The following is a 53,975-nucleotide window of genomic DNA, read 5'->3' as shown; positions in this document are numbered from 1 at the left end:
CAAAATGGGAGATAAGAATTGAAACAAAAATGAAATTCTAATTTAATTTGCATAAACGGTAAAATTGAAATTAATTAATTGAAATGAAAGTATTTTAGGTATAAAATATTATTAAAGTTTCAGTCTCCATCTCTAAAAATTTCAGTCCCCTATGTCCCTACTTTTTGGAGGTACTGAAATACTGAAATTTTAGAGACAGAGACAGAAATTTTAGTACCTGAACTAACAAACACGATACTAAGTCTCAGTCTCTCAGTCTCTGTCTCAGTACCTCAAAACAAACGCTACCTTAGGTCCTTTGTTTCATAAACTTTAACAAGGACAAAATAATTTCTAACAACTCTAATAGAAGACAAAATAGTCCCTGACCTCCTCTGTTCAGAAACGTCACTGTTCTTTCCCAATTTTCATTATATCTCACATAACACTAACAGTATAACATTGTAACTTCAAGCTACACAATGCACACTATGTAACTTCAATGTTCATAACAAGAAAAATTCTCAACCTATTCACAACCAATTCATACTCAGTAAACTAATGACTATATCTCTCAAGTACTTGTTGTCTTCAACAGATTTTATGAATCTAGACAGCAAGTCTGAAGGTGAAAAATGAGAGTATAAATGTTAGGATTATGTTGGATATAATGAAAATTAGAGAAGAACAGTGTTTTTTTTCGAACAAATAAGTCAGAGATTATTTTGTCCCCTATTAGAGTTGTAAGGGATTATTTTGTCTCCTATTAAAGTTATCAGGGACCATTTTGTCTTCAGTTAGAATTGATGAATCCAAGAACTTAAGTGACTGACGGAATTAATTGTTAAAAATCAATTAAATAATTAATTTTAGTTGGAGACTAAAATGTCTGATCCGAAATTTTTTAAGAACCAAAATGAATAAATACTCTTTAATTAGTATATGTTTAAACATAATTTTAATTTTTTTTTTCCAAAATTAGGAGTAAAATTTAAATCCAAAATTTATAGATGAATATAAAAATATTATACCATTTGAACTATAATCCATTCACTACACATCATTTTAGTTGATGTCATTAGAATAATTTTTCTTCTAAATTAATAAAAAATATCAATATGCAAAGAGGCATTGGATCATTGCCTCATCTATGACATTATGACAACACAATATTCTATTCGGGCCAAAGTTTGGACGTTTATATTAAGGCTACTTTTCCTTTTCGGTGACTTTATATTAAGGCTACTAATGTAAGAGGGCCGAATTTTGAATATTTTATATTAATTGTAACTCTAGTCACAATGTATTGATAATTATAAAATATAAAAAGAATTCAAATGTGAGAAATAACGTATATATTATTAATAAAAAATATTCTTTACAGTCAGTATGCTAAAATATTACTTTAAACGATATAAATTATAATAGTCGAACAAACATTTATTTATATCATTATACCAAATATTAATAAAAAAATACAAAATAAAAAATACTTAACATTGCACCTTGTGAATTCCCAAGATTGACTATAAATGAGAAAAATAATATAAATGCTAACCACTTTGGCCCCTTTTTTTATGTGGTCCTTATATAAGTAACCACAATTATAACCTTATCTTCTTTAACATGATAAAACAATAAAATAATAATAATAATAATATAAGTTTTAAATTAACAAAAATTATCTATAATTTTTTAACTAAAAAAATTAAAATTTAGATTATATAATTGTGTAATAATAAATATTCTTAAAATTTATAGTATATTAAATTATATACTCTAATAGATATAAAATAAAATCAACTTTTATACTTAGACTTTAAATTCAGGATTCTAGATAATAAATTCTAAAATCTAAACACAAATCCACAAATATTAAATCATAAATTCTAAAATCCTAAACAATAAATTCTAAATCATAAATCTTATTTATAAAACTTTAAATCCTAAACTCAAAATCGTAAATTCTAAATTTTATTATTTTAAATATTGCATTAAATCAATAATTTCTAAGTCGTAAACCAAAAATCATAAACACTAAATCCTAAATTCTAAATTCTAATATAAAAATCTTAAATCGTGAATTCTAAATCATAAATTATCAAAATTAACTTTTAAATTCTAGACGTTAAGACAACACATCACTAAATCATAAATTCTAAATATCAAAAACTAAATCTAAATCTTAACTCCAAAATTTTAAATTCTAAGTCCAAAATCGTGAACCTTAAATTTTAAATTCTAAACTCTAAACTCAAATATAAAATATAAACAAACTAAAGTAATTGATTTGTGTATTAATTTAGTAATTTTAAGGGCAAAAAACCATATTAAGCCACATGCAGAAAAGTTTAACCAAAATACGCCAAACAGAAATTTGTTTCAGCAATAAGCCAAGAGGCATTTTTATATAAATCGAACCACCATGGTTCGAACTGTATTGACTAGTAATTCGAACCAACTTGGTTCGAACTACTACTGGAAAAGTTTGAATAATTCGAACCAGATTGGTTCGAACCAAGAAAGCATGTAATTCGAACCTGGTTGGTTCGAATTATGGGGAGAGAGCTTGGTTGTAGTAATTGGTTCGAATTACATGCTTTCTTGGTTCGAACCAGGTTGGTTCGAACCAAAGAGAGGTTGATTGTAGTAATTCGAACCGGCTTGGTTCGAATTACATGTATGATGGTTCGAACCAGGTTAGTTCGAATCAGTAGGAATCAGAGCTCTATATAAACGCTGTAAACGTGAATTGCTCTCATTAGAGGACGTAAGATGGCTAGTGAGGAGGAGAGTTTTGCTGTTTTGGTACACCACAAAGGATCCATCAAGAGGAAAACTCGGTCCGGAGTGAAGTTCACAGGTAAGAATCCTCTCTATATTGTGGTGAATCGAACGACAAGCTATGATGACCTGGTTAGAGCTGTGCTGATGAAACTTGGCCTGGAAGGTGCGAAGCGGATTAAGAAGTTTTTCTATCGCATTCCAGTCACGATCCTGCACGATACGGTGAAGTATGATTGTCTGACGATTGGTAGTGATGAGGACCTCCAAGTCATGTTTCTTTGTCGGAGGCAGTTTCCGGAGGTCCGCACACCAGAGTTGCTGGCAAAGCTGGTTGATGTGGTATCCAGCTCAGGGGGTTCAAACCGGAATACCGCCAATGTAGCCACGGCAGCTGGCTCCAGTTCGATGGCTGCTGTGGCCTCTTCCTCCGTACCAGTTTACGAGCCAGCGGCCCAACTTGTCGCCTCTCCGTCATTTGCTGTTGATTTGAATGACGGCGTCCGCGACGAGGTAGGATCCTTTGATGTTCTGGCAAACGCTTTACAGGGCGTTCCACCGGTTGGCGTCGGAGACGGAGAATTGGGTGATCCTGATGAGGACGATGTTGAGCCCGAAACGATTGAGGATGATAGCGGGGACGAGGTTCAAGCGGCTGCGCCTGCATTGGCTGGCGGTGGTTCTAGCTCTGGCACACAGCAGTATCCACCATATTTTTCTTCTCTGGACCTGGACGCCATGACGCATGAGGGTGCGCTAGGTCACCCTGTTGGATTCGGAGCTAGAGATGCGGAAGGAAATGCTGGTCTCACAGAGTTCCAGGTTGGTCAGCAATTCCAGGATAAAGATGAGGCCCTGTTAAGTGTGAAGACTTACAGCATCCGGCGAGGGGTACAGTACAAGGTGGTGGAGTCCGATCACCGCCGGTATGTGGGCAAGTGTTCGGAGTTCGGGAATGGGTGCACATGGTTGATTCGGCTCAGTCTCCGGAAGCGCAAGGGCATTTGGGAGGTCAAACGGTACAATGGCCCTCACACTTGCCTGGCCACATCCATATCAAGTGATCACAGAAGTTTGGATCATTCTGTGATTTCGGCGTTCATTATGCCAATGGTTAGGGCTGACGCATCGGTTAGCATAAAGGTGCTCCTGAACGCCACGGCAGCGCATTTTGGTTTTAGGCCGACTTACAGGAGGGTTTGGATGGCGAAGCAGAAGGCCGTTGGCCTCATCTACGGTGACTGGGATGAGTCATACAGCGAGATACCTAGGTGGGTGTTGGGTGTCCAGCTGACGATGCCTGGTTCTGTTGCGGTCCTCAGAACGAGCCCGGTTCTAGTTGGAGGACAGGTGGACGAGTCTCAAGCTTATTTCCACAGACTTTTCTGGACTTTCCCTCCATGCATCGAGGCATTCCGGCATTGCAAGCCGCTAGTCAGCATTGACGGCACACATCTATATGGTAAGTATGGGGGAACGTTGCTAATTGCGATTGCACAGGACGGGAACTCCAACATTCTACCTGTCGCATTCGCACTAGTAGAGGGTGAGAATGCGGAGTCGTGGACATTCTTTCTCTCGCACCTTCGGCAGCACGTGACCCCGCTTCCCGGTCTGCTGGTTATATCGGATAGGCACAACGGCATCAAGTCTGCGCTTGAGGCCCCGGACGGAGGTTGGTTACCACCTTCTGCGTACCGTGCATTCTGCATACGACACGTAGCGGCCAATTTCGCCCTTACCTTCAAGGGCAAAGACGCTAGGAGGCTTCTCGTGAATGCAGCGTACGCGAAGACTAAGGTTGAGTTTGATTACTGGTTTGATATACTGAGGTCTGAAGACCCGGCGATGTGTGAGTGGGCGAACCGTATTGATTACTCCTTGTGGACGCAGCATCGCGATGAGGGGAGGAGATTCGGTCACATGACGACGAATATCTCCGAGTGTGTAAACTCAATCCTCAAGGGTGTAAGAAATCTTCCTGTAGCATCCCTGGTGAAGGCAACATATGGTAGGCTGGCCGAACTCTTTGTTCGCAAGGGGCGAGAGGCTGAGGCCCAGATGGGCACCGGACAGCAGTTCAGTCAGCATTTGGTGAAGTGTATTGAGGCCAACTTGAAGACGGCCAGGTGCTTCACGGTGACGTTGTATGACCGTGATAACTCCGAGTTCACCGTAGCGGAGACCACTCCGACTGGTACTTTCTCATTGGGTACTTACCGAGTATCGCTTGCCTCCCGGACATGTGACTGCGGGTACTTTCAGGCTCTTCATTTCCCGTGTCAGCACGCACTTGCATGCTGTGCCTACGCACGTGTGAGCTGGAGCTCCTATGTTCATAGCGTCTATCAGATTAGCTCGGTGTTCAATGTCTATCGGATGGGATTCACACCTCCAATCCTGGAGGGCTTCTGGCCACCCTACGATGGGCCCACGGTGATTCCGGACCCAAACAGAAGGCGTGCGAGAGAGGGGAGGCCTAGATCCACAAGAATACGGACGAATATGGATGAGGCAGATCCAAACAGGCCAAAACGGTGTGGCCTTTGTCGCCAACCCGGTCACACTAGGCGTAGATGCCCACAGGTAGTAGGATCGTCTCAGACAGGGCGAAATTAGTTTCCATGATGTTATTGTTAGTGTTATTTACATTTAAGTTGTCTTGTTATATGCATTGCTTGAGCACGAATGTAACTTGTTGAGATTAATTCTTTGAACTTTGGTATTTGTGAGTAGTAATGAATATGTTGTCTTTCATTTGAAGTTATGCTACAGGACTCGTTGATTCTCATTTTAATAACTAAAGGAAATCGTTATACCTTATCATGTTTCATTTAATACAAATAGTCAACGTCCCCGAACACAAGTTACGAACAACATACATAAACACAGCACTACATAACAAGAAAACTACACCTAATTATCATACATGACTGAAATACAGGAAACAAAACACATGAAATGTGACTCATCTAAACAGATGCGAACCAGTACCACAGCGACGTGCTACCCGTGCCCTCTGACCACGACGGACATGCGGCTCCTCATCCTCTATCTCATCCTCCTCCTCCTGCGGAGCAGGCTGTACTGGTGGCGCAACACGCAACGGTGCTGCAGAGGATCCTGCGATAGACTCAGATGCAGCGGTGAAGGCGGATGTAGGGGTACCTCCAAGACGAAACTGCTGACCAGCGGATGAGGATGGAGGCTCGTTCAGATCAACATCTAAGGGGGCCTGGATCCCTGAGGTCTGGCCAGCTCTGCGGGGGGTCACCTCACCCTGCATGATGGCGGTGATCTCATCTAGGAAGCGTGGACTCCCGAAGTCCCCAACAAACGAGTCTGACCCAACAAAGTCTGCCCACTGTGATCCTGATATGCGCCAAGGTGTACCACCCTGCTCAGCCTGATCATCCGCTGGCACACCAACGAAGTAATCTCCAAGCGGGCCCGGTCCAGGTCCAGCGTCACCAGTATCAGCCCCGTCACCGAGCCCTGTGCCATACCACTCACCTCCATGACCGCCATCGTGTGTACTAGTACCTCCATCGTGTGTGCCTCCTCCAACGTGGCCCGGCTGGTCGTCATCGTCGTCCCCAAGGTCAGTACCACTCCTCGCCGTATGATCCGGCCACCTGAACTGACGCTGGCTCCTCCGTGTCCCTACACCCATCCTCCTCTCAACCCTGCGCCTGTCAGGCACGTCATCCGGAGCATCCATGTCAGGCACTCGCCCCGGACCCCGCTGTGAGGCCTCAACTGGTATAGGAACTGATCTCGGATCCCCCAGGTCAATGTCCGGGGCCAAGAACCTCTTCCCATACTGACTCCACCACTGAAGGAACTGATGAGACGGTCCAGGGTCGGCAACAACGTCGAACCTCAACACACTGTCATGACGAGCCTCCCAGTATGCATGCCACTTCGGCATGGAAGAGGGGAACCATCGATCGCCGCCTCTCCCGTCCTTGGACATCAGAAAGTCGATGTTCAAGGCGGGCCGCGGAGGGGCCTGTACCCCTCCAAACTGAGGAAGAACACGATCTATCTGATGCCACTCTATGACAGCAAAGTAGATCAGCGCGGTCACACTGCGCCACACCGCCATGTGCCGAGGCTCCAAAACCTCCGGGTGCAACACCTGAAGTACGTCGGGGCTACTGTACGGCATCCATATAAACTGCAGAACAAACCGACCCTTATCAGGGCAACTGTACGACCCAAGTGTAAAATATTTAACTAAAATGCATCAGTTATTAATTAGCAGACTAACCTCCCTGGACTGTAACCGGTCTATCCTAAGCCTCCACGACCGCACTCTCGGACCCTTCTCGCTACCGGAAGGGTTGTAACCTGCCCATCTGCACCATACACATGAGTTACATATACTAATATCTGTGTTTACATTATGCAATAGAGTATTAACATACACGCAATTCTCTAAGTCATATTGAAAAAGAATAGGCCCAGTATAGTACCTCGACGCCAACGGCCAGCTGAACGTCTCATATCCTGCAGGCCTAAACTGAGGAAACCGCCAAAAGATCCAAGACTGCAGTAGCTGGAGCGGGCCCGCTAACTTCACAACATGTCTGTTTGCCACTCTGCACATGCATCGGTACAACCAGGCCAGTGCTGCCGAACCCCAGCTGTACGTACCCAGCTCCTCCAGCCTCGCTACATATGGAAGCCATCTAATATGAATCCGGTTGCCAGACTTGTCCGCAAACAACTGCGTGCCTAGCAACATCATGATGTACGCACGGACATATCGGCGAACAGTGTCATCATCTGCATCCTCAGGGCACTCACCAAAGGTCTCCTGAAACCAGCTGCAGTTCACTGCGTACTTCTGAACCTGACTGGGAGGAGGTATAACTCCTAGCAACTCCTGGAACCAGACCCAGGGTGGACGGCCTCCATCGATGTATATATGGAACTCTGACAGGCACCCGCTCACGTAACGGCCATCGACTGGCAAACCCAGCTGGTATGCCACGTCCTGGAGTGTGATCGTGCACTCTCCGAACGACATATGAAAAGTGTGCGTCTCGGGACGCCATCTCTCAACGAATGCACTGACGAGCGCCTCGTCTAGCCGGAACCACCGGTCGTTCAGCCGTGCAAGATGGTATAGCCCTGCCATCTGCAAGTATGGAACGTATCTGTCATCAAGACGCATGCCCTGCTGCCGCCTCATGCTCCTAATGCATCGCTCGGGCTGCGCATGAAAAGAACCCCATACTGAGATATATAACTACACAGGTTTTACAGTAAACCGGTTCACAGTAAACCGGTCTACGTAAACGGGTTTACATAAAACGGTTTCCATAAACAGGTTTACATTAACCATTTTTCTAAATTAAACAGCATAACATTACATGAAAGATAACTAACTGGAAAACAAACCCTAAACCACACAACTAAACCGCTAGCATATACCACAATTAACGAGACCCATTAACAAGAAACAAATTCAATAAACCGGCTTACTTAAACCACCTAGCATTAAACAACTACCATAAACCACATAAAAAAACCGCTTGCGAAAACCGCTAACAAAAACCGCTAACATAAACCACCAACATAAACCACTACCAAAAACCACTGACTTAAACCACTAACAAAAACCACTACCCTAAACCACCACCCTAAACCACTTACATAAACCACTAACTTATACCGCTAGCTTAAACCACTATCATAAACCACCTACATAATCCCCTCACCTAAACCACCTACATAAACCACTAACATAAATTACCGTCTAACCAAGATACAAAACCACTAAGGCACAACTAACGCTTGAATCAAAAAAAATTTCCGTACTAACCTCGTCGTTGATGACCCCGGCTATATGAGCGACTCCGTCCAACCGATATAACCGTGCCGGATCGTCCCCCATCAGCAGAGTAGTCCGTTCAGGTCTTTCTCGGAGAGAATCTGGGTCGTTTTCTCTGAGATTTTGTGGGGTAGGGGGGAGGGATAATGGTTCGAATGAGGGTGATTCGAACTCCTTATATAGTCGAATCACACATAATTCGAACCAGCCTGGTTCGAATTATGAAGGAGTGCATTAGGAGTAATTCGAACCGACCTGGTTCGAATTACATGGACTCGAATACAAAGCATAATTCGAACCACCCTGGTTCGAATTATGCATGAGAGAAGTTCGAACCTTATTGGTTCGAATTATGTGTGGGAGAAGTTCGAACCATCTTGGTTCGAATTATTCAAAAACGTGGAACACTAAATCGAACCATCTTGGTTCGAATTATGAAGGAGTGCAATTCGAACCAGCTTGGTTCGAATTGTATTAAAATACACTTTGGCTCATTGCTGAAACGAAATTGGATTTGGCGCATTTTGGTTACAAGTTTCTTGCTCTGGCTCAATATGGTTTTTTGCCCTAATTTTAATGGTTACCTTTTATTTTTTAAATATGAATGATAAAAAAATTTATTTATCTTTGTAATTTAGTATAAATCTTTTATCTTAATTGATAAACCATAAAATTTATATGATTAAGATAAACATCGTAAATATTAACTTTAGCACAAGTCTTTTATTTGTTTATTCACGATTTATTACTTACATTTCATATACACTATATATAAAAATTAAAAAACTCAAAATATTTACATAAACACTAAATCCTAAATCTTAAAATTTTAAACCCAAAATTTAAATCCTAAACCTTATTATAAAATCCTAAATCTATATCGTTATTACCAATTTTATAATTTTGTTGTTTCTTAGCTTATAATAGTTATAGTTGTTGGTTATGTTTTAAGATATATAATAATATTCATAACTAAAATTTTATAAAATAATTAAATATTATGAATTTAATTTTATTATAATATCAATATAAAATCTTTATAAAAAATTAATTATGTGTTATTACATTAGTAACCATATTTTGACATTTATACGGTCTCAAATATGCCTTCCATAGTACATACTTTACGTAAATAAATACCAATATAAATGTGGGTGGAACTTAGTTAAGACAATGGGGTTATGATTCAAAAAATTTTTATAAAAAAATTAGTAATATTTTTTTAGAAAATAAAAAATAATTCAATTGGCTCACATATTTTACTAAAATCAAATCAAATAAAAAAATTTATTTAACAAAAAAATAAAAATAAAAAAATTATCTAACAAAATAAAAGATAAAAATCATCATTATAAAAATATTGCTAGCAGCTTCTCTATTTGTATTTTGCAGCTCTCTATTCAACAAGCAACACTCCTTCTACCTTTGAGTTCCAATATAAAAAATTAGGTATGTTTTATTTATTTAATTTAATATTATTTAATATTTTATTGTTTATTTAATTTAATTTTTTATATGATAAAAAATATAAAATATTCAATAAGTATTGATATTATTGTATTTATATAAATTGATAAAAAAATTCAATAAATATTATAAATTGCTGAAAAGTTTAGTTCTTATTTAATTATTGAAGATTTCAAGTCACTAAAGACTCCAAGAGTATCATTATAAACTATTTTATATTTTTTATCTGTAGAATTATTTATTTATTATCTTACTGGTAACAAACTTAAAGAATAATTATATTTATAAATTTTATTTTAATATAAATATTATTATTAAATTTTTATGTTAAATTTTTCCTCCTCCAAAATTTTGTTTTAAGTTCCGTCACTAAATCTCTACGACACATATATTATTAAGAAGTTCCATTTTAAACAACTATTTATTTTTAAGAAACATTAGTAATTTCTGCCCTCCCAAGTCAAGTCAACTGTGCCAATGGAATAGTCAACTTCACACTTGGGAAATAAATTGTTTTTAATAAAAATAATGGTTATGTTAGGTAATCATTGACTTTTTTGAACAATATGAACAATTATTAATCAAATAAAAATACATTATACCTCCAAATTATCCACATAAATCTTAATATTAGTATAACCATTCGCACACTTAGTGAAATGAACATTCGATATATCCATTGTTCACATTATTTAGTATTTTCATTGTTTACCTATACTTTTCCTAAAAATAAATAGAACTATAGAAGATAAGTGACCAAGGTTGAAGGTTCTAAAAATCAGTTTGAACCAAAAATCGATAACAACGGCAACTCAATTAACAAAAAAAATTATCGTCTTCCAAAGCTGCCTCAAAATCATTAAGTCAGTCGAAAATTGGCCAGTCAAACTGAACTGAAATCCAGGCAATTTTTAAAAAAATACTTCATATGATGCCATTTTGCCAATTAGAACAAAAAACGTTCTAATTTCTTGCAGCTCTTTAGCCTCTCTCTTTCGACTCTAAAAGATCAGAAACATTTCAAATATAGCACAGAAGAACTTGCAATTTCCATTTTGTTGCCGTTCTCCATTATGTTCAACCACCGCGCTATCACGTCTGTGCTGCTGCCATTCGAACTGCTCCAGCATCGTAACAATACCTCTGTTCCATTGTTGTTTTGCATTGCCTTTTGGTCCATTCACATTGCCCTCTGTTTCATTGTGTTTCCGCCACCATTTCATCATGTTTCTGCCACTAATTAGCTTCTATTCTACTATGCTCTAGCCCTCATCTTCCAGCTTCTGTTCAGCCATCGTTTTGTCATTATTCAACCATTTCCATCAAATTTTAAAGTTACAGTGTAGCACCTAGTAATAGAATAATTATACATTTTTTTCAAATAGTATTAAACTACTAAAAAAATCAACAACAAAAGTAAATAAATCCAAATAATACTCACAAGAAAAGAAATAGGTATAGCCAAAAAGTTTATAACAAAATAGAAAGAAAAAAATAGATAAGAAGCAAAAGTACCATAGACTTTCAAACCACACCCGAAATTAGCAAAGAATTTGATGTTATTACTAGAAAGGGGGAAGAAGCATTCCAATATTAGAAATTAAGAGTGATAAGTTATAGTATCAATATGTGTTATTTTTTGTCTTATAACTTTCAATCACATAATTCCTCAATTGAGAATTGGTCTTTTTTTCGTGTATAGTCATTTTCACTTTTTATATTTTCATTACTTTTTGCCACACAATCTAAAAATTTCAACTCATTATTCTTTTCCTTCATCTATATTCATGTGTGAAATGACTCAAATAGCCCTTAATATCATAATATTTAGTTGTCTCTCCATCCTCTGTTGATTTTAAAAAAGGCCTAACGTGATTTTTTTTTTCTTTCCTTTTTCTTTTGTTGTTGTTACAGTTCTTGGTTTGATATTGTTTTAATTTATATTTGTTATTTTTTATGGTAATTTGTTTTCTCCTTCTTCTGCTATTGTATTAACTTGTTTTTATTATGTTCTTAATCTTATTAACTTATTAATTTGATAAATTGGTATTGTGGTGTTGTACTTGTTCCTGTGACTGTTAGGCGGTTGCGTTATTTTTGACATTTTGATAACTTATTAATTTAATAAATTGTTGTTGTAATTTGTTATTCTTGATCTTGATTTTATCATTGTTTTTATCTTAGTTAATTATTTTTTTGTTATTTGACTTTTGAGTTTGTATTTAAATGAGATTATAACATTATAGTTGATGCAATATTATTAGTTTAGATAATATTTTAAAATTTTATTAGACTATAATTATATTTTAATGTGTTTATTTGTTATTTTTTTATTAAACAGTTATTTCAATTGAACAATAATTAAATTAGTTAAAGCAATGGTTTGATAATCTGTTCCATTTTTGAAAAAAATTCAATTCTATTATTCTCTCTCAAAATCAATTCTAACCTAAGTCTAATTTAAAATTTTATTCCATTGGGATTTTTCTTAAAACTTAAAATATATATAATGTGTTTATAATTTAATTACTTCTTCTTAATTTTTTTCACGCATTTTTTCTCGATGGCTCTGATACCATGATAAAATTGTGAAAGAACAAGAAAAGAAGAAAGGAAGAATATTATACTTTGTATTTTTTGATTGATTGAATTATCGATTGTAAACTATGAAGGTAAAACTAAGTATATATAGAGTATTGGCTTATGAAAGATAAAAGCAAATAAAGATAAGATAAGATAAAAATAAGATAAAGATAAGATAAGATAAAGACTAAAATTGTAACTGAATTTATGTATTCTATTAGGCTGAATTTATGGACCACAAGACTTCTTTATTATTGTTATGGGCTAAGGTGGAAGAGTAGTTTAATAATTTCCTTCTTTTTTTTTTTCTTCAACTCACTTATATATACCTTTTTTTAAAAGACCTGCTATATAAATCTAAAAAAATATCCACACATATAAATTTTATATATTGAATTCAGATTAATGACACCAAACATTTGCCAATACATTTGAACATTTTAACTGAAGTTGTATCAATCATGACACTAGCAAAAAGTGACATAATTTTATTCTATTTTATTAACATAAATTAGTTATTATAATTTACCGTTAATAACTAACTTTTTTTTTACTTGCTATGTCATTAGAACATTCAATAAATTCATTCTTAATAGTTTATATTTATTTTTTTATTGTTAAAATCAACCTTAAAAAATTATTTTTTTAATTATTAATAATGTTTAAATTTTAATATTTTTAAATTAATATAATTTATTTTAAAAAAAGTGAACAAATGTTACTTAAAAAATTAGTTAAAAATATATTTTTTAATTATTTCATATAATTTAATAAATAAATATATTTAATATTTAAATATAATATTATATTAATAAAAAATAAATTTATCTATTATAAAATTTTAATTCATTTAATAAATATTTAAAGTTTTAAATACTCAAATTCGATTCAATCGTTTTACTAATTCATTAACACTTAAATTTAATTCAACCACGGCGATCTAAACACCTAAATTTAATTCAACTACGGCGAAAGGGTTTTAGGAGGTTTTGGGCAGAGCATTCAAAACGCACCCACCAATCTCTGCCCACCCACAATGTCAGCCGCCGCCAAGCAAATCCTAGCCGACCACCCTGAACCCAAATCTGAGCAGCTCCTCCCTCCGGATCTGCCAGCTCCGGAGACTCTCCCGTTGGATCAGCCTCACTTGGACCCTTCCAAACCCGAAGCAAAGCAAAATCTCGATCACCATGAAGAAAAGGAAGGGAAAGTAGAAGAAGCGGAAGAAGAAGGAGAGTGCGGATTCTGCTTGTTCATGAAAAGTGGCGGTTGCAGGGAATCGTTCATCGAGTGGGAGAAGTGCACTGAGGAAGCGGAGAAGAACAAAGAGGACATCGTTGAGAAGTGCCTCAATATCACTGCGGCGCTGAAGCAGTGTATGGAGGCTCATTTCGATTACTACGAACCCATCCTCCGCGCCGAGAAAGCCGCCGAGCAGCAAGCCATCGCGGAATTGAAGAAAGAAGCCATGGAGAAAGAGTCCAAGGAGCAAGATAGGGCTTCTTCTGATTCTGATCAAAAGTGAGATCTTGCTAATTCGAGATTTTTTTTTACTTTTACTTCAGCAATTGTTTTGCTTGTATTTTAGTGTGGAAAGAAGGAATTGATTACAGTTTAGTGGCTTAAGTTATTGGAGATGGAGAGTATAGCTGACCACAGAAAGAGGCATTTTTGAATTCACAATAAATTAGAATTTTCATGAATATGTTCTTACTCGGATTCACAGGTCTATGATATGATATTGATCGGTGATCTATCTCTGTTCAATAATTCAATTTGTATTAGAAGTAACAGTATGATGAACTGATTACAATTTTTGAACAAGTTATACATGATTCATGTCATGTTTTGCTCTAGTGGTTCCTCCTTATGTAGGTGGTAGTTGAATGTGAAGAATCTCTATATGTAAAGTGAAGATGTGGATCATCATCTTCTGACTCTGTTTAGTACAATTGAATTCAGGTGTATGACCGTATGAAATTTTTTGATGATCCATGTGTTTGCCTAAAGTTTATATAACCAAGTGTACTTGTCTTCATTCCACTCTTTTTGTTATCCTCATGAAGGAGCTTTCTAAATCTATATCTACTTTGCGTAGTTTATTGTGCCCTAGGATAGAAAATATTCTGTTTCTCAAATGGTTGTGGTGGAGAAGATTTGTTTCTTGATGATTCTGTTGTAGTGGGGTTTTGATGACTATAAGCGCTTGATTTAGTAGGGAGGAAGAAAACTGGAGGACAGGACCATTTTCCTTGTATGCAATGACCAACCATGCAAAAGATTCCAAAATTACATGCTATTTGTTTGAAAGTAATAAATCATGTTGAGATAATTTATAATTTAGTAGCTTTGTTCACCTGTGCTTTGAGTTTCATTTCATGTGCTCCCAATATCAACTGGAACTGATTTATTTTTGAGCTCCACGCTATTGCTATTTTCTTCTCCGTTTAGTTGAGATATCTTCTTTTTTGAAACCAAGGCTCGAGATGCCTTAGGCTCCGAATACATTTCCATCAAATCAGTGAATTGAGCAAACTAAAATGATTGTTTGATTTTTCTTTCCCACTGTAATCACTTGCATGTTACTTACGTTTCAAGTAAGTTAATGCTAAGACAAATCCAGAATAAAAAACTACTGCATTTATCTGAGTACTATTTATTACATTACTCAAAGCATTACAAATGCCAAGCAAGGATAAATCAATATAAGTTTCTTCTCCAAAGCTGCAAACATGTCCAGGCATCCATTAGAATTAGGGATGTTATTCTTGCTCATGGCTACTTCTCACTCCCTCAATTGTTGTTGGTATATTTTCCATTGAGGAGGTTGAACAGAATTAAAGTTTAGATGTAAATTTTCAACCAAATTATAACCAAGCACACACATCACACCTATCATGTGCCCAGGAAAAAACAGATAATCATGAACAAACAAAATGTAAATTACACATCACCACCAAATTTTAAGCCAATTAATTTGAAATTAAATCCACAATCTTTCAAATAAACAGGAACACTTCAAAATTGGCAATATTACATCATGCAGCCATATCTCAAGGCCAGTTATAAAAATGCCGAACTTAGAAATACTTGACTGGATGCAAAGACAGACCCACACTTCAAAACCCAAAAAGTATGCAGGAATATAGATCAATGACATAGTTATTCACCACCATAAATGCATTACATGCATTGACTAAGTAATGGCTCACTATACAATTGCATTATTAACCTCTCTTCCCCTTTCCTTCCCTTCCCCCACTCTTGTTTTATATTAACTCACAAAAGCATTTAATTTTTACAATACCTGAAAATGCCGTATCAAAACCATTGCTCTTTTCAGCCTTTTCTGCTGCCAATATTCATAAATGGTTTTGGATATAGGCATCGTTGCAACATCAGCCATCAGTTCTTTTTTTTTCCTGAAACATGGCAACCCATTTAGCAGCTGGATAATGCTTTTCCAACGGCACTCAATTTTATAAAAAAAAAAAAAATTAATACTGGCAATAATAGTATTTTTGTGAGATTTAAAAAAAATGTGAATGTTGCTTTTGATAGTAATTGGGCTAACACATACGTACGTGCATATTTGTTTAGGTGAGCCAGGCCACCTTAAACTCATGCAGTCAACATGTGAAATGAAAGAAATATATAATTTACATAGAGCAACACAGATAAATGGAATTTTTTAAATAAATTAATTAAATTTTATATTTACAACTATTTATTATTTTAAAATTATTTATATTTTTATATTTTATTACATATCTTATTTATACTGTTAGCCACTTAAATAAAAAAAATATTTATAATATAATTTAAATTAATTAAAAAGGTAAAATAGATATATTTTTTTTATAATTCTTTTATATCAATTTGATTTTATTTTTGAATCTAATTTAATTTGATTCAAACAATTATAATTTGTATTATATCGATTTAATTTTTGATACGTCACCACATACCTCGGCCGCCCAAAAAGCTCGGAACGTAAACAAATAAAACCGGACCCACTTATTTGAAAATAAAGAAACGTGCTCAACAAATCTGATCACCAAAACAGAATACGATAACCATCCTACAAACTCGGACTTATCCACAACAAACGGGTAAAACAACGTCTATAAAGCCGAATTAGTATCCTCGGCTAAAGATCATGTTCTATTCTCATCTTCATATTTACTTGATACACTCACTAGAGATTATTATTGACTTAAGCGTCGAAGTATCTTTTGCAGGTATTCCCACCGCGGTGTTCAGTCCTGGCCGACGTATAGCTCTTCCTTCCCGCCAGCAATCTGCTCGGAATCGCTAAAGCTCGGCCACCCCAGTACTCGGAGGAATCAATTTTTAAATTTAGTTCACTTCAAAATATTATAATTGGATTTAATTGGTTTGTTATATATGTAAATATTCGCTTGGTGAGATGGGATAAATAACTTTAGAGTAAATGTCCAAAATAGTCCCTGAATTTTAAATCGCTATTTAATTTAGTCCTCGACTTTTTAAAATGACCAATTAAATCCCTGAAATTCGAAAAAGTGCATCTCCGTTAGTCCCTTGTAGAAGTGCCGTCTAAACGTTGATGATGTGGCATTCCAATTGCATGCTGATGTGTACCAAACTTGAATTTGATTCAAATTGGTACCTGAAATTTCTTAATAATATCCAAATTAATCCATTTTCAATTATAAAACCCTAATCCCCAAATTATTGTTTTCTCTTCTTCGATCTCTCTCCTGTCTTTTTCTCTTCTTCGTCATCTCCGCTATCTTCCAGTTCATATTTATCCTGAACTACAATATCAGTACACTTACCTAAAAACTATTTTAATTACAAGTTAATGTGGTTGGATTAATTTTAAGTTCGATACAGATTTAAATTATATGTATCCTTGCAGGTTCGTCCATTAAACTAAAATATATTTTCCACTTTTAAGAAAGTAACCATTGTCATCATCTTCAAGGTCTTAACATCACTTTCTAAGTTTGTCATTTTTCAATTGAACTCATGCAAACTGTTTTGTGAAATGGGTGTTGCACAAACTGGTTATTCACCTCCATCAACCCAACAGAAAAAAATTACAATTGATTCTATACTGCAAAGTAAAAAACGCAAGTGAATCCAAACTCAAAGTGAAACTATCTTAACATTTTATTTAAAGCCATAACCTTACCTCATAGTTTGGACAACCATAAAATAGTCTATCAGGATTCTCTGTTGTCGTTGAGTACTTCATCACCATCCGAAGTCTGCAATTACAGAAAACAGCGTTCTTACCTCCCTTGTTGCACATTCTTTTGCTGGCATAATAAGGTCTCCCTACAGAGTTTGTTGTTCCTACTTGAACTACTTTGACTTCTCTCCCACCACCCATCATCACTCATGCAGACGAGAAAACAAGATGAACTGGAAGATAGTGGAGAGGTCGATAGTGGAGAGGTCGAAGAAGAGAAGAAGACAGCAGATAGATCGAAGAAGAGAAGACAATAATTTGGGGATTAGGGTTTTATAATTGAAAATGGACAAATTTTAATATTATTAAGCAATTTCATGTACTAATTTGAATCAAAGTCAAATTTGGTACACATAAGCATACAGTTGAAATGCCACATCATCAATGTTTAGACGGCACTTCTGCAAGAGACTAATGGAGATGCATTTTTTTAAATTTTTAATTGGTCATTTTAAAAAATCGAGAACTAAATTGAATAGCGATTTGAAATTGATGGACTATTTTGAGCATTTACTCAATAACTTTATATGAATTAGATCAATTTGTTATCACTGTACACAAGATAGATAATAAAAACAAAAATAATTTGAAAATTTTATATAGCTGTAAATATAAAAATTTAAATAATTTATTTAAAAAAATCCCAGATAAATAGATATTCATTGGTGAAAAACAGAAAGGATAAAGTAATTTCTTTTCTAAAGAAAATATCAGATCGGAATCCTAAGTGTCACATAATGATTGGGCAAAAGCAGATAAGAAATATGTGTTCGCAAATCCACAGAAGGGTCACTTATAACTTCCAATTTCCAAAGCCACTCCAATCTTATCCCCTTCAGATTCATCATCATCATAAAATCACCGAACACAAACAGAACTTGAACATCAAACGAGAAGAAAACAAACTCGAAGAAGAGAAAGATAGCAATAGCATGGCAACAATTTCAGGTCTTATTAGCCGTTCAACGCCCAGGGTTGTAGCTTTCAACGCATCGTCGTCCGAGTCGCCGCGAAACTGCCACGTCGTGAAGTTCCCCGCGGGAATGACCGGATCTGGTCGCTTGGCGAGTGTTCGGCCAGTGAGGACGGCGCCGGAGAAGATATCGGAGAAAGTGGCGGAGAGCATAAAGAACGCGCAGGAGACGTGCTCGGAGGATCCGGCGAGCGGAGAGTGCGTGGCGGCGTGGGATGAGGTAGAGGAACTGAGCGCCGCCGCCAGCCACGCCAGGGACAGGCTGAAGGACTCAGATCCGCTTGAGGACTTCTGTAAGGACAACCCGGAGACCATCGAGTGCAAGACTCATGATAACTGAATATTAGGGTTTGATGGTTATTCTTCATGGATCTATGAAAGTAGACTATCAATGTGTTCAACTGTTGCATCTTTCATGAAGCATGATACAATAATGATGTGCCAACAAATATATGTACTTGGTTAAGTTTTCTTATATGTATGTAAAACTTAATTTGTAACATTATCGTCTGAAGAAGTCAACGTTTCGTCACGATAGATTTATCGAAAAATTGGTGTATGTTGTGATCAAATTGACGAAACGGATATACTTATTATATCAGAAATTTTTGGTTGCTCTGCAAACATAATATTTTGTGGGTTCACTATTTTTTTTTTTTAACTTAAACCACATAAGAAATTCTAGTATATATCCCATATAATTGCTTCACATAAGATAAAAATAAATTAAATGAATAGTATGTAGTATGAATAATTTATATAGATTCGTTTTAATATTTATGTCGAAAATAGTAAGAAAAATTCAAAAATAGTGTTAGTCTTCCGCTATTTGTATGTAAATAATTCAACTTATCAGTCTATAGTTCATATGAAAGATTAACTTGTTTAATTACAATATAGTGTTAGATAGGATTTTTATCATTAACGAAACGCTAGTTGTAAAATGAATAATCGAACACAGATAGAAATGATATCATGCGGTTTTCGGGTTCGATTTGAGTATATCGTCCAAGATATGATTGATGTCATTTATTAAAAAAAAAAACACACGAACTGTAAGAAAATCAAAATATGACAAGCAAATATTGAAGAGCCTGTCATTAAAGTTGAAAAGTAAGACATCCAATCCATGCTTTATTTTGAAATGGCATCACATACATGCATTTAGATATGGTATATGGTTGGTTTATGATTCTATATTTCTCCCAGGAAAAAAAAAGCGTACACTTGATTGGTGATATGCATTGCAGTTGATGCTGACATGCTCATTCATCTAATCCATTGCTAGACTAGAAAACTCTTTAGTTTTATATTTGCATATTTCCAATTAAAGTATTTTATATTATGGAAAAGTATATGAACCAAAATGTGACAAGCCAAAAAGTAAACAAAACCGTTTAATTAAAATCACTTTTTGAATAATATGTTCGAAAACCGCTCCTGAAATCACGGAGCACAAACACATTTTGGCTGATTTTTGGCTGATATGCTTTTAGTTCCCTAGCTGTTCTCTTATATTATTAATTAATCAAATTTTAATATTTAATTAAAATTGATTATTATCTAATAAACTTCAAATATTTTAGTTAATTTGACTATTCAAGCACTCTCTTCGCACAATATATAGCTGTTTTGACTTTTTTTAATATAAAAATTAAGAATATATACTGTTTTAATCTTTAAGATTATTAGAGTCAAAATTAAAATTATTTTTAGTCTTTTTTTGTTTAAAATAATTCTCAAACATTACATTTAGTATTAAAGTAATCTTTTTGATAAATTTATGGCTAATTTTTTTTTATATTGGGTTATTATTGGTGTTTTTCGTTAATATTATGATGTTTTGGTGTAATGCAGTGATATGGGATAAAAAGAAATCGTGAATAACGATTTCAAATAAGACAAAAAAATAAAAAAAGTTAACAGAAATCGTGAGTTACGATTTCAAATAAAACAAAAAAAGAAAGGAAATCGTGAGTTACGATTTCAATTTTTTAATTTAAAAAAAGTGTAATTTATGAAATCGTGAATAACGATTTCTTTTGTTTTGCAAATCGTAAGTAACGATTTGTATTATGCATCACATTTGTGAAATACACCCATTTTAACTCATACCAACGTAATACACAATTTCATCCATCATATAAAAAATAATTAACTCTAAATTTATCCTTTATAAAGTTTAATAATTAAAATAAAAAACGCTCTCTTTTTTACTCTTCTTTTTTTCTTTTTTTTGTCATCCTTCTTTCTACCTTCTCCCATTTTCATCTTTTTTAAAGTCACCATCTTCTATGGTCAAAACTATCCCACTGTAGTTTTTTCTCTCTCTCTCTCTCTTCAATTAGCTCCCTTCACGCAGTTTGTCTCTCCGTCTTTTCTTTTGTCACACCACAAACAACACAATTTGGCTATTCGTCTTCTTTCCTGTCATACCATCGGTGACTCTCCTCGTGTTTCTAACATCACTGCCGCCACTACAAAAAAAAACATTGAATACCATTAGAATTACTATCGGATTTAGCGTCGATCAGTACCGGCGAATTTATCATTGGATTTTTCAACGGAAAGAAGGAATTCGTTGCCATAAAAAATTACCGTCGGGAGAGATTTTTCGTCGCTAAAGCCGATGGTAATTATTAGCGCGAAAATATAACTCACTGGCGCCAACGTTACCGTCGGATTTCCATCGCTATATTCTGTCGATATCACGGTTTAATGAAACATGTCGTTTTGGTGATTTATCGTCAGAAGAAAATTGGGTAGGTTATTTCAAGAGGCAAATCCTGATACCCAATTGAACAATTTTCCACATTAGTTCAAAAAATACGTAAGCGTGCATATAATTTACACAACAGATTCAGAACTAGTTCTATTGAGTTGGGGCTAATAAATAAGGATATTAGCTACCCAATATCAACGTTAATAGATACCGGTTTCATTCTTTACAGTGGTTGATTGGAAAGAAAACAGATAATACTGAAGTTTGCATTGGATTCATGAAAATTCAGGCGGTGGTCATTCTGATTGGCTTGGTGTGTTGCACAACATACTTCAATTAGAGTATTTCTGTCGCACTATGTACAAGGTGTGCGTGTTTAAATTTGAATGGTACTATCCAAGTTCACGACAAGGAACACAAAAGCACAAGGACTACGATATCACTGAAGTTAATGTAACAAGGAAACATAGGCACTACACTCCTTTTATTTTACCTCAAAATGCACTGCATGTATACTATTTGTATTATTCAGTTTTATGCAAGTCTAGTTGGGTGATTGTGGTTAAGACTAATCAAGAGGCCGCATTGAGTCTAATGATAGGACAGAAGGTCAGGAACCTTACCAGATTGATGATTCAACTCCTTCGAAAATGGTGGTTAATACCGGCGAGCCGATCATCCTTAAGTCGACTGTTATAGATGATGACATTATTAATCTTGGAATAGATGACGACGCACTGCCACTGGAAGACAACGATCTTCAAGAAGAGGATGGGGTCGATAGCGACGAAAAAGAGGAAGACGAATTCAATGATCAAGAAACTATCTCGGAAGAGGAGGATGGTGAACCAGAGAAAGAAGATTATCTGAATAGGGTTAATGTAAATATAGTTCTATTATATGTATTTTTTTTTTACCAAACTTTGAGAACAATGTAATATAATAATATTGTTTCAGATATTTCAATTACCATAATTCTGTATTTTTAATTTGTATGTTTGATATTTCACATTAAATTTAAAACATTGTTTTAATTATTAATTACCAGTGTACATTATAGATGGACGGAAAAAGATTATTAAAAAATAAAAAAGACTACTCTCGGAATTACCGTCGGAATATACCAATGATAACAGCCCAGTCAATTTTAAAAAAAAAATTAAAAAATATTTTTGTCGAATTACTGTCGGATTAATCTGCTAGTGAGATGGCACGGATACGTATGCTATGACGCTAATGTTACCGTCGAAAAATATCCGACGGTGACGTTCAATAGATTCCATTTTCTTAGTAACCATATTCGGCCGTTAAATCCGACAGAAATTATTGTTGGACGCAAAAATTGAACCGTAATATGTTAACGGTGAGGTTTATTCCGTTGGATAAATACCGACGCAAAATCCGACAGTAACCATTGTACCATCGAATTTTATTTGTTTTTCTAACAACACTCATTGTTTTTCTCATAGTGCACGCATCCCCTGCCTGCCTACGTCTATGTTGTCCCCTGCCGCCACCTCTGTGACACCCTACTACCACAACTTTTCTGTGCAGTGCCACCACCATCCACATTTACTGCCAGTACCATCGTCTACATTCACTACCACCACCACCATGCAGCTTCATTGTTGCTGTCATTACAAACAAGTTAAAATTTATATTCCCAATTTTTTAAAGTTAGGGTTCAAATATTTTAAATTAGGATCTTCAATGATTTTTGAAGTTAGACTCTCTCTGAAATTAAAATTATTGTGTTAAAAATGATGATTTTAATACTAAATGTATCGTTTGATACCATTTTAAAACAAAAAATAAAATGTTAAAGAAGATTTTGATTTTGATACCAAATTTTAAAGACCAAAATAATACTTATTCCTAAAATTATAAACCAATAAATATAATAATATATTATTAATAATATAAAATAGTTTTATACTAATAGTATATTTAAGTTATGTTCCAAAACATAATTAAATATATTATCTAAGCTTCATTTCAATATTAATTGTATAAAAATTTTAGTTGAGTTCTATTTGTAACGTCTAATTCTATGCTTTTTAATTAGAAGAGATCTAAAGTAAAATATAAAAAGCTACCCACAAGAAAATATTTTTACATAAAAATATGAAAACATATTATATTAAATAAAGATAATGTTAAGTTTGGTCTCTAAATTTATAAACGAGCTTTAATTTAATTTTTAAAATTTTAATTGTCTCTACTTAGTCTTTAAATTTTATGAACACGACTCATGTTAGTCTCTGAGATAATTTTCAACTCATAAACATTAACGGAATGCTGATGTGCACATTCGAATACTATGTTGGACTCTGTAAAATGACGTCGTTTTATTTTGGCACTCAAGTAGCCTTGATCCGACCGTTACAAATCCAACATCATAACTCGGCATAATCAATCATAACTCCGCAAGTTACGTTATTACTCGGCAAATCACGTTATAGCTTGGTATCAAAACGTCCAATATAACATTATCACCCATCAAAACCTAATCATTCCTCTTCAATTCAGGAGACCAATAGAAATGTAACCGACCTATCTTACTTCAACTATAAAGGTATGATATTTTATCTTAAAGGGACGGATTGAATTCTGAATACTAACTTAAACTTCGGAGTGCTTTTGCAGGTACACTCCCCCCTTGTTTCTTGTTCACACTCTGCACGATTGGACATTCCCCCAAGCGTAAAGCTCATACTTTCTCAAGGCTCAAAGATCGGCACCGAAGATAACAACTCGACGCCGACTCCCAGAAGCCGAGCTCCCCTCCAGGTATCCACACAGGAACAATTGGCGCCAACCGTGGGGTTGAGAATATAATTCTTTCTTTATATCACCGGCCTCGACGTTCTCGCCTGGAGCCATGGTTGAGCAGCTTCCACCTACGCCATCTGAACTTCTTCAAATGGTGACCGAGTTACGGCAAGCCAACCAGGGCATGGCCGAAGAGAACCAAAGAATGGTAAATCAGATTACTAATCTGAATAATACCCGGATCGAAAATAACAATGATCGACAAGAACGAACGGAAGAAGCCGAGCATCAGTCAGGCCCGACGCATGTCTCCGAAACTACTCGGCACGAAGAAGAGCAACCTGAGCACAATGAAGAAGCTCGGCCAGAAGACGAGGATGACAACCTAGAAAACTCTCCTGGGCCATTCACGGCCGAGGTGATGAACTTCGTGTTGCCCAGGAGGTTCACTTTGCCAACCACCCTAATCCCCTATGATGGGCTAGGTGACCCGAAGAAATACATCAAAAAGTTCACCTCCATAATGATAATAAACGGTGCATCTGATAATGTTTTATGTCGTTGTTTTCCATCTTACTTAGACGGTCCTATACTTGATTGGTTTTGTTCTTTGCCTGCAGATTCTGTTTCTCGTTTTCGAGACCTATCAAAGCCCTTCGAGGAGTATTTTGCTGGATCAGCCATTTATCTACGTCACTCCGATTACTTGAACACAATCAAACAAGGCCATCATGAAAGCCTCAGAGACTACATGACGCGCTTCACAAAGATAGCCATGAGTATACCCGATCTCCACCCCGAGGTGGAACTGCATGCAATAAAAAGTGAACTCCGAACAGGAAAATTCCAGGAGACCATTGCCGTGGCCAAACCTAAAACTATGGCCGAGTTCCATGAAAAGGCGAAAAGTCAGATTGACATCGAAGAACTCCGACAGGCTCGAAAAACAGAGAAACCACAATACAGAGACGACGACAAAGCACGAGATAGGAAGAAAAACTTCAAACCAACTCCCCAATATAAATCTTATACTCAGTTCAACACCAAGCATGACGACATCATCAAGAAAATCTTGAATTCAAAGTTGATCAAGCCACCAAGAAAAGCCGGCAGCTATCCAAATTTAAAAGGAGCAGACATATCAAAATACTGCTCTTTTCATCAAAAGCATGGACACACTACTGACGAGTGTGTCATCACCAAAGACCTTCTGGAGCGGTTAGCTCGGCAAGGTCATCTCGACAAGTACATCGGTGGCCACAAACAACGATGCGCACCTCTCCCTGGTGACCAAAGCTCGGCAACACAGCATGGCCGAAATAAAGATCGACCGAACACCAATCCTACCGACCAACCAAGACGTATTATTAACTATATTTCTGGAGGTTTTGCAGGTGGAGAGGCCACAAGCTCGGTAAGAAAGCGGTCTTACCGAGCTATGCTTTCCATTGAAGCCGATCAACATCAACAGCAGACACCTCCACATTTTCCTCATATAACATTCCAGACATCCGAACTTAACAGCAATGTAACAAATCTAGACGACCCAGTCGTGATTTCCCTAGAGCTTGAAGATCTCCTAGTCAAAAAGGTTTTACTGGACCCAGGGAGCAGTGCCGATGTTCTCTTTTACTCCACATTTCAGAAGATGAAATTGAGCAACAACATCCTCCAACCTTCCACTGGAGACATGGTCGGTTTCTCAGGAGAGAGGGTCCCGGTTATGGGCTCTGTGTGGTTTCAAACCACACTTGGTGAGGTTTCCTTATCAAAAACTTCAGATATTCAATACTTTGTCGTTGACTGTTTTAGTCCTTACAATTTGATACTTGGCCGACCTTTTTTAAATAGGTTCGGCGCTATTGTTTCTACAATTCATCTCTGTGTTAAGTTCCCTTTACAGGATAATACAATTGCAACCATTCACAGCGATGCCTGAGAGGCCAGAGAATGCTACAACAACAGTTTCAAAAAACCAAATCAAAGTACGCAAGCCCGCGTGAATAGTATCAGCAACCAAGCCGAGCTACCAGTCCTGGCCGACCTTGATCCCAGGGCAAGAAGCCTAGAACGACTAACCCCGACCGAAGACCTGCATAAAATCTATTTCACAGATAGCTCGAAAAAATTCACTTATGTTGGATCCACACTAAGCTCAGAAGAGAAGGTCATATACCGAACATTCCTACAATAAAATGCCGACTTGTTTGTTTGGACCCCAGCTGATATGCCAGGAATTGACCCATCTATCATATCCCACAAACTGGCATTAGATCCTTCTATCCGACCTATAGCACAGAAAAAGCGAAACCTCTGCCATGACTGCAAACAAGCCTCTCTGGAAGAAACCAAGAAGCTCATCAATGTCGGCTTCATTCAGGAAATCAGATTCACAACATGGCTGGCAAATGTCGTCATGGTGAAAAAACATAACAGTAAATGGCGCATGTGTGTTGATTTCATCGATCTCAACAAAGTATGCCCAAAAGACTCATATCCCTTACCATCTATTGACTGTTTAGTTGATAATGCATCTGGTTATGAAAAACTTAGCTTCATGGATGCATACTCTGGCTATAACTAGATTCAAATGCATCAATTCGATCAAAGTAAGACAGCCTTTATTACTGAATATGGAAACTACTGTTATAAACTCATGCCATTTGGCCTTAAGAATACAGGTGCAACATATCAACGCCTAATGGACAAAGTATTCGCCCGACAGATTGGCAGGAATATTGAGGTCTATGTTGACAATATGGTCGCCAAAACGAAGCTCGGCAACAACCATCTTGATGACCTGGCAGAAATCTTCGGTCAAATACGAAAATACAACATGCGGCTAAACCTCGAGAACTGCGCCTTTGGCGTACAAAGTGGCCAATTCCTCAGCTTCATGCTCACTAGTCGAGGTATCGAAGTGAATCCAGAAAAATGCCGAGCTGTTTTGGACATGACAAGCCCACAAACTATCAAAGAAGTCTAACGGTTGACAGGGAGACTTGCTACACTTTCTAGATGCTTACCTCGCCTAGCTTCTAAGTCTTTATGTTTCTTTCAAACTTTAAGAAAGAAAAAGGCTTTCCAATGGACCGATGAATGTGAACAAACATTCACAACCATCAAAGATACACTTTCAAAACCATCAATTTTACAAACCCTTCAAGGGGAACCATTATTTTTATATTTATCTGTGACTAACTGGGCTGTAAGCTCCGCTCTTATTGCAGAAAGGCAAAAACAGCAATTGCTGATCTATTTCACCAGCAAAACACTACAGAATGCTGAACTTCGCTATCCGAGCATTGAGAAGCTGGTCTTAGCTCTTGTCTTATCGGCAAGAAGACTACGGCCATACTTCCAGAGTCATGTCATCCATGTTTGGATAGATCAACCTCTGTGACAAATCCTTCAGAAACCAGAGCTTGCTGGCCGACTAGTAAAATGGTCGGTCGAACTTTCTGAGTTCGACATCAGATACCAAGGACGATCATCTATCAAATCTCAATTCTTGGCTGATTTCATTGCCAAATTTATAGTCCCAAACATCGCTGAAAGTTCACCAGACTGGTCTTTGTATGTAGACGGCTCCTCTAACCTACACGAGTGTGGCGCCGGGATCATACTCGATGATGGAAATGGTAATGTTATTGAGAAATCGCTACACTTTTCCTTCAAGGTGAGCAACAATCAGAGTGAGTATGAAGCTCTTATTGCCAGCCTCAGACTAGCATCCGATCTCAACATAGCTGAGCTTAAGGTATACTGTGATTCTCTGCTCATTGTACAGCAGGTAAACAAGTTGTACCAGGTAAAAGACCCTCTATTATCCAAATACCTTGCAATTGTTCAAACTTTACTTTCAAAATTTCATAAATGTGACATCGAACATATACCTCGAGAGAACAATAGTCGAGCTGACATCCTCTCTAAACTCGCAAGCACACTAACAAATAATTCCTCCCTTCACCGATCAACCCTAATTAAACCCAGTATAGAATTAACAGAAGTTCTAAGTGTAACACAGGATGCAGATTGGAGAACACTATACGTAAACTATCTTCGGACAGGGATCTTGCCAGGCGAAGTCGAAAACCTTCGGCACTTTCGCCAACAAGCCTCATTCTTTACGATTTATAACAATTGCCTATATAAACGAGGATTCTCTCGTCCTTTACCAAAATGTCTTTGGAGAGGAGAAGCCGATCTTGCGCTTGCTGAGGTACATGAAGGAATCTGTGGTACACACCTCGGAGCCCGAAGCCTATCTACAAAGATCCTCAAAGTTGGTTTCTATTAGCCGACGCTGCAACAAGATTGTAAAACAAAAGTCAAAAGTTGTGACAACTGCCAAAAACACAGTCCGATCACACACCTGCCCGCCAAACTCCTACACTGTTCTGAGGTAAGTTGGCCGTTCAACCAATGGGGGCTCGACATCCTCGGTCCTTTCCCCTTAGCGACCGGCCAGGTAAAATTTCTAATAGTCGCAATTGATTACTTCTCAAAATGGATAGAAGCACAACCCTTAGCAAAGATCACCTCACAACAAATGATTTCCTTTGTATGGAAGCATATTATCTGTAGATTCGGCATTTCTCGGCACATTATCACCGATAATGGCCGCCAGTTTGTTGATCAAAAGTTCATCTCCTTTTTGCAGAATTTAAAGGTCAAACATCATTTCTCATAAGTAGAGCACCCACAAACAAATGGGCTAGCAGAGGCTGCGAATAAGGTCATCCTCCATGCTTTAAGGAAGAAACTAGACAATGCCAAAGGGCTTTGGGCCGAACTCATCTCAGAGATCATATGGGGATATAACACCACCATCCACTCAACCACACAGGAAACACCTTTCCGATTAGTATACAACTCTGACACAATGATACCTGTGGAGATCTCTCAAGCCTCACTACACGCTCAAGTGGCCGACCATACTACAAAAGACGAAGCTAGGCAATCCGAACTCGACCTCCTTGAAGAAGTTTGATCTTCAACAGCAATCAAACACCGAGCTATGCAACAGCACATAGCTCGGCGATGCAATCAAAGAATTCACCCAAGGTCTTTCCAAGTAAATGACCTTGTGCTTAGAAGAACCGAACAGGCTAGAAAACCATCAAGCCATGGCAAATTAGCAGCTAACTGGGAGGGACCTTACCGAATCATAGAAGTCATCGGCAACGGAGCCTACCATCTACAAACCCTAGGTGGTAATACTATGCCTAACACTTGGAATGTATCATCTTTAAAGTTATACTACAGTTAAAAGTCAGGGACAGGCGAGTACTCTTTCTCCTATTGCCAAGATTTTTTCCCAAAAACGGATTTTGCTTGGAGAGGTTTTAACGAGGCTGGCCTACCTGCGCCTTTGTAATCAAAGGTCTTTCAATATACATCAGTCTTTTATTTTTAAATCCCATTATTTTCTCAAAATTATACTCTTATCATTCCGAACTCTATTCACAATCAAACCTATCACGGTTTCCCGAACAACAATTACCGATCAAACAAAGAATTATCGATCAATTAACTACGGCCGACCAAATCGGAAAACTACCGATCAAACAACAATTCTCCATCAAACGACAAATAAACAATCGCCGATCGATTCGGACACCATTGATCAAACAACAATTGTCGCACACATGACAATTGCCGAACAAATCAGAAAAACTAAATCTGTTCAATTATATACAAAATATCAGTATCCTACCTTTTTCTAAAGCCTTCATTTGGGCAGTTAACTCAATCATCCTTGTCTCCATGCCTGTCAAATCAGCTTCCTTCTTCTTCAAATTATCAACTTCCTTGGCATAGTTCTCCTTCAGTAACTTCAACTCCTTCTCACTTGCACCTAACTTAACTTCCAACTGAGAAATCGTTGCCTTCTTTGACTCCAACTCCTCCTTCAACGAACTTAGATCTTCTGTGCAACCAACCAGCTTCTTATGCTTCACCTCTTGGCTACGACCCAAACTAGCCAACCTTAAACCAATAACCTAAAAAACACAAATGATCATTACATGAAACTGTTCACAAAATACATATATTAACAACATAATCTCTACCTGTATATACTGGCCAATAGCCACATCTCCGACCTCACTGGCCAAGCTAACATTAGTAGATGATTGGCAAAAATCATCGGCTACAGCCATGAAAGGAAAATCTCTACTCCAAACAGATAAGCCATCACTTTGATCAGTAGTGACATGAAGCTTTTTATGGTTGTCCATAAATTTATGAATTTCCTCAACGGGAAGATCATCACCATCATCATCCGATTTCCCGGACAAATCGACCACATCCGTTTTCCTCTTTTTCAAAATGACATTCTTTCTTCTCGGACGAGGTTGATTAACCTCTCCTCAAGCAGCGGCGACCTTCTCCGGCTTAGAATTCGATTCCTCTTTGTCTACATTTTTAGTCCTAACTCGAGCTCTCAACGTAGCTGCCGAAACTCTAGGATACTTACCACCTACCAAAAACATCAAGAAACATTTTTCATAAGAAAACTGAATATCAAAATGAGCAGAATGGCAAAAACACAGAATGGATACCTAAGTAATCCATCACAGGCTGTCTATTATCGTCCCATTGTAACAACTCAAAAACAGATATCAAATCCTTACGGTCAACAACTTCAACCAGATACTCAATCACACACTCAACTCTCAGACTTATGGTTTCGAATCCGAGGATATTCTAAGGTTCCAAACACCACCACAACGGAAACCTCTCACACAAGTCCTCGTCTAAATAAAAAGGAAAATCATCCTCAACACTCCGAACTTTGAGGTACATCTCTTTAAAGTTCTTAAACGAAGATTTATAAAGCTTGAAAATACCAAAACCCGGCAAGCTATTCAGATTCACCCAACCCCCCTTACACACCCTTTTCGCCTGAAACATCGTAAAGAACAACTCTAATATAGGTTTCTCCTCCAAATACTCCATCAACACTTCAAAATCTTGAAGGAAGGCCCAACCATTAGGATGAAGTCGAGACGCAACACAATTCATCTGGTTCAAAACTTGACATTGGAACTCTGAAAAAGGAAGCTTCACCCTCAACTCCTCTAAGACGCAACTATACATGTAGAAGAACTCAAAAGAAACACCTCTGTGGAAAACACGATCATCCCCAGAACAAGGTAATAACTCCAAACGTAACCCAAAACCTACTCTCACTACCTTTTTCAAATCTATTTCCTTAATGGCATTAGAGTCACAAAACAAAGACACTCGACTACTCACATCTTCATTCACCCAATCATACGACCAATCCATCTTCTCATTCTTATCTTTCTCAAACCTCATTAACAAATAATAGAAACAGAACGACAAACACAGCAGCTCAATGCAGCGGAAATTAGAAGGAGAAAAATCTACCACATACCTTTTTTACTCATTCTCTTTTCTCTGGAACCTTCACAACCACTTTTATCTCAAATATCACATATGAATATTGGTATTCCAATGCAATTAACCAAGAGTTACACAACCCCTTGAGTTCCACTATACCCATTACTAAATCACATCAACCGTCCAGGGAAGTATTGGAAATGACAAGCCACTTAATGCCATCATTACTTCTCTCTCTTCTCATTAAAAACGGTCACTTTTAATATTCTTTTATTTTTATTTTTCTTTTTTATTTTATTTTACTAAAGCATCTTGAACTGGGGGCTCCAAGTCTAACCCATCTCCCGAAGTTATACGGAAATGGATCCTCTCCAGTTTTTTTAACACTTGAGGAAATGAAGTGTGATCTCTCACCACTAATTTTATAAGTGGGACCAAAATTAAATATAAGAGAGAAAGCAATGAAGGGTGAGAGATCACAATTGACACCATCCAATTTTTTCTTCACTGGAGAGGATCCACTCCCGAAGTTATACACCTACTCAATAGCCGACTTATGCTTCATTAAAAGCTCAACCTGCTTCATTAAAACACTTTCCCAGGCTAAGCTTGGGGGCTATGATCCGACCGTTACAAATCCAACATCATAACTCGGCATAATCAATCATAACTTGGCAAGTTACGTTATTACTCGACAAATCACGTTATAACTCGGTATCAAAACGTCCAATATAACGTTATCACCCATCAAAACCTAATCATTCCTCTTCAATTCAGGAGACCAACAGAAATGTAACCGACCTATCTTGCTTCAACTATAAAGGTATGATATTTTATCTTAAAGGGACGGATTGAATTCTAAATACTAACTTAAGCTTCAAAGTGCCTTTACAGGTACACTCCCCGCTTGTTTCTTGTTCACACTCTGCACGATTAGACATTCCTCCAAGCGTAAAGCTCGGACTTTCTCAAGGCTCAAAGATCGGCACCAAAGATAACAACTCGACGCCGACTCTTAGAAGCCGAGCTCCCCTTCAAGTATCCACACAGGAACAAGCCTAAAAACAACATCGTTAATAATGTTTATTGAATTTTTTTTTTAAAACAAGTGATTTAATGTCGTTTTTTTGACTATTTGATCGCCAAATTATTTAATAATTTTTAACTATTACTTTTTAATTTTTTAAGTAATTATCTCGATATAATAATTCTACAGATAATCAATAGTTATTTACACAGATAATAACTGAGACAAACATATATTATGAGTCTCCAAAAAACATATTATGTAAAGTAATTTATTAGTTGAATAAGCCAAATCATTTAAGATTGTCGACTATTGTCTTTCTCCACCATCATCATTTGGATAGGAAACTAATACGCCAGAGGTGGGTGGTCGTGCATCCCATCAGCAAGAAAAAAGAGCCCCGAAAAGGTTTATCAAAACGACACCTCAGATAAGCAAGATGTTACCTCTACGGCATTTCTGGATTAGTGTACTAAACAATCATGCAACAACCTTGGAACGTAGTATTAAGCAATAAGCAATAGTGATCGTGAAGATTTTTTAATTGTTTTTCCGTATAAAAGTTATCACGAAGATTCTAGAGATAATAATTAGAAATTTGGAAATAATTAAAAAGATACCTTACTATGGTCCCAGGAGGAGACCAGTCATTGTGTTTATTTAGTATATAGTAGATAACTCCGATCCATTGCCTTATCTTAATTTCATCTCGTTTCGAACTGTTACGAGGAAATTGAGATAGGGATTAGATCACGAGTTACGACTCATTATTCTTCTCTCTCTCTCTCCAAAAGAGTTACGACTCATTTCAAATAATGAAATGAAACTAGTTACCTGGAGAAATATGCGAGGGAATGATGAATATTCCAATTCCATTTCATTTGTGTAACAACATAGCGGGCTCTATTTCTTATGCATATCGAAAATATTTAGTAATAACAAAATGTGAGTAACAAATTATTAAAATTTATTATTATTAATTTTATTTAATATATTCTATAATAAATAAATATTAAATAAAATAAATTTAAATTGTTTGGGCGAATTGTTACTCTGTGTTTTGTTATTATCTAATTATTATGCCATTATATTATTATAACTCCAAAATTTATACCAAGAAAAAAAAAAAAACCAAAAAGGAAGAAAGAAGAAATTCGACAAAATTCTATCTTATATCAGTTCAACCTAAATTGAGTTATAATTTCTTTCTTCTATTGTCTCTACCAAAATAAAATTAAGTTATAATTAAGGTTCCAGATAGTTAATAACTTCTATTTTGTTTTGGGCATATAAACTTATTCTGCAATCATCTAGATTCTAGACGTAGCCTTACCAACATCATGGCTGTTATATAGTTACTATCAACTAGGAACCCATCAAATATACAGCCCCCGCTTATGCCAAATAACATGAGAAAATCGTGGGACACATAAATACATTTGTCCACATGAGTTGCATTAGACATTAGTATTTAGTAGCTTCCACAAAATTCATTAATACCGCTTGGTCAACTAATGTACACACCAGTTCAACACATGCCCTAAATTACAACCCCACAATTGCAATGGCTCGCAACACACAAATCACTGAATCAAATATTAAAGAGATAAGCACAGTGCACACAATATTCCCTTAATGCATAATATAGTTCCCTGCTACAATGAAACCAGAAACACTAACACTGGACACATTAAGACGCTCAATAGAACACCAATTGGAATAATGCAATCATAGTAATTAAGACAAGGTCCCTCCATTATTTAGACACAAATGGTACCAATGAAAACAAAAAGGACCTCTAAACTACATTGGCAACAACAATGACCTAATTCTAGAAATTTCCACCAGAGACCAAGAGGGACTCTATATGCCGACAGAAAGAACATAACATTACAGATAGAGTAACAAAAGGAAGAATCCTCAGATCAATGCAGGAACATGTCTGCGGAAGCCATGATTGGTTGAATCGGGTGAGGGATCTGCCATGGCTTCAGAAGCGGATCCGGAATCTCAGGTATATCGACGGAAAGTCCACTGACATCCTCGGCAATCTCAAGGATCGAGTTAAGGAACCGGAGACGGTCGGTAAGCTCCGTCATCTGAGCCCTAAGGACGCCGTTGGCGGCCTCAGTCTCCGTCATGGCTTCCTCCTTCGCCTTGATGGCCTCCGCCAGGTTCTTATTCGCCGACTGCAGCTTCGTCACCTCTTCGGTGAGGTCCTCCAGCTGCTTTTGCTTCCTCATCCTCGAACGGCGTGCAGATTCACGATTCGAGAGCATCCTCTTCCTCTTCCTTTCGTCCAACACTATCGGTGGATCTCCGCTACCTTCCGATCCCGAACTCAACGCGCGCTGGATCGGAGCCATTATTTCCTCGTGGCAACTCGCCGGCAGAGTCTTCAAACAACAACAAAATAGTAAAAGAGAAAACACACAGGAATACGGTTTTTACTTTGCAGATCTAAATGCAAGGAGGGATTTAGGGGCGATTAGGATTTAGGGAGAGATTGGGGATTTGAAAGGTAGGTCTGAGAAGACGTAGAACCAGTAGAGAAACACAACCGAGAAGGAGTGTAGCATACGAAGTCGACGCATGGGGAAAGAGTGAATCAAAGAACTTCGGAGAACATTGGGGGGGTTTTGTGCGAAAGCCCTAAGCTATCATCCCTCAATTGAAACCCGAATTGGATCTTTGTGAGAACAGACTAGAAACCCTAGATCTGAAGCAGATCTGAGCCTCGGAGACGGAGGTTTTTTGAGAGGGAAAAGAAGACTGAAGGAGAGAACGGGAGAGATTGAAGAGTTTGAGTGTTCAGAGCGAGAAAGAGAGATTTTTTTTAGTGGGAGAAGAGAAATTAGTGTATGGAATGGGATATGGGAAAGAAGGTGTAAATGGTTGTTGAGGTTAGGTTATATAGAGAAAATAAAAAGTGGAAAAGGATGTGGTGGGTAGAGAAGGAAGGATTCAGTGTGCTGATGCTAATTTTGAGGGCTTGAAACGACCGCGTCGTTGCTTATGACACTTACACTATGAACGACAACTTTGTTCCGCCTCATAAACCCAACAACCATTTTACATTTTTTCCTTCCCGATCGCGTAAAACACAAATTGTACGGATCGGAAATTTTGTTAAATACTTAGTACTGCTAGTACTAACTAGTAAACCGGAATCCGATTTGATTTGTTTCCCTAATTTAGTTAGATTAGATTAGATTGCATTAGAATAGATTTATCATTTATCTCAAAACAAATTGATTTGATTTTAAATAACAGAAAGATATTTCTTTTTATCTGTTTAAGTCTTTTGTTTAAATTTTATTTATGCCTTTTAAATCGAGGTGATAAGTTTATCATTTCAAAAAAAAAAAAAACACAAAAGATAATACAATGCATATTTAAATTTATTTATGACTGTAATTTTAATTAATAAAATGTTTTATGCATTTATTTAATTATATTTATTCTTTTCATAACTATTTATATACATTAAAGGTAAAAAATTAGTTATTTTTTCAGATATGTATAAAAACTATTTATACTATCAATATTTTAAAATATTCATTTATTAAATTCAATTTAGTAATATAGTGATTAATTGTTAAAACTTATAGGAATTAATACTTAACATGCATAAGTTTTCTTGGTTGACTTTTTTAAGAATAAAAGAGAACAATTAAATATTTACCTCAAAAATAATTATTTCGGGTTATATGTTTTTGAATTATTATATAAAAGTCATATGTTTTAGTCTAATAATTCATTTTCACTTATATTTTAGTCATTATCAATAATTAGTTAAAAAAATAGATGAATAAAAATTTTAAAAAAAATATTAATTGATTATTAACTACAAAATCTATTTTAAAAAATTTTTTAATATCTAAATTATAAGACTTAATTTAGTAAATTTTTTTGAAAAAGATACAAACACCTCATTTATTTTTGGTAAATAAAAATATAATGTGCTTTTACTTGTAATTTTTTAAAATTAGAGATGTTTTTAAGAGTATCTAAAAAAAATTAAAATTAATTTATACTTAATCAAAATTAACAAATTTAATATAATTTTATATGTTAATAAGTATCCAAATTTACTCTTTTATTGTATGTCTATTATGATTTTATTTAAAATTTAAAAATTATTTGCTTATGGGTTCTTTCATTCTCCTACTTTATTGATGCCTCAGAACATACAGAACCACAGAGTATGGCATAGCATTTGAGAATTGAAATTACCTCATGATATGGACCATTAACTTCAGTCCAGAAAGCAGTAAAGCCGGCGTTACTCACATTCCTAAAACGTCGGATATGACCAGGTAAAAGATCCTGAAAACAACCACTCCAGGAGAGGCCGAGAATATCTCGGAGGCCAACCTTTTAACGGGAGGAATCTCCACTTTAAAAAGATCTCAAGAGGACAACATAAACACAACACACAACATCACTACTTCTTTCTTTTTCTTTTACTTTATCCGCGATTTGTTTAAAATACTTCTTCTGACTTGAGCGTCGGAGATTCTTTTGCAGGTGTTCTACCCGCGGTGTTTTGAAGACAGCTGACCTATACCTCGCCTTGATAAATAGCAGCACCACTCACCTGTGATTACCAAAAGCTCGGATTGCAAGAAGGTGGGCTTAGACTACTCGGACGGAACATTTAGCGCCCACCGTGGGGCCCGAACAAGTGGGAGCCCCACTAAGACTAACACTCCTTATATTTTCTTCCCAATTCTTTTTGCTCTCCTTTTTTTTCAGGGTTACTCAAACCTCGAAGGATGGCAGACAACGGAATTCAACAACCCACGCAAGCAGAGCTTTTGGCTCAGATAGCCGAGCTCCAGGCGGAGGTTTGAAGAATAGCCGAGCTGTCGTCTAACAACCGAGCTGGAAAACATGACGAAGGGGACCCCAAAGGCTCAAACCAGAACGACGCAGACACCCAAAAGCTCGTACCCCCAAATGAGAAACTGATCATAGATAATCCCTTCTCAGAAGACATCATGAAATTCCAAATGCCACAAAACTTCGTGCTGCCAACTACCCTTGACCCATACAAGGGGTTCGGTGATCTGCGCATTCATATCAGGAAGTTTCAATCTATGATGTTCTTTAATGGCGCCTCTGAACCCATACTTTGCCGAGCTTTCCCTACTTATTTAGATGGTCCTGCATTACTCTGATTTTCTAAGTTGTCTACAGGTTCGATTTTCTCTTTTGAACAGCTGGCGAGATCCTTCATTGATTACTTCCCCGCATCAAGGATATATGTGTACGGATCGGATTATCTAAGCACCATCAAACAAGGGCAGCATGAGAGCTTAAAAGACTACATGACGCGCTTTGCTGAGGCGACCATGGAGATCCCAGATTTGAGTCCAGAAGTCAACCTCCACGCCCTCAAAAGCGGCCTCAAACCGGGAAAGTTCCAAGAAACAATTGCGGTAACAAAACCAAAAACATTGGATGAATTCAGAGAAAAGGCCGCAGGACAAATGGAGGTTGAGGAACTTCGAGAAGCCCGGAAGACAGACAAGCATCAAACCAAAAGGGAGGAAGACAAAACCCTCAGGTCAACAAGCAACAGAGAACCGAAAAAGCCTTTCAAGCTTACCCCCAAGTTTGATAACTATACCTGATTCAACACAAAGATAGAAGACATTATAAAAGAAATCCTACATGCAAAGATAATAAAACCTCCAATCAGCATCGGTAATTATCAAGATCAAAAGTTCGTTGATAAAACAAAACATTGTGCTTTCCATCAGAAGTTCGGCCACACGACAGACGACTGTGTTGCGGCAAAAGACCTACTGGAACGATTGGCAAGGCAAGGACTCTTAGACAAATACATTGATGGAAGAAGGAGTAGAGGAGAAAACAAGGTACCGGGAACAACTGGTCCAGGGGCGGAGAAAAATGATAAAAGACACTGGGCGAACCCAAGCCAGCCACGAGGAGTCATAAATTACATCTCGGGTGGCTTTGCCAGTAGAGGTACTACAAGCTCGGCCCGGAAGCAGAGTTACCAAGCAATGCTAGCAATCGAAAGGACGACCTTCTTGCCCCAGAAATATACACCAAGAGGGGAGATTACTTTTACATCCTCAGATTGCACATCAGCAAGCTCAAACCTCGACGATCCCATTGTTATCTCAGTACAGGTCGGAGACCTGCTGGTAAGAAAGGTCTTGCTAGACCCAGGTAGTAGTGCTGATATTTTGTTTTACTCAACATTCCAGAAAATGAACTTTTCTGATAAAATTATACAACCTTACTCCGGAGACCTCATAGGATTCTCAGGAGAAAGGATGTCGGTAATGGGAAGTGTGTGGTTAAAAACCATGCTGGGGGAACATCCCCGATAAAAAATAATCGATATACAGTACGTCGTAGTAAACTGCACAAGCCCATACAATATTATATTAGGTAGACCAGCATTAAATTCTTTTGGAGCAATAGTCTCCACTTTGCATCTGTGTGTTAAGTTTCATGTGCAGGGAGACAGTATAGCTACAGTACATGCCGACCACAGAGAAGCACGGCAATGCTATAACGCTAGCCTAAAACAACAAGTAGCACACAGAGTAACCTCGGCACCAGTGCAAGTTGTCTACAACTCAGAAGAGCTCCCTCTTCTTAACGAGTTGGACCCCAGAGAAGACTGTCTAGAAAGACCACAACCAACGGACGAACTAGAAAAGATAACATTTTATGATAACCCTAACAAATTCACATACATTGGTGGGGCACTTTCAGGGCACGAAAGAGCTCGGCTAATAAAATTTTTACAATACAAAGCCAATCTCTTCGTGTGGACCCCGGCAGACATGCCCAGAATAGACCCCAGCATCATTTGTCACAAACTTGTTGTGGACCCGTCGATCAAACCCACAGCACAAAAAAAGCGCAACCTCGGAACAGAAAGGAGACAAGCTTCCCTTGAGGAGACAACAAAGCTACTAGCAGCAGGCTTCATTAAAGAAGTAAGATTCACAACATGGTTATCAAACGTCGTCATGGTAAGAAAAAGCACAGGTAAATGGCGCATGTGCGTCGACTTCACTAATCTCAATAAAGCATGCCCTAAAGATGCATACCCATTACCTTGTATTGACAAACTAGTGGACAACGCTTCAGGCTTCAAATGTTTGAGCTTCATGGATGCATATTCTGGGTACAACCAGATTCTAATGCATCCAGAGGACCAACATAAGATAGCCTTCATAATAGAATTTGGCAATTTTTGTTACAGAGTAATGCCTTTTGACCTTAAGAATGCAGGTGCAACATATCAACGCCTAATGGACAAAGTCTTTAGTCAACAGATTGGACAAAATATAGAGGTCTATGTCGACAACATGGTGGTCAAGACCCCAACAGGAAACTCCCACTGCACTGACCTGACCGAAGTCTTCCACCAAGTCTGAGCATACAACATGAAACTCAATCCCGAAAAGTGAACCTTTGGAATACAAGGAGGAAAATTTTTAGGCTTCATGTTAACATCCAGAGGAATTGAGGCAAATCCTGAAAAATGCACCGCCATCCTCAACATGGCCAGTCTGAGGACTGTGAAGGAAGTTCAAAAACTAACTGGTAGAATTGCAGCCCTATCTCTGTTCTTGCCAACAATAGGAAATAGGTCATACCATTTCTTTCAAACAATATCAAAAGGTAAACAATTCGAGTGGACCGAGGATTGCGAAAAATCTTTTACAGAATTAAAGGCCATGTTAACATCTCCCCAGATACTACAGAAACCAGAGTTCGGTAAGCCATTATACTTATATTTATCTGTCGCTGACCAAGCTATAAGTTCAGCTCTTGTAGTTGAAACAGGAAAAGCACAAAAGCTAGTATACTTCGTCAGCAAAGTCTTGCAACCAGCCGAAAAAAGATACCCGAAGTTGGAACAATTGGCTCTGGCCTTGGTGATCACTGCTCGAAGGCTCAGACATTATTTCCAAAGTCATACCATAATAGTTCGGACAGACCAACCCCTCTAGCAAATCTTAACAAGACCGGAAGTAGCAGGAAGACTAGTAAAGTGGTCTATTGAGTTATCAGAATATGACATTCAGTACCAACCAAGACCAGCACTGAAATCACAAATCCTAGCTGACTTCATCTCAGAGTGGACCAACCCACGCGAACAGCCTGAACCGAAGAACTGGGTTATGCATGTGGATGGAGCCACTAACAACGACGGAACGGGAGCAAGAATTATATTGGATGATGGAAGGAACATAACAGTAGAACAATCTATACGATTTTGCTTCAAAGCTAGTAATAACCAAACAGAGTACGAAGTTCTTCTTGTGGGAATGACCCTCGCACTAAGACTTCAAGCTCTTGGAATCACGGTACATTGTGACTCCCTTCTGGTGGTACAACAGGTAAAAGGAACATTTCAGGTAAAAGATGCTCTATTAGAAAGGTATTGGCATTTAGCGAAGGAACTCATTTCAAAATTCAAAAAATTTGAAATTATTCACATACAAAGAGAAAATAACAGTAGAGCCGATATTTTATCCAAATTGGCAACAACAAGAAAAAAAATATACCAAAACTCACGCAACTGATGCTAGAAAACCCTAGCGTAAACCTAACACATATACTGAGCATTTCGCAGGACGAAGACTGGAGGACTCCGATAATAACATACATCAGCAGCGGAATACTCCCGTCAAACGAAGCTAATCCAAAACTCTTCAAGAGACGGGCTAGTTTCTACACAATGCTGGGAACCGAGCTATACAAGTGCGGATTCTCCAGACCACTCCTCAAATACCTTAGCAAGGAAGAGCCAGACCTGGAAATAGACGAGATTCATGAAGGAGTGTGCGGTAACCACATTGGTGGCCGAGCACTTGCAGCAAAGCTGACCAGGGCTGGGTACTACTGGCCAACCATGAAAAGAGATTGCGCAAGCAAGGTCCAAAAGTGTGACAATTGTCAAAAGCATGGAAAGGTGATACACAGCCCGGCCGAAGTCTTACATAGCTCAGAAGTAAGTTGGCCTTTTTACAAATGGGGAATGGACATCCTAGGACCTTTCCCAAAGGCACCAGGTCAGGTAAAATTTCTTTTAGTTTGCATAGATTATTTCTCCAAATGGATAGAGGCACAACTATTAGCACGAATCACAGCAGATAAGGTACGATCTTTCCTTTGGAAGAACATAATCTGCAGATATGGTATACCAGGTGAACTCATATCTAATAATGGAAGACAATTCACTGATTCTCGGCTTGCTTCATTCTTACAGAATTTTCACATCAAACATCACTTTAGCTCAGTCGAGCACCCTCAGACAAATGGTCAGGCAGAAGCCGCTAACCAGGTCCTCTTACAAGCTATGAGGAAAAAACTGGGCGATGCAAAAGGCGAATGGGCAGAGCTAGTCCCAGAAGTACTATGGGCATACAACACTACAGTACACTCCTCCACAGGGGAAACCCCCTTCCGATTAGTATACGGCATAGAAGCAGTGATCCCGGTAGAGGTATCCAACCCAACGCTTAGAGTCTAGCTACGAGATGACGACAACAACGATAATAGAAGGAAGGCCGAGCTTGATGTAATTGAAGAATCTAGAGAAGAGGCATCCCTCAAACAAAGGGCATTGCAGCAGGTGGTGTAGAGAAGATACAATAAAAAAGTCATCCCCAGAGGATTTACAGAAGGAAATCTAGTACTAAGAAAGACAGAAGAAGCTCGGCGACAACCTGGACATGGCAAGTTATCAGCCACATGGGACGGACCTTACAGAGTCACTAGAGCATTCGAAAAGGGGGCTTACTCACTGCAAAAACTCAGTAGGGAACCCATCTCAGGAACATGGAACGTCTCATCACTCAAACAATATTTCTCTTAGAAAATATAGCTCGACAAGTGATGGTACTCTTTTTCCTCCTCATGAGTTTTTTCACCCACATTGGGTTTTTGCTCAAGAGAAGGTTTTAATGAGGCCGGATGTCAACTACAAGCTTCCTGTAAACATTCTTTCTCTTACATGAATAAACAATACATTTTTCTATGAAAAACGAATCATAGCAAATATCAGGTCATAACCATTACACTGTCAATAGTTCCTACAAAATATAACCGAGCTTCATACTCGGATAAACAATACATACAAAGCCAAAGTCAAATCGACAAAACAAAAACGACAGCAAATTCCATACATTCTTTTCCAAAAGACAAAAAAGTGAAATAACATTTGTTACAAAGTTCAATCATCTCTTTCCCCAATGCTGGAACCATCATCTTTTTCTTCAGCAGGAGCCTCATCATCAACCAGATTCCCATTAATCACAATCTTCGTAGCATCCAATTTTCCAACATCAACCTCAGGAAACAATGCTTTCAACTGCGACATGGCTCGATCAAAACCTTGAGCAAACGACTCATAGACCTCCATCTCCAATTCCCCCACCCGAGCAAGCAATTGACCATTCTGAATTTTCAGGTCATCCACCTCTTTGTCAAGAGCCTCTTTTCGACTCTTAAATTCGGAACTCTTGGATTCAAGTGATAAGGTAAGTTCTTTAATTTTCTTATCCTTCTCCTCAGCCTCTTTAGTCAATTCACCAATAGTGATAGAGCTCATCTTCTCAGCCTCAAAAACAAGCTCTTGTGTCCGGCCAATAGACACAAGACGAGCTCCAATAACCTATAAAACCACAAATACTCAGAAAACAAACATATAATATTGAAAAGAAACAAAATTCAAAACAAACATACTTGTAAGAATCGGCTAACTCCCAAAGGGCCGACCTTACTAACCATCTCCACGTCCTCGGAAAATTGAGTACATTGGTCGGCCAAGGTCATAAAAGGAAACAACTTACTCCAGAGAAATTTTGCATGATCCTCAACCAAATATCCATGGAGGACCTTTTGAGACTCATAGGATGACTCCACCAAATCAAACCGAACTCCATCCTCATCCCTTAGGTCAGCAGTCTTTGAAAACACACCCCTCTTTCTTTTTCCTTTCCCCTTTGGCTCAGACTGAACTGCAGCGTGAGTAGTTTCCTTGTCAATATTTGTTGTGGAACTCTCTTTCTCAGCCTTTTTTCTCTGACTAAAAAACAATTTCAGACCAGCCGTAGTGATAGTGGGAACCTTCTCCCCTAAAAATAGTAAACAGAGGCAACTTAGATCAGATAAATCAAGGATTTATGCCAATAAAGTACAAACACACAAAATCCAAATCTTTACCCAAATAATCTAACACAGCCTGCTCATCTGAATCTCATTTTAATAACTCTACAACCGAAAGAAGCTCCTTATCTATCATCTCCGTAACTAGAAATTCTAGCAACAATTCATCCATAGGGAGCCTATCCTCAACATCTAAAATTTGGTTCGGCTTAGCACACCAACAAATAGGGAACCTCGCCTCTAAATTCTCGTTGACATAGAACAGAAACTGATCCGGAGCAGCTCTAACCTTAACAAACATCCTTTTAAAATCTTTAAAGGATGATTTATAAAGCGCAAACAACGAGGAGAAGAACAATCTTAAAGAAGGCGGCTATTGCAAAACAGCCATTAGAATTTCAAACGCCCGCACAAACCCCCAGGAGTTGGGATGCAGCTGCGATGGAGCACAGTTCAGCCAGAACAATACACCGCATTGAAACTCCGAAAAAGGGAAACGCACTCCCAGTTTCGTCAGAAGACAGCTATAAAGATAGAAATATGGCCAGTCACATAATCTTTCACACACACGGTCACCCTCCTTGCATGGCAGAATCTCCACCCGAAGACCACTACCTTCCCTAACCCAGAAATCTGACCCTAGTACTTTCACAGACTCGGTATCATCAAAACAAGATACAAACAACTTAACACTAGCATCAACCTACTCATATGGATCATCTTCCGAAACCATAATGCGGGGTTTCTCCATTATTTTTTTCAAACAAAACCAGTAAGATGCAAAAGCGCGGGAGAAGACAAAAAAAATGCCTGAACAAAGGAGAATAGCATACACTAACCTTTCTTACTCATTTTTTCTTTCAGAAGAAGAAACACATGTATTCTATTTTCAACAATCAACAAATGCATTTCTTATGCAACAACAATTTTTAAGACATGAGGAATGGTTGATTTTTTCAATAAATCACCATAATGCATCTTTACCATTGAAAAATAAATCAACGAGTGAAAAAATATTGAGAAACGTGCAGTCAAGTCATGTCAATAGAAAAAATGTTAGTGGGAAGATTGGAAAATAAATTTCTCCACTGCACATATTTGATCTTTGCTTTTTTATAGACAATTAAATGTTAGTGGGTTCAATAACCAAGACCCACGTCCGAAAGTGGAATGTCAAAAAAATAAACTCCCTATTCAAAACCAAGGGTAAACTCGAAAACAGTCCAACCTTGGGGGCTAGATAAATACATCACACAGATAACACTATAACGGCCGAGGTTATTACAAAAGCTTGGCCTATTTTCTTCCCACCAAAACTAAGTTTGGGGGCTATGATATAGACCATTAATCTCGGTCCAGAAAGCAGTAAAGCCGGCGTTACCTACATTCCTAAAACGTCGGATAAGACCAGGTAAAAGATCCTGAAAACAACCACTCCAGGAGAGGCCGAGAATATCTCGGAGGCCAACCTCTTAACGGGAGGAATCTCCACTTTAAAAAGACCTCAAGAGGACGACATAAACACAACACACAACATCACTACTTCTTTCTTTTTCTTTTACTTTATCCGCGATTTGTTTAAAATACTTATTCTGACTTGAGCGTCGGAGATTCTTTTGCAGGTGTTCCACCCGCGGTGTTTTAAAGACAGCCGACCTATACCTCGCCTTGATAAATAGCAGCACCACTCACCTGTGATTACCAAAAGCTCGGATTGCAGGAAGGTCGGCTTGGACTACTCGGACGGAACATCTCATAAAATTAAGATTTTTTTTTTATGGAAGAATCTTCATGAAAAGCTTCTGGTTTTGCAACAAATCCATAGCCAGTTTGCATCCACCCCCGCCACTTGCCCAAGATGCATGCTGAAATATGAATCAATTTCTCATGCCTTGTTCCAATGCCCTCTATCTTCAATAATCTGGAGTCTAAACTTAATAACCCCTGACTTATGGCAGAAAAAAGAGGAAACCTTCATCAATTGGTGGCAACGAGCCTTATCTTGGGCAGCGGCTCAAATCGAAGGTAGACAAAAGATCCTCTTCATCGCGGCACTGTGTTGGAGCACTTGGAAAGCGAGGAATAGGTGTGTCTTTGAGAAGCTTAATAATTTTAAATTTCTCTTTATTCTTACTTTACTCTTTCTTAAGTTATTTGTCTTCCAATTACATTTTGTGATAATTGGGAATACCCAACTTCTTTTGTACTTCCTTATGGAAATATTATTATTTTATAATAATAAAATAATATTTATCTTTAAAAAAAATACAAATATTACTACTTATGTTTGAAAATTATTTTTAATTGATTTATTAAATATATATTATAACTTTTAAAAGATCATCTCTTAAAAGTCAATTTCAATAAACTATTTTTAGAAAAGAAAAAATTAACTCTAAGAAGAGTTAATTATTAAGAAAAACTAAATAACATTAAAATTGTTAAAAAATTATTTAAATAAAATTTAAAGAGAAGGACTAAATAATTATTTTAAATAGATAATAATACTCTTAATTAATTTTTGGTATTAAATTATTTATTTTTTAAATTTAAAATTTTTAAATTCAGTAATCTTAAATTTCTTATGCTTCTATAGCCAAGAGCTGGTGTTTTTGGTCACGACATAAAAGAGGGATAGAAAAATCTAAAGATTCAATGATAATATTTTAAGAATAATATTATACATTTAAATTTTTTTATGAACTAAATTTGACCAAGTTAAATAATAAAATTTAGGATAATGTTAGTCATAACTAATTTTTATTATATTAGATCAATTTAATTAACAAAAAAACTCAGATATGTAACATTATTCATCAATTTAACTAAGTATTTTTTAAACTATTTATTTAGTCAGTCTTTTATTACATTAATTTAAAAAAATAAAACAAATACATTTATTTTTTTTAATTTAAAATACATATTCAAAAATCAATTTAAGTAAAATTAAAATTAAAAAATTTAATTTTAAATCTCCAAATCAATTTTAAATATTCTAAACAGTAACACATCCCAAAATAAACCCTAAATATTCTAAAACAAGTTTTATCCTATAAAAATCTTTCAATCTGTAAATCATAGACCTACTGCTAGGGTTGGAAGTGAGCTGAGCTGAGTCGAGCTAGACCAAGCTCAAGTTCGGTTCACAAAATTTGAATTTGGCTCACGGCTCGACTCATTAACAATCGAGCATATTTTTTAAACTTAAACTCGCCTCATCGAAAGCTCACGAGTTAGCTCAAGTTCATGAGCTGACTCAAATAATAGGAACATAATCTATAGTTCTATATCAATAAATTATAACTTATATATTTTAAAAAATATTTAAAAAGATCAATTTTATATATTGTTTATCTATCAATAAATTATAAATTTTTTAGTTATGTCCTACATCAAAATTATAGATAAAAAATAAATATAAAATTTTAAATAATTAAAATTATATATATATATATATATCGAGTTATTTCACGAGCTAATGAGTTGAGTTTATCCATATACCTACAACTGCAGTGCTCCTCTTCTGTTGCCGCGTTTCTCTCTCGCGCCGCACTCCTCATCTTCATCATGCTCCTCCGTCAGCTTCATCAACGCCAAAAACGTGTCTTAGCAACACACTCTTCCTCTTCTTTGCCTCTTCTATGTCTTTTCACCACGGCTCCCTGTCTTAACAATGCGTTTTTTTTTTTCTTTTATATTGTAAAAGATTATATTTTTTTAACCTATGTATAATTTTGGATGTATCTCTGTATATTTATTTAGATGTATTTGTGTTGATAATTTTTTGTACTACTGTATTTAATTTAAAATTTGTTACCTCCTTCACATTCTCTATATTATTAGAGTTTATGGTCTTTCATCCCCTTTTTTTTTTTAACAAAATGTTCTATTTTTTTAATTTATGCATAATGTTAGACGTATGTGTGGTTTTTTTTTTTATGTATTTATGTTAATAATTTTTTTACATTATTCTGCATGATTTAGGATTTGTAATATTAATGTAATTTGAATGTGGCAATACCTCATTTTAGATATGCTTGTGTTTTTATATATTTTGGTATAAAATTTTTGTGAATAAAGGATAAATTTTGTATGTGTTTTGAAATCATTATATTTGTTATTTTGTTATTTTATGTGTCTTGAACACATTTTAAATACTATATCAAATATCTACATACAACACATCTAAAATAGTATAATTGCACACAAAATAAATTATGAATACATTCAAAACGAAACTGTGTTTCAAAACACGTTCGAAACGATTTTAACGTGTCATTAAAAAACAAAAAATACTATTTTTTGAAATAAAAAATGAACAAATAAAAAAAGTTTTTTTGTTAGTGGTTTTTTTTAATGTGTTTGTGTTGAAATTTTTTTTACTATTCTATTGATTTGGGATTTATAATATTAATATAATTTGAATATGTTAAATTGTTAATATCTAATTTTAGATGTATTTATATTATTTATGTTAATTTTAGTGTAAGTTTTTGGATGTTTATTTTGTTCATGATAGAAAGAAAATAATAAAACCATCAACGAGACAGAACAGCTAAGTCCTAAAAAAATAAATGTTGTACCTATATATACCGTAGTGATGATGATAAAAAACAAAAAAATTCAAAGATGTCATAAATTAAAATTTAAAAAGTAATTTTTTTTATGAGAAAAAAATATAACAATTTTAATTAATAAAAAAATTACATGATGTATTCTATTTTTTTTTGACAAATTTAGAATATAAATTTATATAAAAATATTATAATTAATAAATTAAATTTAAAAACTAATTAATGAATAATTATTAAAAGATGAATAGTATTTCTCATAATAATTTGTTGGTGAATTCTATGATGTAGAAAGAAAGATTCTTCTACATGTGTATGTTTGTGTTGTCAAAAAGGTAGTGTAACAAGTGTTTGGAAAGAGAGTAAATGAAGAGACAAGATTTGACATGTTACAAGTAAAATATAGTGTATTTTGTCTTATGTAACATGGAAATGATGTATTGATTAAATAAACTAATTATATTTATGTTAATTAATTATTAAAGATAATATTGAACCTTGTATGATTTTTTTATTTTTGGACTTTTTGAATATACGCTCTCTCTCTCTCCAAAAATATTAATTTTACACACAAAAATTTATTAATATTTATTTATTTTAATATATACCTTTTTTTTCTTTTTTGATGACTTAGATATATTCAGTTTCACAAATATAAAAATATATTTACATATTTTAACTAACAAAAAAACATATAACTTTACGAATTTACATACATTTAAATTAACGGTAATATTTATATATATTTAATTTAAATATTATATCAATATATATGTTAATATTACTCTGGGCAGGGGCGAAGCTACATACATTAAAAGGGGGGCAATCGCCCCCTCTAATTTTAATTTTTTACATGTAAATTATATGTAAATTTCAGTTTAGCCTCCCTTAAAATTTTATTTTAATCTTATTTTATTGTGTAAATATTTTTGGCCCCCTCTAATATTTCATCTAGCTCCGCCCCTGACTCTGGGTATATATAGATATTTATAAAAAAAATATTATTCAAACACCACATATTCTTGACATCTTATAAAAATAGTTTGTTATTAATTATTTATATATTTAAATTTTTTTAATTAATAAAACAAAAAAAATTATATTTAATTGTTTAAAAAATATTGATGTCAAAATAGCATTTGTAATACTGCCATTTTTATGGTGTAGAAAGAGAGAATATATATTTTGGGAGAGTTGATTTTTTTGAAGAATGAAAATTGTAATAAGAAATTTTGCTTTTTGTTATAAAGGGAAATTAAAAATAAATTTAATTTTAATATAGTGTTAGTATAAAATAATTTTATATTTATATCTAATGACGTAACACTATATTAACAAAAATAATTACTTTTTATAGACAGTATTTATTGTCATCCAAAAGACCAAATAGAATTACACGACTGTGTAAAACACATTTTACACTGTCAATACATCAAAATTAAACTCACTAAAAATATGTGCACCCAAAATTTGTATAACACCAGACATATTTTTTTTGGTGACTCATAACACCACACATATAGGAAAACATGGTAGACACCAAGAAAAATATAAGAAAGTATAGTTATTTTTCGGTATTATGTAGACGATATCTTGTTATTTTGTTTGCATTAAAATATCTATTTACACTTGTTTATAAAAGATAATTAAAAAAAAAATTTAAATACTAAAAAAAGAAAAATTTTTTAATAATTAATATTTCAAAAAAAAATTCTCTAAAAAAGTTAAATACTTCAAGTTATTATTAGAATATTTTAGATGCAATCTATTATTTATAATTAAATTATTAATTTTTTACGATGAATAAACTATGTTATTAAGTGAATATTTAATATTTATTATTTTATTAAACGAAAAAAGTATGTCGTCTAAATAGATTTAACAAAATTATATGATTAGTTTCTCTTTGAAAGCACTATATGATTAGTTTCTCTTTGAGAACATAGAAGTGTGTTGAAGAAAGATGATAATTTTTTTAGTATATATTATATATTCATTAATTTAATTTAAAATAAATATTAATAAATTTTTGTGTGTAAAATTAATTTTTCAGATAATATTTATTATGTAAATAAAAATAATTAATTGAATTTTCTTTTTCAAATAACATGAGTTAAAAGAAAAATAATTAATTGAATTTTTCTTTTTCATTAATTTTTCATCTAAGTTAATAATTTTTCTTCCAACTCATGTTACTTGAAAAAGAAAATTCAATTAATTATTTTTATTTACATAATAAATATCATCTAAAAAATTAATTTTTACACACAAAAATTTATTAATATTTATTTTAAATTAAATTAATGAATGTATAATATATATTAGAAAAATTATCATCTTTTTTCAACACACTTTTATGTCCTCAAAGAGAAATTAATCATATAATTTTATTAAATTTGTTCAGACATACTTTTTTTCGTTTAATAAAATAATAAATATTAAATATTCACTCAATAACATAGTTTATTCATCGTAAAAAATTAATAATTTAATTATAAATAATAGGTTGCATCTAAAATATTCTAATAATAACTTGAAGGATTTAATTTTTTAGCCAATTTTTTTAAATATTAATTATTAAATTTTTTTCTTTTTTTAGTATTTAAAATTTTCTTTTAATTATTTTTTATAAACAACTGTAAATAGATATTTTAATGCAAATAAAATAACAAGATTTCCTCTACATAATACCAAAAAATAACTATATTTTCTTATATTTTTTTTGTGTCTACCATGTTTTCCTATATGTCTGGTGTTATATAAATTTTAGGTGCACATATTTTTAGTGAGTTTAATTTTGATGGATTGACAGTGTCAAATGTGTTTTACATAGTCGTGTAATTATATTTAGTCTTTTGGATGATAATTCACACCGTCTATAAAAAGTAATTATTTTTGTTAATGTAGTGTTACGTCATTAGATATAAATATAAAATTATTTATACTAACACTACATTAAAATTAAATTTATTTTTAATTTTTCTTTATAACAAAAAGCAAAATTTCTTATAACAATTTTTATTCTTTAAAAAAATCAACTCTCCCAAAATATATATTCTCTCTTTCTGCACCATAAAAATGGCAGTATTACAAATGCTATTTTGACATCAATATTTTTTAAACAATTGAATATAAATTTTTTTTTATTAATTAAAAAAAATTAAATATATAAATAATTAATAACAAACTATTTTTATAAGATGTCAAGAATATGTGGTGTTTGAATAATATTTTTTTATAAATATCTATATGTACCCAGAGTAATATTGACAGATATATTGATATAATATTTAAATTAATTATATGTAAATATTACCGTTAATTTAAATGTATGTAAATACGTAAAGTTATATGTTTTTTTTTTTTTGGTTAAAATATGTAAATACATTTTTATATTTGTGAAACTGAATATATCTAAGTCATAAAAAAAAGAATATATTAAAATAAATAAATATTAATAAATTTTTGTGTGTAAAATTAATATTTTTGGAGAGAGAGAGCATACATTCAAAAAATCCAAAAATAAAAAAACATACAAGGTCCAATATTATTTTTAATAATTAATTAACATAAATATAATTAGTCTATTTAATCAATACATCATTTACATGTTACATAAGACAAATAAACTACATTTTACTTGCAACATGTCAAATCTTGTCTCTTCATTTACTCTCTTTCCAAACACTTGTCACACTACTCATTTGACAACACAAACATACACATGTAGAAGAATCTTTCTTTCTACATCATAGAATTCACCTAATTTGTTAAGTCACCTATCATATCCCTTTGGCGATTTATGTTTGTATGATTGTTGGCAGTAAGACTCCTCACATGTGCAAAATACTATTCACTAGCAAATTAAAATTTGATTAGTGTAACCATTGAAATTTCTTGAGTTGAATTCACCCATGCCATAAAAGGCCAAAAGTGAATACTAAATAGACATACATATGTTGGGAGAGCTTTTTTCAAGAGTACACACCGGAGAGGCATATGCGGTTCCTAAATAAATCAATGAAATAACTCGGAGCCTTTCAATATCCCAAAAGTTAAATTATGTTAGGTTGCATTTGTTTAGAGAGAAGACACTGAGACAGAACACTGAGATATAAAATTGTATTTGATAGAAGAGACATGGATAGAGATAATATGTCTAAAGACATTGAATTAGTGTATTTTGTGTCTAACAGAAAGGACACATAGACACTAACAAAGGATACAACTTTTTTTTTTATTATTATTCTTGTTAATTTTTCATAATTATATTTTTTATTATTATATATCTTTCATCTCAAATTTTTTGAATGAAAAAAATAAGAATAAATTGGATTTTCATAATTTGTTCTAGTTTATCACCAAATAGAATACGAAAAAACAAAATTTTATATTTCTATCCCTTAGACCATCTCCAGTAGGGAACTCATCCCAATTCCTGTTTATGGCCCACCTGTCATAAAAAGTAACTTCACATCAGTTTTTGCGTCATAAACAGTAAATAGGAACTCAAAACATCTCTCTCTTCTCCATTAGGAGGAACTAACTTTAGTCCCTATTGTGGTCCCACTTAATTAATTAATTAAAATACTTGAAATTAATGTAATTAATTTTTTTCAATAATGAAATTTAAATTTATAAATTTAAAAATAATTCACTATTAAAAGATATTAATATTAAATAAATTCATATATAATAATAATACACAATATATAATTCGGGGTTACACTAATTTGTAAAATTACTTAATACAAAGAAAAACATAATTAAGCTTTATAGTTGATGACAAGCATTGTGAAATTGTCATATGTGTTCAATCAAGTCCTCTTTCAATTGTCTATGTTGCTGCCTATTTCGAAGTTGGGCATTTCTTTGGAGAAATTGATGGTATGCTGCCTAATTTTACAACGGCTAATTTAATATAATAATAATATAAATATAAATAATATTTAATATTAATTATGATATAAATAATTAATACAAATTACTAATTAAAAAAATTTTAATTATTTAATCTAATTAATTATTATAATTATTAATAAATTAATTATAATTTAATTACTTAATTAATTATTATTTAAATAATTATTATTAAATTGAATATTATTTAATTATTTATTTAATTATAATTTTATTTAATTATTTATTTAAAAAGTAACTTGCCATGTGATAAGTTATTATTGGTTCTCCTGAGTCCCTCTGAGGAGGAACTCATCTACCTTAAACTCCATGAGGGAACTTGTTTCTCTGCTTTTTCAACAGTAAGTTCCTCAAAGTGTCAGAAAAAAGTTGAATAAAAATCACCCATTAAAAATACTTTTATATCTTATTCTCAGTATCTTATCCTATTCTATTCTCAGAAACAAACCAGGTTTAATGAACACGTTTTATGTCCACAAAGTAAATGCCTCTAGTAATCTCATTGTTGCTTTTTGAACGGAAAATGCTAGATGACCCTTCGTCAATCTTAGTT

General features: G+C 35.2%; 3 protein-coding genes across 3 annotated transcripts; 2 read left to right on the top strand and 1 right to left on the bottom strand.

Moving 5' to 3' along the window:
* The first annotated feature begins 18,523 nt into the window (after positions 1-18,523).
* LOC112756475 (calvin cycle protein CP12-1, chloroplastic) lies at positions 18,524-19,491 on the top strand. Its single transcript, XM_025805080.3, has one exon. The coding sequence runs from the start codon at positions 18,632-18,634 to the stop codon at positions 19,205-19,207; it is 576 nt and encodes a 191-aa protein (XP_025660865.1). The 5' UTR covers positions 18,524-18,631; the 3' UTR covers positions 19,208-19,491.
* Positions 19,492-24,470: 4,979 nt separating this feature from the next.
* Positions 24,471-26,300, top strand: LOC112756674 (uncharacterized). Its single transcript, XM_025805300.1, has one exon. It carries the CDS (start codon positions 24,471-24,473, stop codon positions 26,298-26,300), a length of 1,830 nt encoding a protein of 609 aa, XP_025661085.1.
* Positions 26,301-34,357: 8,057 nt separating this feature from the next.
* Positions 34,358-35,873, bottom strand: LOC112756474 (bZIP transcription factor 53). The gene has a single exon (XM_025805079.3). The coding sequence runs from the start codon at positions 35,123-35,125 to the stop codon at positions 34,685-34,687; it is 441 nt and encodes a 146-aa protein (XP_025660864.1). The 5' UTR covers positions 35,126-35,873; the 3' UTR covers positions 34,358-34,684.
* Between the last annotated feature and the right edge of the window lie 18,102 nt (positions 35,874-53,975).

This window comes from Arachis hypogaea, chromosome 16 (assembly GCF_003086295.3).
Source record: "Arachis hypogaea cultivar Tifrunner chromosome 16, arahy.Tifrunner.gnm2.J5K5, whole genome shotgun sequence".
NCBI classification, from domain to species: domain Eukaryota; kingdom Viridiplantae; phylum Streptophyta; class Magnoliopsida; order Fabales; family Fabaceae; genus Arachis; species Arachis hypogaea.
This window is presented reverse-complemented; position numbering and strand designations above follow the sequence as displayed.

Bases quoted from the DNA above. Each gene is read 5' to 3' on its own strand.
- LOC112756474 (XM_025805079.3), bottom strand. From the start codon at position 35,125: ATGGCTCCGATCCAGCGCGCGTTGAGTTCGGGATCGGAAGGTAGCGGA.
- LOC112756475 (XM_025805080.3), top strand. From the start codon at position 18,632: ATGATTGGGCAAAAGCAGATAAGAAATATGTGTTCGCAAATCCACAGA.
- LOC112756674 (XM_025805300.1), top strand. From the start codon at position 24,471: ATGGTTGAGCAGCTTCCACCTACGCCATCTGAACTTCTTCAAATGGTG.